The sequence below is a fragment of the Diadema antillarum genome, unplaced genomic scaffold (genome assembly GCF_040938485.1).
Source record: "Diadema antillarum isolate AM-2024a unplaced genomic scaffold, OU_Dant_1.0 scf00000015, whole genome shotgun sequence".
In the NCBI taxonomy this organism is placed as follows: domain Eukaryota; kingdom Metazoa; phylum Echinodermata; class Echinoidea; order Diadematoida; family Diadematidae; genus Diadema; species Diadema antillarum.
This window is the reverse complement of record NW_027270904.1, coordinates 2384357-2456445: the sequence shown is the minus strand read 5'-3', so window position 1 is coordinate 2456445 and position 72089 is coordinate 2384357. Positions and strand designations below refer to the sequence as shown.

At 38.9% G+C, this 72089-nt stretch overlaps 2 protein-coding genes, 1 long non-coding RNA gene and 1 other non-coding gene across 4 annotated transcripts; 2 read left to right on the top strand and 2 right to left on the bottom strand.

The window, feature by feature from the left end:
• Positions 1–6994: 6994 nt before the first annotated feature.
• LOC139723785 (citramalyl-CoA lyase, mitochondrial-like) lies at positions 6995–12532 on the top strand. Its single transcript, XM_071634997.1, has 7 exons — positions 6995–7447; positions 8263–8454; positions 8989–9184; positions 9837–9950; positions 10662–10715; positions 11441–11565; positions 12425–12532. The coding sequence occupies exons 1-7, from the start codon at positions 7157–7159 to the stop codon at positions 12515–12517; spliced, it is 1065 nt and encodes a 354-aa protein (XP_071491098.1). The 5' UTR covers positions 6995–7156; the 3' UTR covers positions 12518–12532.
• Positions 12533–18571: 6039 nt separating this feature from the next.
• LOC139724458 (protein MMS22-like) lies at positions 18572–53538 on the bottom strand. Its single transcript, XM_071635600.1, has 35 exons — positions 53409–53538; positions 52920–53025; positions 51725–51850; positions 51186–51244; positions 50248–50340; positions 48698–48873; positions 47789–47879; positions 46352–46449; positions 45225–45338; positions 44488–44545; positions 43781–43893; positions 43200–43259; positions 42187–42309; positions 40354–40406; positions 39592–39651; positions 38443–38547; positions 37642–37753; positions 36565–36643; positions 36125–36218; positions 35345–35478; positions 34633–34723; positions 34022–34101; positions 32580–32700; positions 31212–31292; positions 30599–30827; positions 29763–29849; positions 28992–29162; positions 27561–27683; positions 26829–26927; positions 26009–26062; positions 25291–25337; positions 24438–24581; positions 23863–23997; positions 19849–20040; positions 18572–18662 (listed from the first exon to the last, which is right to left on the bottom strand). The coding sequence occupies exons 1-35, from the start codon at positions 53536–53538 to the stop codon at positions 18572–18574; spliced, it is 3729 nt and encodes a 1242-aa protein (XP_071491701.1).
• Positions 53539–58742: 5204 nt separating this feature from the next.
• On the bottom strand, positions 58743–58898 carry LOC139725006 (U1 spliceosomal RNA). The gene has a single exon (XR_011710526.1). It is a non-coding gene; the product is annotated as a U1 spliceosomal RNA (small nuclear RNA).
• A 7227-nt stretch (positions 58899–66125) lies between these two features.
• On the top strand, positions 66126–70225 carry LOC139723778 (uncharacterized). The gene is made up of 4 exons (XR_011710381.1): positions 66126–66228; positions 66695–66923; positions 67896–67982; positions 70068–70225. It is a non-coding gene; the product is annotated as an uncharacterized lncRNA (long non-coding RNA).
• The last annotated feature ends 1864 nt before the right edge of the window (positions 70226–72089 follow it).

Here is a 72089-nt window from a genome sequence, read left to right as displayed (position 1 = left end):
GGTTGTGATAGGGTGTTGTGTTTAGTTGATGTGAGGATTGGGATTAGGGTTAGGGTTATGTTTGTGGGTATGTTATATGTTTGACTTAGCGTGTAGATATTTAATGGGAGCGACAAAATCACGGGAGCAAATGTCATGGAACCAGCAAAGAATACTCTTACAGTTGGATGAAATACGGGTGGATGGCCGTACTCAGCGATGACAACTTTGTAAATCTGTTTTCCAGAGGGGTCCGTTTATCAGGAATATTGATGTAACTAACGTGCTTTACGTCATTGGTATACTTACAAAGTTGTAAGAACAAACGCAATATTGAGGGTAAAATTGATTAAAAAGAGAATTGATCTATTCATCATGATAACAATCAACTAGCAAATGGTGTCACTATGAGTCATGATGAGTTGTTCAGAGTTTTCAGCGTGAGGACTATAGCTGTTTTAAAGTTCTACATTACATATACATATTATATATATATATATATATATATATGTATATATATATATTATATATATGTTATATATATTATATGTACATATATATATATATTGTGTGTGTGTGTGTGTGTGTGTGTGAATGCCTTTGACATATGTGGATATAAAGCATTTCAAAATGATGATGCGTTGTCGACACAAATAAAAAGGAAGAGATTATGTGTAATTTGCAAGAGGACATCTTCTGGTTTTCTATCAATGTATTTTTTTCCTTTTGTCTTGACTACAGGTGCCTGTGAATCGCAGTCCAAGGCACGGACAAGGCCGATTTCAATACTAGAAGGGGAAGGAGCTGAATAATTCCCCTAGCTTAGCCAACCGTATACCTGTTGTCATCTGGAGCTTTCGATAAGGACGGAAGGACGAACAGGACAGAGAGTTCAGCGACCTCATCGCTGGATATTCATTAGCAACAAAAGATCCCCAAACACCAAACGAACGAACTTGTATAATTGCTATTTGATTTCTCGTTTACTGGTCGAATCATTTTGACAATTTAACACCTAAGCGCAGAGGCCGGTAGAAAGAGATTACCCTCTCCCTCTCCCCCCCCCCCCCCCCCCCATTAGAGGAGGGAGCTTTTATACATGCGTAGAATTGAAAATCGATTTAAAAAATAGAAAATAACATCAATGAAAATAAAGCACATTTCTATTGCGCAGCTACTAATTATAACTATACTCATATATACATACATACATACATAATGCAAACTTCTGCAGAATTTTAAAACGTGTTTAAACTAGTTATCAAACTGGTCTTCAATCTTGCTCACACTTTTGATGGATTACTTGGGAAACTTTCGTTGGAAAAGTATAGGGAAAGAGGAATATCAAATATGACCGTTTTAGACCAGAGTGGGGTTTTTTTAATTATTATTTCCATTATTGGTGCACTTTTTACCATTTTGAATACCACGGGTTTTTTTTTATTGAAGAATTTTATTGCAAAATGGGTTAAGTACCATTTTTAATCATTTCGAAGCAAGTCCATCACCAGATATCGCAAAATTAAAACTTTCCTGTACTAACCGCACTTGGAACATAACAAGGAATCTTCTAGACGTTATGACTAAAAACCTTGGTTTTCTTTCATTATTTTCTTTGTTTTTAGCAGCTTTAATAAAAAATTAAGTCTCAACTTAACAAGAATGGATTTAGGTCGTTTTGCAATAAAACTTTTCAATTATTGTATATCTCTTTGTACCATTGTTGCAGTTATTGATACGGTGCTCAGTATGTTATGTTTCAGCTATGAATGTGCGTATTGCAGTCTCATTGTTATCTTTTATAACAGGTATTATTATCTCGCATAACTTACAATATTCATTTGGCATTTTCTATTTGAGACAATTTCTTTCGCCTGGTGCCGGTACTTAGCATTCTACATTTCATTTGTATTTTCGTCACGTAGGAATTTTAAGCGTACTATCAACTCCGTCAGTTAAAAGTAGAATACAAATGCAAATTAAAGATCTAAAACTTTGTCGTAAAGATATTGCACAATTCTTGTGTGAATTATTGTAGCTGATGTCGAATGGAAACTTATGTAGTGGCATTTTGCGTAGAATTTCGAAACCATTCGTGTCATGGGGAATATTTTACCTCAAAATATGTTATAATTACAGTGCATTGTACAACAGTGGCGGATCCAGAGGGGAGCGCAACTGGCGTACTCCCCCCCCCCCCCCCCATTTTTTGTTTAAAACAAAAGAAGTAAAAAAAGAATATGAAGTGAAACCCGGAAGTGGCACAAGAAATATTAGTTGCGCCCCCCCCCCCCCCCCTTTACAGAATTCCTGGATCCGCCCCTGTACAACTCTATGAATCTACTAAAATTTATGAATCTACTGAAATTGTCTCACTGCAATATAGTTTGTGGATCTTGAAACAATTATCTAATTGATCGCATTTAATTTTTAGTCATATGACATCTGTGTTTTAAAAACTAATGATTTGACCAGTTCGCCTTTTACACGACTATCAATTGAATATCGTCATGTACACTTTTCACAATAATCTGTTACCTGCACCACTTATATTAATGGTAAGTTTAAATGCAATGGGAAATTCAAAGATATGATACAAAGAGAGCTGCTAACTTTCGTGTCAAATATGGTCTTACATATTTCCCGGTTCAAACTTATTTATTCTGCAAGGGACCACTTCTATGGAACAGTCTGTCTACTATTGTTAAACAGTGTAAAAACTGTAAGAGCTTTTGATAGTATAATGTGGTCGCAATTATTACAAACTAACAGCGTAATCCGAAGCTATTCCACCATTTTATGTCTGTAATTTTTTTGTCATAACTCATTTTCAGCTGGATTGAAGTCGTTCCTAAATTATTAACTCAAAACTTCTGGTGATCTATCCACTTATTACATGCATTATTTTGCTTCTTTGTTTCTTATGTCCAATTTAAGGGGGATGGTGAGGTATGTTAATGGGAAAACATCAGAAATATCTCATTTCCATATTTCTACAAAAACAGGCCGCTGTTTTTTTTTTCTTTCTAAATTCATTGATAAAACTGAAAACTGCAACCTGTTTTAAATGGTGTCAAATACTAGTAACATACTGCAAGGGAATGGCACTGATACCAGTGGATCGGTGAGAATTGGGTGAGTTTAATCAAATGCGTTTAATTTTCGAACTGTTTGATGATCCAAACTGAAAATTCAAACTCCTGGCTCAAACCTTGTATATTGTTATAAGTGTCCCGGAATACGGTGGAAAAAATGTATTTCATCAATTTTATTAAAAGAATGATGTACAGGCCTCCACATTTCGTGGATCAGTGAAAACTGGACGATCTCGTTTCATTTTGGAATTTGGAAACAGTCTAAAACCCACTCGCTGCTCTCGTATCAAAGCATTTAATTGACTTATCTGATTGCAGAGATTAAAGTCAATTTTATAACAGCTAATGATCTGTGAGGGATTCGAGTGCTCAAACCAATGTGAGTTCTTGTCAATACAACAGCAGTTACTGTGAAAAACTGGTATCTGATTCGACAGATGTTAATCTGCAAGAAATGCATGTAACGCCTCACGGTAACTTTCCTATTCTGCAGTTCTACATGTTTTTTTTTTCCAATGTTAAAACAAAAACCATCCATTCTGTTCTTCATTCTCTCTTTGTTTTTAATCGAAGTCATGTTGAACGAGATATGAAAATATATGTTAAAGGTACTGTTTAACATTGGGAGCAGTGATTTTGAAAAATGTTCAAGATATCACATTTGATGCATTGTGTATGTCAGTTGTATCACAAAACATTCTATACCATGTAGTTATTTCGTAATAAAATATGATTTTCACTTCTTAAAAACCCTTAATTTTTGAAAGGATAATGATACTGTTTCGAAAGTAGGTGTATGAATAGAATGTTTTAAAGAACATGATCAATTTCTGCTTAATCTAATAATCTCTTCATTGTTTAGGCGTGGCGTTATATATCCTGCTTGTTTGTTTGTTTTTGTCGCATTCATTGCACAGAGAGCACGGGTCGATAAGACTAAGAGCTTGAATAGACCCTGTACTTCGGAGCCTCTTTTCACAGTATACATCTTTCCAGAGTGTCTGCTTTCTTTCCTATATTTAGATAGGTTGGGAATGTTCATTTGAATTGACTTACATATCATTTTATAAAGTCTGCTCTTTCAGAATTTGCTCAGTCCCCGTCTGGCGACATCCATTTGTACTAAGTTTTATGATGATACTTTGAGCCACTTCCGAGATATGGAGAAAGAAGTGAAATTTAGCATTTTTAAGGGATTTCACATGACTCTTTTGACCTTCTGATCTTTGACCGATTTGACAGAAAGAGACCCTTCCCGTGAATGTGTGAAAATATGTAGAAAGCAGTGCAATTTTGAGGGGTTGACCTTGACCTTTGCCCCCGATCTTTGACCTCGAAATATCCTAGATAATCACCGCCAGTCTACAGTACATGCATAACGTAAGTACTATCAAGTTCCATGAAGATGCATTGATCCATTTCCGAGAAAAAAAGTGAGACGTTCACATTTTCAGTTGACCTTTGACCTATGACCTCATGACCCGAAAATATATGTAGAGAATCTTTATAGGGTACACTAACTTACAAAAAGTATCTTCCGCCATTGCATAGATACGGGGGGAATAGTGAAATTTTGAGCATTTGACCTTCACCTTTGACCCTGATCATCTGCACCTAAAGTTGATAGGCATAACTTCACCCACTCATACTATACATGCCAAGTTTCATTAGGTTACATCAAACAATTTTTAGACAGGATGTCCACATAATTGATTATAAACGGACGCACGGAAGGACGGACAACCCGAAATGCCTCCGGCGACACTTCGTGGCGGAGACATAAATATATATATATTTCAACCTTGCCTTATTGTGCAACCGTCTATCATATCCAGCCCGTCACGCGCAGAGATTTTATATAGAAAATCATTAACTTATAGACAAAAATCGATCTGATGTATATTATGAAACTCATTGATGTCATACACAGTCCTTCTCTTCAGTGTTTGAAATCACAATACAAGCCATATAACCCAAACAAACCGAATCTTATATGCTACTTTAATATTTTCACTTTTAAAAGCTTAAAATACAATTTTAAAGGTAAAATCAGGTGTTTTTGTTATTTGGTATCTGATTATAATAACGCCTCAAACTACAAAAATAATGTTACTATCGAACCCTTCTAGCGGGGGCGCTGTGGCATAGTGGATAAGACTCTCGACCCCCCATCGGAGGACCCGAGTTCGAATCCTTCCCAGTGCTTAGAGACGTCCTTGGACAAGATCTTACCCACAATGTCCCTCTCGACCCAGATGTATAAATGGGTACCTGGCAACACCAGGATAATGATAATGGCAAGGTCCTGTAGAGCAGTGTCAACACTGAAGAGGCTACCCTTGGTAAATAAAACATGATCATTATTACAATAATAATAATAATGATCATAATAACAATTATTATAATAATAGTAGTAATATTAACAATCATTGTTATTATTATTATTATTTTTATTATTAACAATGATTATTATTATTATTATTATAATCATCATCATCATGTGTACCATTATTATTTCTTCAATGTCTCCTAGTATTCAAGTTCAACTTGATTTATTTCATTTCCAACAAACAAATTTTCAAGCTCGCTCGCTTCGCCCGCTCGCATTGAATCATTATGCCATTCTCCTGATGTTGTTGCCAGTAATTGCCAGCAGTTGCGCCCGATGCGCCCCAATTAATTTCCAAAGCGAAAGATATAGCTACAAACGGCAGTTTGGCGACTGTAGAATGTCAAAATTGTCAAGCTCGCTCGCTTCGCTCGCTTGCATTGAATCGTTATGCCATTCTCCTAATGTTGCCGCCAGTAATTGCCAGCAGTTGCGCCCGATGACCCCCCCCCCCTTTAATTTCCAAAGCGAAAGATACAGCTACAAACGGCAGTTTTGGGACTGTAAAATGTCAAAATTTTCAAGCTCTCTCGCTCCGCTCGCTCGCATTTTATTGTTATGCAATTCTCCTGATGTTGCTGACAGTTTATAATTTGTCGTTTCACACCGTCATTCCATAATCCATGTAAGGAAAACTTATAATGTTGCTCAATGACTGCGTTGTTGAATGTATCACATTCCGCAATGTACTAGTATTGTAGTCCCATTATTGCGCACGCACACACGCACAAGCATACACACCGTCAAAATTACTTTTCCACAAGGTGCCCCCCCATGTTTCGACTCACCGTACGCCACTATAGGCCCTATATACCACTATATTATATATATAATGCAATATATATATATGTGTATATATATAATCAAATATATATATATATATATATATATGTGTGTGTGTGTGTGTGTGTGTGTGTGTGTGTATATATATTGCGTAACATATGTATGGTCTATCGTGAGCCCCCTCCAATATTTGCCCCCCCCCCCCCCCCCCCAATCCAAAACTGCTTCCGGCGCGCCTGCCCCGGGGCGCGTGTTTTTTTTTTAGACGGCGCAGATTGGGGACCCTAAAAATCTATTGGGGACCCTATCCCTAAACCTAACCCTAATCCTAATCCTAACCCTAACCATCAAACCCTAACCCTAACCCTAACCCTAACCCCAACCCTAACCCTAACCCTAACCCTAACCCTAACCCTATAACCAAAAACCCTTACCCAACGTTTTTCCCATAGGTTTAACACGCGCCATGCCCCAATCTGTGCCGTCTTAAAAAAAAAAAAAAAAACGCCCCCGGGGCACAGTAAATAATCATGACGTCATTTTGATAAAAAATGGGGCACAGCTATTTTCATGACTCCACTTTTAACCAATCAGATGAGAGGAATCTATATATGAGGTATATAATATAAAATTTAGAATACTGCAGGTTTGTTTTACTATTGGAAACACACACAGCCTACCATAATTTTTAGTTGAGTGTGGCGCCCTCTTTGGCAAGGTTTCTACGTGTCGCTGGCGGCTGCTGAACTATTTTCTGGACAATTCTTCTAATAAAAAAAATCAAATTATGGACATTTGTCGATCGTAATTTTATCGTAATTTGGGTAAAAAGCTTTTCTTAAGATATTCTTATTCCACTATTACGAGCTATTTCAGATTTCTGCTGAGCAGAAGCATTCTACTGCCAATAATGTGCAATCTAACTTTGAGCAGCGGGTTTCTCGGTTTCTCGCGCCGGTCACTCACGCTCAGCCATCGGCTGGGGCTCCGTGCCAGCGCTATCGACGACCGTTGGAAGTACCAGTCGGCTTCAGCCACTTCAGCAGTCGTCCGGTTGTTTGGAAACGAGTCTCTACGGCCATCCCGAAGGGCTATGCTATATGCCATTGGAGATGACCGGAAGTCCCTCGCCGACTTAGCCCAGATGAAGGTCGATTGTGCCGTCATGGAATGTGAGGATGGTGTAGCGTTAGACAACAAGGTATGGGACTATGAATCGTGAATGAATGCAAGAAGTGTGTCACTTAACTATCTGATTCTGGCATTTTTGATTGTTGGAATGTCAGATTCTTTTTCACAACACTAACATTAAACAACAGCACACGTTAAAGATGTTACAGTACAACCAGCGCAGTGTATTTACTTACTGTAAGGATGTTTATGTTCCTGCACATCTTAATTCAGAGAAAAGAAATTCTACTCGCATTAAGATAGATATTAAAAATATTAAAAATGGACAAAGCCAAAGGTGGAATGAGTCGGATAAAGTCTTACTCTGTTGAAAAAGAAAAAAAAAAAAACTCCCACACAGACTGGCAGGGTCTAATTGCTCACCCATGCAGAAATCTGCCCCCTAGTTTAAAGGAAACCAAATAAATGTTACCATTGCTGTTTTCACTCGGTCTGCATTGTCGATATGTGGATGTTGGTTGCTCTAAGAATTGTTCGACTGTGAGTACACCTCCAGCTCCACTGACAGCCAGCTTTGTCCAAGGCCAAGGGGAGTACAGATGATAAGGGCAAATAATCTGTGTGACATGCCTGTCATAGTGCTTCCCAATGGTTCATTTATTAAAATGTGCTCGAAGACGGTATGTAAAGTCGATCAAGACGTATCTAGACAAGTCTAGTTGTTGACGGTTGTTTGTGTGCAGCAAAATCTATCCTACAGGAAGAATCGTAGATACTGGTGTCAGGCTTAAGTGTTAAAGACTGAAATTATAAACTATATGACAAGTGAAGACATAGCTGCTGAGGCTAGCACATCGTAGTCTGTGTCTTTGTGCAATTATTCAGGCAGAAGCCAGGGAGATTGTGGGGCAAACACTGGACTCTGTGCCGATGCCAAAGATCAGAGACGTCGCCGTTCGAATCAACTCCATGGACAGCGGCTATGGTGAGGAAGACTTGGCGGTCATTCTCCAGGCGAAGAGACTTCCAGACACTATCGTGCTTCCCAAGTTTGATTCTGCCGAGAGTATTCGCTGGGTCAGTTGTGTGTCCATGTAACATAAATATGTTTGCTAGGTGTTGAATCTAACTTTGATAATTAAAGCAGATAATGTATGATCTCCATAATGATCAGGGACTTCTCACAAAAATTATGAGTACCGGTATGCTTACACTGGCATGGCCTTGCCACAATAACCTAACTGTACATCAGTGCTTTTCTTTACTATCAAAATATTTTGTCATCCTTTTTTTCCCCCATCCTCTCAGAGTATTTTGGTACCGGTATGGTGTTTCACAATGTTAATAACTGATTTGATAATTGTGTAGAGTAGATGAAGAGGTGGAATTATTTCGAACTGGGATGAGGGGTGGGAAATGAGAAAATGATTTACAGGCAAGGGCCACACTCACAGAGTATTTGATTTTACAACCCTGTATGTGAGATCTTTCCACACTTTGCGTCATTTTCTGACAGATGGTAAAGAAATGAACAAATTTCAGGTAGTGGGAGTAGCATCAATCATGATTGACATGCATTTTGTGGCTCCTCTATCTCTTGCATGTAAATAGTTGGTCCACCACCTCAAGTCGTCTTTGGCTGGTAGAGAGTTAACTAAAGCCCTGAGAATCTTGGTGTATGCTGAGACAGCAGTCTCCATGATCAGACTTCCTGAGAGTATCTCAGAAGCGCAGGACATCCTCAGGTCAGAGCCATTCACACTGGATGCCATCGTGTTTGGAGTTGAGGATTACTGCTCAGACATAGGTTGGTAGTCTCATTTGCATGTATCTATAGAGTTTTTGTTTCAAGAACTTAACCCATAACCTACAGGAAGATGGTGGATTCACACAAAGATCCTTAGGAATTTTTGATAAGTTTTTGTTAAGAGTTCAGAAAGATCAGAATGTGACTTCTCTTGTATTTTTATGAAGAAATCTGAATCCTCATGAGATTGTACCATAATGCTGAAATGTTGAAAGTGACCTAGAAAGACTGCAGTATTGGTGCTGATCAATGTCATTAGTTGGAAACTTTCAAAACTTGACCGTGCATCTGATAAAACCTACAGACATGTTGTTACTGAGTTTGTTTCTTCACGGAGATGAGAAAGCAACAGAACTTCAAAGTTAATGATGATGATATTTTAATATAATGATGATGATGATGATCAATGATGATGATGATCAATGATGATGGTGATATCCATTAACTAATATGAAAGTTGTTCTGTCATCCCTTGACTTAGCATAAACTGATAATAAGACAACAGTTGGGAACCAGTAAATGTACATCTACAGACTGCTCTGACTCAGATAAAGAAAACTTGAATGCAACCTGAAAGAAATCCTAGATCTTGAGTTTTCAAACTTTTCAGTTTGAAATGACGCTATCTCCGTCATCATGATTGATATTTCAGGAGCGACGAGATCGACAGAGGGCCTTGAAGTGCTCTATGCTAGACAGAGAGTGGTGACCGTCGCCAAGGCATTTGGTCTCCAAGCCATCGATATGATTCCACTGGATGTGGAAGGTAGGGATATTCACCAAGCAGAGAGAGAGATAATGAAAATATACTTCTTTTTTTTTGCAAACAATACAGCTATCACTCTCCAGACCTAAACATTAACATTTCAGCTTTGATGTCTGTCTCGACATAAACATGTTTTGTATATTCATATAAATATGTACGTTTTTAAATCGTTTTCACTTCTCTTTGAAAAAATATTGATACCCCATTTCACCCACCAATTCAAAAAACCCTGCCCTCAATTGCAAGATTTTGACGGCAGTCTACTTCTACTGCTACATAAAAAAAGAAGAAAAAAAGTGAGGGTGGGGGATAGAGGGTTGACTAAGAAATGTTGTTGGTCATGTGTATTAGAATTAACTGACTCCTTTACAAATCTATTATTCCCTAGTCTTAGTATACATTTTCAAGCCTGTGTGCAGCATGTGTCCTATTTCTATTCACTTGGAGACTTACAGTGTAGGGAATATCATTCGATTGCTCTTCAAAATGGCTTCCAACACTGACTATTGCCTATTTGCAGTATAGAGGAGAGTATTAATTTTATATTATACATATGAGACTGTGCAAAAGTGTGTAGATGGACAGTTGCAATATTGAATCCTGACACCTGTTTTCAAAGCCTTGCACGAAATTAGATATTGCCACCTTGCAACACCTTTCTGTGTGCAAAGTTTGCTCATTTTTTTCTGTCTCTAATTTCATACATTGCAGATGATGAAGCTGTACGCAGGTCGTCTGAAGAGGGGGCCAGGATGGGCTTTACAGGTAGGCATGTGCTTCACTACAAAACTACATGTTTGTATAGGTTCCATGACACTTGCACCTGCTACAATTGCTCCCACGAAATATTTGCACACTAAGCCAAACATAACTTCTACCCTCAAACATAATCCTAACCCAAATCCTAATCCTCACATTAACCCATTTAGGATGGTCTGATTTTGATACAACATGCATTTCCCACAGACATTTGTCCGAGTATACTAGGGAGTCATCCTCGACGGGTTTAACTAGACCTAAAACAATATCACAACCCTAACCCTAAGTCTCTGGAGAAAATAGGACCTGAGCAATTGTCATGGGAGTGAATGTCGTGTCACTGTTTGTAAAATGCCATTTGGAAATCTTGACAATTAATGTCACTGCTGTCATAAATAGATGAAGCAATCTCATGTTTATTTTGAGGAGGACTCCGATGATTTTTGTCGTGGTGATTTTGTGAAGTTCTAATTTGCAAAGATGGAATGCGTTCTGTTATAACACTGTCATATGCGGAGGTAATACTTAAAGCTTGTATTTCATAATGATGTGCACATACACAATATGAAGGAAATCAAAGAGAGTGGGTAATACAAGAATCCTATGGCACTAGACATAATCCAGAAAGGACTAAACTAAACATATGTTCACTGTAAATGTCATATGTATCATAAGGAGAAAATCGATTACAGCTACACTTTTTTCATTTGTTTTCCCTCCTTTGAGTACAGGAAGACAGGTCCTTCGGCCCAGCCTTGTTGATATCATCCAGTGTGCCTATGGTCCTAGTCCTGACAGGATAAAGTGGGCCACAGAGCTGTTGGCAGCATTCGAAGAAAGTACTGGAAAAGGACAGGTATGTGTACAGCAAACTTGGGAAACTTGTTATATGAGCATTACACTCAAATAGCCCCAGTTTATAAAGTCCCCAATTTTTTAATGGCAAAAGCATTCTGTTTTATATAATCTTATTTTGGAGACATGTTTTTAATGGGCTGTTCAGATGCTGAAACTAACATCAAACCACATGCTGTGCAACAGCTGCATTACAAAACTCTGTAGCTGGTCAATGAAACATGCAGCTCTTGATGTTCATAGCTGTGCACATCATACATGGTTTATCAACAACAGAGAATGCAAGGTCAAGCTGAACTGAAGTGTGTTTAGGAGGTCGGTTCTTTCAGGAATAATACACCCAAAATCAAGCAAAAGAAGAAAAAAAAAAGACTTTGAAACACTTCTTTGTCCACGACTGGTCAAACCTTAGATTTGAATGGGATAAAATTATTGTAATTTGATTTCTGACAATCAAATAGTGATTGGCAAATATATTTCTAAGCATGCTTTAAGAAAGAAGAGTTCTTTTGATGTAAAAAAAGAATCACAAACACAATATATCTTGATTATATCATATGTAGATCGTAGCTTTGATTTTCTTTTTGTTTTTCTGTTTATAATATTGGTTTATAGAAAGACTGATCAGCAGTACCCAGTAAAGAACTGAAAGGATCAGTATACAAATGAGAATATGAACAATAATCAAATCCATGTTCAGTACATTGAAGTAAATATAAAATAATAGCTTTATTGATGCAAAATGATGCAAATTTCTTTTTAAGGAAACTGTAGTGTGCATGTATGCATGCCAACAGTGCACCTGCCTTTGCACTGTTAATGTTCTCTTATCTACTGTTTTTCATTTATAGGAGCCAGAGGCATTTATTTTTCAAGGCAGAAGGATCCACAAGCCATTCCTACTTCAAGCCATGAATATTCTTGAACTAGCCAAGATGGACAAAGCCATGTAAAGTATCAACTAGAAGCTGCCAGTTGGAAAACCAGTAAGGAGCTTATTTACGACGACAAAAGGGGTAAACGATACATATCCAGTATCCCACCCAGCAAACCACTGCTGTCTGCTGTATACAGTGCATACTGTTGGGGTCGGGTGGAGGGGATTCGCTGGACAGTTGGTGAGGAGGTGGGTAAGAACGATGGGAGTAGGTGGTAGGGAGGGGGACAGGTGGATTAAGAGGATTTGTGGAGCAGTGGAGAATAACATCACTTTTATTTTATGTCAGAAAGAGGCTGAAGGAATGTGTGCTTTTCATTTTTATAAAAAGTAAGTTTTCGTAAAAAGCTGTTTATTTTTTTTTTTATCTTTGCCCTACCCAGACATCACAAATTGCAGTAGTCTTCTTATGTAGTGATGATGGCACATGGATTTACACCTGACTTTACAAATGCAAAGCAGCTGATCACGTAGTTCCATTTTCCTCAAACTCAACTGATGTGTACTACTAAATATTTCTGCATTCGCTCAATCCACATGCATCTATTGGGTAGAAGTCCCTTCTGTTGCAGGGACAGGTGTCCAGGAATTCTGTAAATGGGGGGGGGGGCAGATCCCCCACTGTGTTGTGCTGTGCAATAACTGACAGGCTGAAAAAGGAATGCTTGCCATAAACATGCAGGTATTTTTTTTAATGTACTGTATAATTGTTATGAACATGCTATTTTCACAAATATTATTTTCAAAAAACAATCAAAGAGTTTATTTTTATTTCTCTTCCATTTTCGTGAGCCATTGTATTCATATACACTATTGTATGTTTTGTAAATGCGATGTTACCTGTCACCTTGAAGGTCTGAACATCAATTTTGGTATCAAATTCTCCTGTACTTTTCATGTACCCATACTTTGGACATGAGAAAATACACTTTCATGAACACTAGACTTTGTACCACAGCAAAAGTTGGGAAGAACAAGTGAATGCCATCCTTTTACAGAAGAGCATGATGGAGCAATATTCTTTTTGTAAATTCATAATACTAAATGAAGAGTTTTATTGCAAAATGAGCTAAGCGCCATCTTTAAACATGTCAAGGTAAGTTTATCATCAGATAGAGCAAAATGAAACCTTTCCAGTAATAACCTCACTTGTGACATAACAAGGAATATTCTTTAAATTATGATTTAAAATATCCTGTATTTTCTTATTTTCTTAGTTTTTAGCAGCTTTAATCACAAATATCTCAACTTAACAAGAATGAAGTTACAATGTAGCTCATTTTGCAATAAAACTCTTCAAATGATGTTGGTCTAATAGAAATGCAAAGAAAATTGTTTGATAAAAAAAAAACAAATGGTGAAATCAGCTTTCATCAAATCTATACACTTCACTGTGAACACTGTCTTGTGTTTGAGAGTCATCCAATGTAATTTATTTGCTTCTAAATTCTCCAAGCGAGGAAAACTGAGTTACATGTGAGGGAGTATTTCTTTATGAGTAGAGTGTTGATATATGTACTTGATCTTTCATAAGGGGTGACCACTGCTTGTTCCATGAATGGGCTAGATGAGGACTGGATAAACATTGAATTTGATTGTGAATGATTCCATGTATTAGGTCCTCGGGGTGGTATTCTGTAAATCTTTCTAAGTTTTTTCCTAAGTTTTTTCCTAAGAAACTTAGGAAGTGCCTAGGAAAGACAGAATTGGTATTCTGAAACTTCTTCCTAGGAACTTCTTAATGCAAAGTAGGCCATCCTTATCCCCGCCCACCTCCTTTCTTAAGCCAACACAAAATGCTGTGCCATAAGAAACCAACCAATGACAATCACATATTTCTTATGACGTAGGGCTAAATACACGTGTGCGCGGCATGCCCCCTTTCTCATGCCCATTTCGCGCATCAAAGTACATGTTGCGCACAGTGAATGACATGCACCTATCATGATGTTTACAGCTTGCTATATCTTAACAATCTTATCTTACTTAGGACAGGGGTGGGGCTTTCCTAAATATCAACTATGTAAGTCAGAAATTTGCATGTCTCCTCATTTGCACATCTTCCTAAGTTTCTCCTCAAGTCTGGGAAAAAAGTTAGCAAGGCACTTAGGAAGAAACTTAGAAAGATTTTCAGAATACCACTTACGAAAAAAATCGTGACTTAGGAAGAAATTTCTTCCTAGGAAGGATTTCAGAATACCATCCTAGGTCTCTAGCAGCTGATGCCATTCCATGCCACGGTACAGTATGATTCAGAATTTTTAGGAGATAATCATAGTTAAAGAAAGAGTAAATGCAATACATGTACTAGACAATGCAAAGCAGCTGTACTGAAACAAGCATAAAATGCAGCATTTCTTATGATACAGAAACCATTTTCTTTATTGTAATTATGTGAGAGATATTTGTTTTATTATTTGTATTCAGACCATAAAGGAAACCATTTTCTATTTTATTGCTTGTGTACCTGATCATGTTCATCATTCTTCGAACTCACCAAAGCAGCTTAAAACAGAGGCTTATTAAATAGGCTTGAAAGTAAAGAAAAAGTAAATGCAACACTAGGCAAGGCAAGGCAACTGACATTAGCATAAAATGCAGCATTCCTTATAATGCACAATTGTATTTTCTTTATTGCAACTATGTCACACAGATGTTATGATGAATATTCAGACCATAAAAGGGAAATAATTGTCCCCGCCGAACGAGTTCGAGCAGGGGACTATGAAACGGGCTCCGTACGTGTGTGTGTCCGTCCGTGCGTCCGTGTGTCCGTGTGTCCGTGTGTGCATCCGTGTGTGATCAAAATGTTCAATTTGCTACTTCTCTGTCATTTATGAGCCGATTTTGATTCTGTTTGCTTTATATGAGAGCACTACATGGGAGCTTTGAAACTTCTACACAGAATTTCAGTTGTGACCTTTGACCTTTGACCTTGACCTTTGACCTATATTGTACATTTTGCTACAAAATGCTACTCCTTCGCCATTTCTAACCCGATTTCGATTCCGTTTGCTTTATGTGATGGCACTAGTTGAGGGCTTCAAAACTTCTACACAGAATTTTGACCTTTGACTTCTTTGACCTTTGACCTTGATTTTTGACCTATATTGTACATTAGCTACGAAATGCTACTCCTTCGCCATTTCTAACCCGATTTCGATTCTGTTTGCTTTATGTGATGGCACTAGGTGAGGGATTCAAAATTTCTTCACAGAATTTTGACCTTTGACTTCTTTGACCTTTGACCTTGATTTTTGACCTATATTGTACATTACATGGCTACAAAATGCTACTCCTTCGCCATTTCTAACCCGATTTCGATTCCGTTTGCTTTATGTGATGGCACTAGGTGAGGGCTTCAAAACTTGTACACAGAATTTTGACCTTTGACTTCTTTGACCTTTGACCTTGATTTTTGACCTATATTGTGCATTGCATGGCTACAAAATGCTACTCCTTCGCCATTTCTAACCCGATTTCGATTCCGTTTGCTTTATGTGATGGCACTAGGTGAGGGCTTCAAAACTTGTACACAGAATTTTGACCTTTGACTTCTTTGACCTTTGACCTTGATTTTTGACCTGTATTGTACATTTTGCTACAAAATGCTACTTCCGGCGGGGACATATATTACGCACCGCGTAATTTCTACTTTTCCTTGTTTTACATTATATTGTTGGTATACCTGATCATGTCTCACATTCATTTAAACTCACCACAGCAGCTTTAAACAGAGGCTTATTAAATAGGCTCTATGTTACACTTTTGTGTAACAATTGAAACAATCATTATTCTCAAAAGTGGACATTTTATGATGTTGTAATGCTGAGCTCCTTATCAAGGCTGAAATAAAAAGGCACTTGTGCTTCCGCATTGCAGTGAGTCACACATTTTCTTGTGTATCTGTGTGTCTGACTCTTTCTCTCTCTCTCTCTTTTATATACACTTTTTTATTTATTTTTTTTACCATTCAGACATAACCTCTATATTGGCAAACCAATATTAACACATCATTAGCCTAGCATGACATGTTACCTCATCACTCAGAACACTAAACATTATAATGATTTAATGTTGGGCTATTAACGCTATCTCGCGGTAGACCATGGCCAGGTACAAAATACATTGAATGATTTGATTGAAGAAAATTCTGTATCCATATACATGTATACATGTATGTATTTAAACACACACATACATACACACACACACACACACACACACACATGCACAGACATAGATACTGATAAACAAAGAAATGAGGTACACTTCACACTAAATTGAATTTCATTACTATTTAGTTTTATTATCAAACATTTCCTCCATTACAAGCCAATTACAACTAGTATAACACATATTCACGTATATCACTTTAGAGTAATACATGTACAATGTATATACATATATAATATAATACATACACTATGGCTCTTCAATCGGACTTCATTTAATAAAATAAACCTATGATAAATGTACAGTGCACTGTAACAAAAAGAAATCTACCCGTCCTGAGGACTTTGTTGCAATGGGAGTCCACTGCGGTAGAATGACAAATTTGCTTTTATTGAAGGCTCAATCAAGCTACTGTACTTGACAAAGCCAAGGGTAAAGATTATCCACTTCTTTGCGGTTGTGGGGCAAAGCAACATTGTAGGTTCTGGTTGCACTGTACAATGCAAGAAATTATACAAAGTTCTGGTTCTGTATTCCCTAAGAGAAATTCTAATTCCGCTGCAGCTGTATTCAGATGCATGAGAACAAGGTCTGCGTACGAGAGAAAAGAACTGATTTTTTTTTAAAAAGAAAAGAAAAATAGATTGCATGGGGTATGATTTCATTTCTAGTCAGAATACAAAGACATGAGCAAAGAAGGGAAGAAATGAATAGCTTGGCTCTAAAGTCAGACCTAAAAGCTTACATTTTATTGCCTTGTCTGCTGCTGCACTGAGATCTTGAACAGGTACTTGTTGAACTGTGAGAGATACTGAGTTGTGGCAGCGTTACATTAGATGAGCCTGCTAAAACTCTTGTTTTGTCTGCTACTGTACACTACGGTAGCTTGCATTTAAAGAAAAGAATATATTTCTGCCTGTATTTTCACTCATTACAATCTATTTTTGGGCTCAACTGGAAAGTTGACTTTACAGGGCAATTTGTCAATCAGTTGCAATGAAATTGACTCATTGCAAGAATCATTAATTTGAATAGATCCAGAATTGTTTTTAGATGACAAGTTTTTCACAATTAGTCTGCCCAAGTAAATAAATACCAAGTAATAAGCCTTTGTTTTTACATTGAAGAAGCAGCGTGAAAGGGCAGAAAATGAATGCAATTCTGGTCTGTAATGTATAGTCCCTTTCCCATAACATTTTTGTATTTTCTGTGTATGTTTATATCAAGGGATTGGTTAGAGCAGTATTTCTCAATTTTTCCAACCCAAGGCCCACTTTGGCTCATGCAGTCTGTTTTTTCAAGGCCGAGTTAGATTGAATACAAATCTTTTTTAATTTATTTTCAGCCAACATCTTGGCCCACCTGAGAGAGCTTCGCAGCCCAATGGTTGAGAAGCACAGAGCTAGAGCAATGGAAAATCTACAGTCCCCAAGCAACCGTGTTAATAACAATAATGCGCCATGTCTGTCACACAGTGGCACTCCTGGCTCAGAAAGGTAAGACCTCCTCTCACATTGCTTCATTCAGTAAGACCACAGTTGAAAGAAAACACACAGTTTACTGCAACAAAAAGGTTTTGAGTTCTCTCTTGAACAGAGGGAAAGAGGTCTCTATTTTCAGTTTCAAAGGCAATGAGTTCCAGAGAGAAGAGCCAGACTGGGTGAAAGCTCTGTTGCCCCATGAATGATGGGTGCGGGGAACTCGAAGGTTATGAGCTGTGGATGAACGAAGAAATCCAGTTGGTTTGTTACAGCAGGGTTTCCCTAATCTGTCATACAAAGGACAGTTTACCAGATGACTCGTAGACCTGCAGGGCATAACACTCAGCTGGGGCTCTGTAAACTCGTACATCCTGGTGAGCCATTTTGTGAATCATGGGTCAAGGGTCAGGGGGTCAGGGGTCAAGGTCACTGGCAGCTTGTAGTTTCTCTCTCTCCTGCCGTCCGGCATCTCCAAGATGACTCAGGACTTTGTAGTAAGCTTGCCTACAAAAGAGAAACAGTAACACAGCTCAAAGTAAAGTAGTCAGTAGTAGCTGTGTACTCAGTATCTGTGTGGGTATACCACATCAGCCACGTCTACAATAGCCTCCAAAAACGCATTACTCGACATGAATCAATTCAAACCCAGTTCGCTAGTTCGGTTAATCCAAGGGTTAAAAAATTGATGGTTCCAATTCCAAAATCCCCTTGGGCTTGTTACCCAAAATCTAATTTCAACTTAATAGTAATACCAAATACCAACATAATTAAATCATTCATTTTGGTATTCTATTTCACCAACCATCAACACACAAAGACAGACTCAAGCAGATGCTTTAAAGGGATAGTACAGTATTGGTGGAGATGAGAATCGAGCTTCTAACTTTTTGCGAGATACATGTACCAAGAAAACACTTATGATATAGTACAGAGCATATCATTTTGAGAGGAATTCAAAGTTTATTTGATTAAAATTGGGTTTGGAATGACTGAAACATCCAAAAACAAAGTAAAACAAAGCGATCGTAATAAAGTGTGGGTCCCACACTTTATTAGAATCGCTCTTTTTTTGGATATCTCAGCCATTTCAAAACCAGTTTTCATCAAATAAACGTTGAATTCCTCATAGAGTTACATGCTCTTTCATGTTTCATAAGAGGTTTCTCATTATCTCACCAAAAAATGTTAGAAACCTGAAATTTGGTCTCAACCAAAACTATACGATCCCTTTAAAATGAGATTTTTTTTTTTTCAAAAAGTATATATTTGCTTTGTTTGCTTTGAAATGAACCATTCTGATGGTAGACCCCAAAAGCCAGAAGGAATCAAGGGTGAAGGGAGGGGACAAGTGGAAAATTCAGGATGCAAATGCACTTTCATATCCATCAAAATATGATTTCTGAAAAAGGTTTAGGTGTCGGGTTTACAGTAAAAAGGTTTTCTAGTTTTGTGATATTTTTGGGGGAATACCGTACACAACTTCTGGAATGTGTGTAATGTGGTGAAGATGTCAAAGATCAAAGCTGATATCAACGCTTCCAGTAGCCTGATTTGGTTCAAATTTTGTGAGTGAGCTGTGAATTGTTGCTTTACATTGCGGTGAAAGTAATTGACGAAAAATCAGTTTAGTGGAAAGGTGGAACATGATTTTTATGCGAAGGTGCATTAATAGCGCAAACTCCAGACCAACCTGAGAATGCCATCGGCTCCAACAGCTCTCCTGTGTTCACAGTCCTCCAGCAGTCTGGTGCAGTCAGGGATGATCCCAGCCACTAGTCCTGGGTGGAGGACAGCTACGGACTCTAGACTCCCCAGGGCTGCCTTGCGATGGTGGTAGAGATGACGGGTGAGGAAGCCTCTCAAGGCCTCCCTGAGGTCCACTCTGGGTGATCATGGACAGAGAGTATAAATCGTGGAATTTCAATACAGTGGACTCCCGTTATAACGAAGTCCTCGGGACCGGCAGTTTTCTTTCGTTCTATCGAAATTTTGTTATAACCGAACAAATAAACAATAAAAATACATAAGTGGATAACGTTACGGCCCGAATTTTTACTTCGTTATAACCGGAATTTCGTTATATCCGTGTTCGTTATAACGGGAGTGCACTGTATTGGCATTACTACTGTAGAGGGGGACACATTCATGCAATTACCAGTAAGTTTTCATGTAAGGTCGATATCAACAAACTTCGCTTGTTAGTAATTTTACAGATGGGGCATTCCTGTGTATGTATTGATTGGATGCTGTATCTTTTTGTAACACCATTTACTCTATATTGACAGTGTTTCATACAGGATGATTATTTTTAATCATTTCTTTTAACCCTCTGTTGTTTTCATGTAATAATCTTTTTCAGTAGAAGAAATTCTGAAAGCAACTTCATTGCTAAATACAGTCAACCTCGCGTAAGTCGACATAATCGGGACTGAGAAAAACACGTCGACTTACGCGAAAGTCGACTTACGCGTAAGTCGACATTTTGTCGACTTATAAATGAAAACTAATTTCCCCTATACAGAGTAAGATCACGATGCAGATCGCCACCCAGATCTTACTCCTTTTGCCGCCAAAACATACCTACTGACATTAGCAACAATTATGTTTTAATTCATGCACAAATCTCGCGCGGATTAGTAACGACAACGCACAATTTCCAAATTTCTTTAGAGATTTTGAGAGAGCGGGATCGGAAACCTGGGCCCGTTTCTAGACACTGTACGTTTTAAATTTGATTTGAAAAATCAAACGCACATTCCTCAAATTGCATGCAACTTGGCGATTTAAATTGAAGTGCGTTGCTGCGAAGATATGCGTGTGAATTAAAATGATTCTGTCGAGATAATTTTTTAGTGCCGACTGAGTTTAAATAGGATGTGTGATTTTCCCTCCCTACGTCGCCATATTTGTTTTGCTTAAATTTCTATTGCCATACTGTGAAAATGACTTGTTCTCGCTCTCCGATTCGCAACATTACCGCTCTGTACGGCGCGGGCCAGTCTAAAATAAAAAGAAGAAGAAAAGTTTGTTGATCCGAAAACGACATGTTTACTTACCTTCGTAAAAACAAATCTCTTTCCATCGTCGGACTAATTTAAGTTTGGACTGAGATTTAAACCTTCGGCATCGCGAACTGTAACAATAATTTGCTACTATTTTTTCATTGACATTGCTTGAAGTAGCATGCGTTTCGGTAGTTTGAAACGTATAAATGTTGCGATGTCTTTCCCCTGCTAGTGCAGACTAAGTTCGGTCATGGCGAAAGTTCCGCTACAAAATAAAAAATAATGCAAGTCTTTTCAACAATAACAAACTTCCGTATAGATTTTTATGCGTTTAAACGCAGTTTCTAGTTTCGTACAAAAACCGCAATTCTTTTCTGAAACACTCTTGCGTTTTAAATACAGCGTTGCTTGTGATTTGATGGACTTGCATTTGATTTTTAGAATTGCGTCTAAACGCAATTGAGTTTAAGTTTCTTACAATTTTCTAGTTTCGGATGATTATCAAACGCAAGTCTTTTCAGCGTTCCGTGTGATTTGATGGACTTGCATTTGAGTTTCGGGGTTGCATTAAATTTTTAATTTTGCGTATAAAATAAGAAATAATGCAAGTCTTTTAAAAAATAACGCACTTCCGTAGATGTTTAGAGATGCTTTTAAACGCAGTTTCTAGTTTCTTACGAAAACCACGAGTCTTCTCTGCAACGCTCTTGCGTTTGAATACAGCGTTGCGCGTTATTTGATGGACTTCATTAAATTTTAGAGCTGCGTTTAAACGCAATTGACTTTAAAAAAAGTTCCCTACAAACTTCTAGTTTCGTATGATTATCAAACGCAAGTCTTTTCAGCGTTCCATGTGATATGATGGACTTGCAATTGCATTTGATTTTCAGAGTTGCGTTTAATTTTTAATTTTGCATACGAAATGAAAAATAATGCAAGGCTTTTCAACAATAACGCACCTCCTTATGTATAGATGTTAAGAGATGCTTTTAAACGCAGTTTCTAGTTTCTTACGAAAACCGCAAGTCTTCTCTGCAACGCTCTTGCGTTTGAATACAGCGTTGCGCGTGTTTTGATGGACTTCATTTGATTTTTAAAGTTGCGTTTAAACGCAATTGAGTTTCATGTTCGTGCAACTATTTTCTAGTTTCATATGATTATCAAACGCAAGCCTTTTCAGGAACGCACTTGCGTTCATGTGCAAAGTTGCTCGTGATTTGATACACCTGCATTTGATTTTTAGTTGCATTTAATTACATATAGTTGCATTTTAATTAATTTTCTAAAAACGGGCCCAGGTTTCTAATACCGCTTCGGAATAATTAACGTTATAATATTCGGATAAATGGGAAAACCTATTTCATGTTCCGATAATGATTCTCTACTAGGACCTACAGTTGTATAGGTGTACAAAATTTGTGCATTTTGAGAATAACGAGGAGAAGAAAAGGGGGAAAGAAAGTGAACTGCTTTGGGTACTACATGTAATTCTCCAATGTAAATGAGTGTATGCCCTTTCTATCCCGGCGTACAAAACAATGGACGCATGGCGCGAACGCTACCGCGCCGTACTCTAGCGAATTACCGAGTAGAAATGCGGCAAATCGGAGCGGGAAAACAATTCTTTTTCAGAGAATGGCGATAAGATTTTGAGTGAAAAAAATTATGTCGACTTAGACGAGGGAATTAACACGTATTTCAGCTCAGTTGGCACTCAAAAATTAGGTCGACTTACGCGAGTTGTCGACTTATAAATGTCGACTAAGACGAAGAAATTTTCAAGGAATAACAATGGCAAAAATCGGGACTTTTTTATCGTGTCGACTTAAGCGAGTTTTCGACTTATGCGATGTCGACTTAAGCGAGGTTTACTGTATACAATAAATCTAACTCATATTGGCAAATCATTTCTAAAGACAGAAGTTCCGTTTTCCTTTTTAAATTGGCAAATCTTTGTAAATTACTGTCTGCCTTGGCGCATATTTAATAAATATAACTGATTCTACAAAATTGTATCCAACCTTGCCCTAATACAAGATAAACAGTGAAATTCAGAAGTGCCTTACTAAAGTAAACCAAAGCCCAAATACATACATGTTGATCAGTGAAAGCAGTAATATCAGTAGAAGACATCAGTGAAAGTTTCAGGAAAATTGGACAATCCATTAAAGAGTTATGAATTAGTAGTTTCAGTGTCATTACTGCTGGATGAAGACAGTACTTCATTCATGATTTCATTCTGGACATTATAAAAAAAAAAATGACGAGAATTCAACAAAATTTCATTACTCATGAAAAGAGCACATTCCATTGACTTGTTATTGATATATGTTAAGGGCAATATCATTACCCCTGCTTTCTGAAAGAGGTATACATCAGGTGTTCTTTTATTATGCTAGGAAAGTGCAAATATGTTGAATTTTCTTAGTATTTCTTCCTATTATTGCCCATAATGACATCATGAAGTGTAATCATCTCCTTATCCAGCAATAAGGACACCAAAACTTTATAAAGAATTCATAACTTAAGAATCGATTGTCTGAATTTCTTAAAATGTTCACTGATGTGTTCTACTAATATTGTTGCTTTTACTCAATCCACATTCATATTTGGGCTTTGATTTCCATTCATGATGAATTCTTCAGCAAATTCCCCCAGATCCTGAGGGATTATCATGCAAAGGTTAAATCACAACATACTGAAGATCAGAAGCAGGGTCTGTCTTGCAGGCGTTCATCATCTGTGTCAGGAGCTGTGACATTTGACCTTTGACAGCTGCCGAATTGGACAGGAGCAGGTGATCCATGACAGAGCCCAGGAGAATGGGAGTGTCTCTAGATATTGGAGAAAAGAGAGAGAGAGAGAGAGAGAGGAATGAGAAACCAGGAAATGTACGGAAATTTTGATCTGGGTGACTGTCACTGATAATACATCCAGGAACATATTCTTGAGTCTAAAGTTAAAAGTGTATAAATGGAAAAGGGGGTGCATTAGAAATGAATGGGTATTTTTAGTTAAAGACAGGACTTATTTTATTTTCCACTGCTTTTCTTGGTATTTTTGGTTATTGGATTACCAAAAGTGCTCATATCTTATTGACCATTATAAATCATCATCATCATCATCATTATCATCATCATCATCATCATCATCATCAATATCATTGTGATCATATCTATAAAAGACCACCCACAGCGACTTTGTCAATGAGGGTAACACGAAGACAACAGTCCACTGCAGTGCATGGGGCATGAAGCTTGATGGGCTCTCATACCTTGCTACCTGTGAGGGACTGGTGGTCCGGTACATCAGCTCTTGAAGGAAGGTCACTCCCTGGGCAGTGTGCTGACCAATCTGATGGCCGCCGCAGGAGAGAAAACTGGTCCTGAACTCACTCAGGACACACTTCCTCAGGGCACTGCAGGGGGTGGAGGTGGAGACCAGAAAATTAGATGGAGATTTTGGGGGAAGAATATGTAAAGAAGTCATTTGGATAACTAGATTTTTGTAATTTTCAAAACAAAGAAACAAAACTGTATCACTAATTTGTTCTCTTACTTCGTAAGTAATTTCTACTTTATTCTGGTTTGGTCTGTGTGAGCAATTTTTTTATCTGTGAATTGAAACTTGTCAAAAATGCAAACAAGATACACCAACAGCATCCTGCAACTTAATTACATCATCATCATCTAAAGTATACATTAAAAAAAATCAAGATTAAAACTATAAATTAATAAATACACCTGGTAAAGTGACAGTATTTGAGGATTATTAAGGGGTAAACTTAACTTCATGTATCTTGACATCTTAGTATGGGAAGATGAGAATGTTGTTAGTACACTATGATATATGAGGAAATATGTTCTGGCTTAGAAGCCAGACACCTGATAAAACATCATACATTGTAGAGTGTTCCCCCCCCCCCCCCCCCCTCAAAAAAAGAGAGAAGAATAGCCTTCTATATATTTGCTGTGAGCTATGAGAGCTACTTTATGTGGGGGGGGGGGTGAAGAGAAGTTGTCACATTTCTTTTAAATATTGGCTATGGGTGTATTTAACTCATACCAAATTGAAGCATAATAGCACAGAGATTGAAAATTGTGAGGAAGATATAAAACAATCAATACCTTGATCTTGGTTCCACTTGCTTCCTGAAGGTTGACTGCAAGGCTCTCTGAAAATTTGTCAAATAACACACCATTTAGTGATCAATGTGGCACCCAAGTGGACTCAAATCACATCAACTGTTAACACACAAAGTGAATGTATGTAAACAATCTTGGCCTAAAAATAACAGTTGGTTCATTGTAGCTTACGATGATGACGATGACTTTTTTTTTAGGGGGGGGGGGTTAGGAGGCAAAAAGCATCATCCCATCTTCGCTCTATATAGCAGCTGTGTAAAACTTTCTTGAAAGTTGGTTTAAAGCAGTGGAAAAACAATCAGACGCTGTTTCATTATCACGGCAAAACCTAAAGGCAGTCCTAGCTAAGATTGGATAGTGGCTATTTTGATACCAAATGTTCTGAACAACTAGAGTGGGAGGAAGGCACGGACACACACACACACATACACAAAAATGCAAATTCCTTTAAGCCAGCCATTGGTTCATTCTTTTTCCAAATCTCCATTTTTTTTTTCAATCTTCCCTGTGACAGACAACCCACACATCACAAGCTCCATACTTCACCAGACAGCAGTTAAGAATTTTGTGATGAATTAGCAAATTCTTTAATTTTCAAATTGAGATGTTAGCATGTTGACTTACACTGAGAATGGGAACAAAATAAAGTAAAAAAGAAAAAAAGAAAAGAAGAAGAGAACAGACATAACCGGCAACATACCAAAAGTGGATGTAAATGTGATATTTCTGTTGAGCTCCCCGGTGTTGACAATCTCTGAAGAGGAGGAGAGAAATGTATAAGAAATTCAGAGTTTGAAAATTTTTCACTTGTCTTCATCAGATTAGAAGTGATGTTGTTTGGAAGAAAAAAAAAACCTACAACATACTAAACCAAACAACATCAACCTAGTTTTCATGGGCAGTAAACAATGACATTTAAATACATTTTGAAATCCTGCATACACATCTTGTATGTAGACATTACTTGTGATCATGCAAGATCATTTTTGTACAAAAGGCAGCAAGGGGGAAAATGAGAGTCTGAGAGCAGTTGGACAAAAAACAAATCAAAACAAAAACAAAATTTAAAAAAAAAAAGGTAAATATATACCAATGCCAGTTATTTCAAATCTCACATCAACATTAATACACTAAATATATGACGGAGCTGAGACCACAATTATCACAATCAAAAATATCTAAAAGATTTCAAACAAAGGTTCTTTTGGCTTTGATTTACAGATCACTTTTCAACCACCTCATGATGCTCGAAGTGCATGATATAGATACTTCTAAAATGAAAAGGCTGAACATTGCTAAATACAATTACAAATGATTAAAGATACAAATAAATCCATGTTTAAGTGAAAGAATAAGAACTAGAAATTTATGACATTTAAGGGAAAAAAAAGACAAAACAAAGAGAGATAGGAGAGAAATAGAGAGGGACGAAGATAGTAAAATGGAAGGAAACCAAACTGGGAGAGAGAAAGAATGAAAGAACTGTCAACTGATGTAATGGGACTAGGGGACAAACTCACCACTTTGTACCTCAGGAAGTAGTGACTGGTGATTTCCTTCAGCTTCCTCTGGATGTAGGAATCTCTTGATATATCATGCTGCGACAATCCCTCCACAAACTGTGTCGGGAGAGAAAAGGAGTTATCAATGCAAAGCCCACATCACACACTCAATCCTACTTACACTAACTCATTGTACCCAAAGGGGATACCATGCCAGATGAAAATTATATAATACCAAGAACAATTTAGAGTAGGACCAGCACAATTCCCTAATTTTGAACAAAGTTCATTACATTAGTCTATTTTGAGATAGATGCAATCAAAAAGTCTGAAGTACAAGTGATACATATTACCAGTAGAGAGCCTTGTACGAAATCAAGAGGACTTTAGAAGCTCTACCATCATTACCACCACCCAGTCACTTTTCACAACCACTACCATTATCATCATCATTACATGTATCCGTGACTGCTTTCTTCTTTATCATCCTCAACATGACCTTCACCATGATCATTAATAATCACCATATACTACTGTCTATCATCATTACCATCAGAATTCTTGAATCTTCTACAATTAACATCATCATCCCCATCATCATCATCATTATCATCTTCATCATCATCACCATCACCATTACCATCACCATCATCATCATCACTATCATCATCATCTGTGACATCACCATCATGAATGATGGATGTCATCATTGGCATTTCCATCAACTGTTGCTATGGAAACCACACCTACCAGATGCAGGGTATCTCTGATGGCACTCTGCTGGTTGGGAGGGAGTGGTTTCTTGGCATTGTACGCCCCAGGGAAGAGGATCAGCTCTGTCAAGAGACCTGGAAGCTGTGACTGTGAGGAACCCTGTATTGTTCAGAAAGTTACCATCATAAACACATAAATGAGACAGCAAGGGTTCGTCATATCTCAGATATCCCCCATAATAATCATAAAATTACTATCATTCTGAGAGGATATAAACATTTTAAAGGTGACATATGACATGACAAATTGGTAAAAACATGGCTACTTTGAATATCAAATCAAACAGTGAGATTTATCCTGACAGGTGAGTTTAGAAGACAGGAATCATACCAAAAACTGCCCCCAAAGTATCAAAAGTGCTACTACTACTACTGCTATAGCCCCGGAGACCGCGCCGCAAGGAGCGGTCCTGGCGGCTACCCCGCATCTGAGCGGAAGTAAAAACCATGAATAAATCCCTATTGCCACATGCGGCGACTTCACAAATAAAGCATGGCTAAATTTCTATCATAAACCCAGTGACAATAAAAAATGAAATATATATTACCCAATCGACTTGGTTCTTCTCACCAAGTTATCTGAAAACTGCAAAATTTTCCACATTTTTTTTGAGTAAGCGGCCTGCCCTAGTGAAGAGTCTTGCTGCCATTTTGAATGTGTATATCCATTAGTACGCATCTACGCATGCGTGAACAATAACGTCAACGTTACGGATGCTCAAGGATATGAATAATGCATCATCACACAGTGCATACGTGTATACAATGTAAGGTGAAATGAATATGCATCATGTAGCGAGCAATACAGCTGTCAATGGACTGCACTGAATGCATGCTGCGAGCATGTGCAAGTGATTGTGAGTTTTAGTGAGCATCGGTGAGCTGAAGATATTTGCTTTATAAGACAACATTTTCTGCATCACAAGCAATGAAATGCATCAAACAGTCAGCGATTGGAATCATTTAGGTTTAATCGACCCATGTAAGTATTCCTAGTAGTTTTTGTTGAAAAATTAAGGAAATATAGCGCTGCAACGGCACCCGTTTTGTACAACTTCAAGATTTTAATGCGACAACGGCACAGCCGCCACACTTCGTGCGGCGGCTGTCGCAGTTACTACTGCTATTGCTGCTGCCACTGCTGCTGCCACTCCTAATACTACTACTATTACTACCACTGGGCACTATTGCTATTTCTTCTTTTATAATAATTGCAATAAAATGGTGATAATAAAGACAATCATAGCAATGATCATAACATAAAGAAGATAAAGAAAGAGAACGACAAGAAACATAAGAGTATAGAGTAATAAGAAAACTGGTTAAATGGAATGTAATAAACTACAGTATACTTAATAGTACATGATGTTCTATGTCTGACAAACCTACTAGTCTGCCATTACCACACCTGTGAATAAAGGACACCGCTGCAGAATTTCACTGCGTGGCCAATCACATGATACATCCAGGTCATTTCTTCCAGTGACCTCTGACCTCTGACCAGGGTTCGGACCAGGGTCACAAGGTCACCCAGATAGAGCAGCGTCTTGCTCCTCCGCTCAAGCTTATCCTGATACGTCTGTAAATAATTGATTTAAATGTCTGAAAAGTTATGTATCAGAGCAATTTTTTCTCAACAATATGAGAAAATGTGAATGTGTGCTACACTTTGTACTAGTTTCACAAGGTACAATACAATAACCGCAAAACAAGAAGGACACTCATTGTTTGTTACTTATGTACTGGTTGTCTACACAGAGTGATTCTATTCTGTATACAAAGGTATTTGACCAGATGAATGATATTCAACTAAAACATTGCCATGACAAGCTCTACAACTTGCACACTCAGCATGTGATATTTTCATAATTTCTTTCAACTGCTGCAACTGCACACGCTGAGAAATTTATGGTAAGCAAGAATGCTAATCATCTAAATAAAACAAATGTAAGAATGAAGATAAAGTTCTTGAACTATCCAAATGAGGTTCACAGTACTGCAACTAATCAAGTGACTCAATGTCCTTATATGGTCGCACAAAGTCTAGTGTGAATACCCAATATTTGCATGGCACCATACTTGTGTCTGTGCAGTTTAAAAATATATCATCATTATCAGTTTCAAAAGTGGGTCACAATTATTAGTTTCAAAGGTGAGTGTTATGGAATGTATGACCCACCTGTGCCGAAGCGAAATAAGTGCCAAGAATGCGCAGAAATTTGAAGACAAGAGGTCGGCTGGTATCGGAGAGGTCAAAATGGACATCCTATTGGGAATTAGACAGAAAGCAGCAGGTGAGATTATAAACATCTTTGTCAATGTGATCCACATGGCAGTTTTAGCACCGTCGGGCCAGTGCAACATTTAGTCAGTGCTCTTCAAATATACCATACACAAGAAATAAAATAGGTTTTCCAATATTGACACACTCACAGGCTTAATCACATGAACATGGTTTAGAATTAACTTTCCTCAACTGAATACCAACACAGTCCTTTTTAGGTTATATTCTTACTTTATTTCACTCCTGAAAGCCACTGAAAATGGACATTTAAGATTTTACTTTTTATCAACCTAGCCATTTTCATTTCATACTTTTTTCTCATTTTCTTTGCTAAAAGCCACTTGGTATGGACTGTAAATGTTTGATTCCTATTAGCAATCTAAAGGGCATTTTGTTGAAAATGGCTATCAAACTGCAGTAGTATAAGTGCGGGGACCCACAATGTTCATGTATGTCAACACAGATTTTATGTTTTAGGAAATTCATTCAGCTCACAGCCACATGAAATGAAAAAATATGGTGTTAACCCATTTAGGATGGGCTGATTTTGCTACAACACGCATTTCCCATTGACACTTGCCCGAGTACACTCAGGAATTACCCTCAACGGATTAATATTTGGTTAGAATGTAAGGAAGGATAATAACATGCAAAGACTTAAACAAGAATCAAGACTGAGCTAATGTAGCAACAAACATCAGAAAGAATGACCAAGAAGTTAAGACACATACCACATCCTGCACCATGGCAACGACCTGGGGCAGCTTAAGGATGAGGCGCCCCAGTTCTTGCACCTGTTCAGAGGAGCGGGGGGTCTGCAGGGTGGTGTGGAGCCACGCCCGGACCAGTGTGCACTCCAGGGACCCCCCTCCACCCCCTCCTCCCCCACCCACCTGGGGCTGGAGGCTCTCCAGGAAGGCTTGGTTGGGGAGCAGGTGGCAGAGGTAGCGGGCCGTCACACTGGAACCAGGAGAATAAGATTGAAATTCATCAACTACGAAGAGAATGGCTGGTATATAAGACTTTTATTATCTCCTGGTCTGCTTGTCTATCTGCCTGGTTTTATTTGTCTGTCTGTCTGTCTGTTTTCATGTGCACTCAGGGTCTTGTATGCATGTGCGTATTTGCAGAAGTATGTGAGTTTCTGTTTATGTTATGTGAATTTTGTGAGTGTGTGCATTATTAATGTGTTCTACAACAAATGCATAAATCTCAACTATTTTCTATCTAATTTTCCCATCCATCTCTATCTATCTATCTACCTATCTCTCTCTCATACTCTTTCTCTCTCTTTTTTTCCTGCATCCTCATTGTGGATGAGTAGATTGGTTGATATATACTGACCTTGGATTGACCTTGCCACTTTGTAGACCAAAGAACCGGAATAGGTCCACAGCAGGAACCTCAACATCAGAGCTGTTTGGGCTGAGAAAATACGAAGATGGATTCAAAGAAGATGTGATCATGAATGACAGAAAAACACAACAGACACATATAAGTAACCAATAAACACATATGTGACTGTGCACCTCAAACGAACATAAAGTCGCACACACTGATTTTGCGTGAGGACTGAAAATAAGTGGAATGGGTCAACCTAGCCGAACTTGACTTTTTCATATTTTCTGAAAGAGCAGGTTTTCTTTTATATTATGCTAAAATTTTGTATCATAAAACGGGCAGGAAAGTGTGTTTTTTTAGCAGGTTATCTCGAACATTTTTGGTAGAATAGTGTGATTAGGTGTGTCTTTAGAATCCCTTTTTCATTTCTGAAAAGCCTTGTCCACACTCTTCACTTTCAACTCTAATAACTTTTGAAAGGATAGTGCTACTTCTCTGAAAGTTGGCATTAATTATGGACAGAATGTGTTAATGAGGCATGCTTAATTTCAGTTTAATCTGATAATCCCTTCATTATTGTTATTCTGGTGGTTTACTTCCTGTTTTTTGTCCCATTCATCACACAGCCAGCACGGTTTGGTAAAGATTAAGCGCTTGAATAGACACTGTACTTCAGAGCCTCTTTTCTCAGTTCGCACTTTTCCTGAGTTTGTACTTTCTTTCCAATATTTAGATAGGTTAAGAGAGTCCATTTGATTTGAGTTATACATCATTTTAAAGCTTAAAGTCTGCTCTTTCAGAATATGGTCTTAAGTAGAAATTCATGTCTGGCGACTTTTTGTTTGTTTTGAGGTGCAGGGTCACATATATGTCATAGAGTGTAAAACTCTAGTCTATTCTCGTCCAGTTTCATTTATCATTTGTGCCATTCCTGGATAATGTTGCCATGTAAAGCTATCATCACCATCAACACCATCATCACCATAATCCTCATTACTATCACCATCATTATCATCATCATCATTGTCATCATCACCATTACAATCACCACCACCACCACCACCACTATCACCACCACCATCATCGCTTCCGTCATCATCATCGCTTCCGTCATCACCATCACCGCCATCATCATCACGCATCACCATTATCATTCTCATCATTACCCCGTCATCACCATAACCACCACCACCGTTATCATCATCCTCATCATCACCACCATCATCACCATCGCCATTATTATTACCATCATCACTGCCATCAGCAGGAGCAGCAGATGGAGCATCAACATCATCATCATCATTATCATCATCATCCACATCATCAAAATGATTATCATTTTCATTGCATTTCTCACTGCCGTCCACTCACAGGTCAGCGGCAAGGAGCGTGAAGCTTGCAGCCACATCAGCCAGCTGTGGGGGTGGGGTCTGGGTCGTGGCATGTTGCTTGATGAAGGGATACACATGGGTCCACAGGCAATGAGCGAAGGCTGGAGGATGAAAAAGAGCTGTGCCATCTCTCATAGGGGCTCAAATTCATTGCAAAGAGACCAGTATATATGTGACCTTGGGTCATTTGAGAGATATTCTTGGATTTATGCAATCAAACAATAAAAACACAAAAATTGATTCTGCAGTACTCTGCCTTATGTATTTTGTTGGTAGTCCCTACAGAGATGTACAGCAATGTAGCATACATTAATTTGCACTCAGCCACTGCAAATCATGTACTAAATGGGACCAATGGATATTGATTTCTCTTCCAAAATATGTCTTTTCTATGAAGGCACACTTGTCAATTTACTTACAGTACTGCATGCATATCAATTTGTTCATTTCTTTACAGTTCTGTGTGATGTCCATTTTGGTGCATGAAAATGAACAATAAAAAGCCAGCATCAAGTACATAGTTAAATTGTATCACAGGGCATTTTCTGTTAAGCATAATACACCTTTGTTTTGTTTCTTGTACTCTTTCACATAATATTTGAGTGATCTGTGCATTTTCATTCATTTGACATCAACAGTACCGGGTAGGTGTTTATTGAGGTAAGATTCAGCATTCGCATTTCATGTGTCACAAAATAAGAAAAAAAAAAGCAAAAAAAGCTAAAAAGTAAAAATCTCACAAGGCAGTAACAGGGCCATGTTGCATAAATATTGAGATCAAACATTCAAGTTAGAAAATCAAACGTAAGTTTTTGAATACTCAATTCTGATTGGCCAATATTTGACTTATGTGTGATTATCTGACTATCTTTGATTGCATATTTTAATGCAACAGGGCCCAGAATACAAATGTGTTGCATTGAAACATTGTGGTTGAGACTCACTCCAATCAACCAGGCACACCATGGAGTACTGGTATATGAGAACTGGTTGATGACAGGAAGGCAATAATACAGGGAAACCTTGTAATACTGTAAACACAGAAATGTTCATGGTACATTAATTTTCCCGTATTTCACGCTCTTCCAGCTAGCACGAATTCTAAAACCCGCAAAAGTAATTTCACAATTTTCTCTACACATTTTGAATGGGTTGACAATTGCACGGCACGAATTCAAGAACCTGCAAATACTTTTTTGAGCCGCTCAGCGCAAAAAATTAATAACGCGAAAATATCATGTTTACAGTAACGCAGACCTACGTAAAAACTACGACAGTTACCTTGCTGTACCAGGTTTCTCATTATATGAAGGTATAAACACAAAGCAATATAAAGAGATGGGACCTGTAAAATCATATTGTTATATAAGAAGGGTTTTGCTATTTCTGACCTCTTTGTAATGAGGTTGCGTTATATCATACCTTTGTACTTTGTGATGAGCAGACTGGAGGTCCTGTCATTCACAGCAGCTGACTGGTTGGACACCCGCTTGTAGAGACTCCTAGAAACCATCAGAAAATATCCCCAATTAAATCATAAGATAGGGAAGGCATTTCCTGTGTACACTCCATGCAAATTAAGTTACTAATAGCCATAATAATGTACTATAACAAAACAACATAATTTTACTCCTTCATATTCTGTGATAATGAATATAATGGAAGAAAAAAAAAAAATCTGTCATCATTAGAAGGTGTGATTTTAACTGAATATGAATGATCACAAAACAGATCTTTTGAACATATTCAAAAATTGCAAAGCAAATGATAGTATTGCACAAGACTACAAAATAATAATTGAAGGCAACATGTCAAAACGAAAAAGATATGTAAATCAAGAAATAAAATCCAAAATAAAACAAAGGCCACTCACTAATCAGAGAGATACTTGTATGATTTGTGCATTTCAAAAGGAGACTAAAAATAGCAAATAAGGGAGGCTTTTATATTCTCTTATCTGAAGTTGAAATAATAACAAATTCTTTAAAGGGGGCTCTCTGTAGAATCTGGGAGACTAGCCAACTCTGCCATACCTGTGCCCCGCCATGCTCGTCTGCACAAACATCAGGACTGTTCTCATTTCCTGGTCCCCAGCTGATGACAACAACTCGCCGAGTCCTGGAGCTATTTAAAAGGATTTAGACACCAGGCATTCATATGAAATTGAATTAATACCAATGCTGTTCACTGACATGGAAACTACAATCATCTTTAATCAATCATGATCATATTCAACAATTATTTTCAGCATTTGAAAGAGCAGTCAAAGCACAGAAAAAAAGTGATATCCCTTCCAAATTGGGGAGACAATAAATCAACTACTGTTTCAACCTGTGTATGAAGTGCAACCTAGTATTAACCACACCTCAAGTTCCGGCTAATTCATTGGTACCTGAAACATATAAAAGAAAGCATGTTGGTAGCTGTGCAGATCCATCACTCTCAAATTAACACAATTTATTACTTTGATGTACCACCTAACATGCTCCAGATAATTACCTACAATACTTCTGCTACCAAAACAGACTATTAGGATGATATTCTGAAAAGACCAGCTGTTTTTCTGTGCAAAAATTTTGCCGTCATCATGTGTTTACCTCATCCCATGTTGGAAATTGGGAAATTTCTGTCTGCATAAAGTGTGGTGAATACACTGGAAAATAAACATGAATAATAAGAGAGAGAGAGACAGACAGAGGGAGGTAATTTTAAGATGCTCCATGACCTTTGACCCATTAGACCCACCAATGAGCTTGTCCTCGGAGAGGCTGAGCAAATTACTAGAGTCCAGGACCTCCTGGGCTCCCTCCACATAGCAGGCGATGAGTGACCAGTAATCTGACCGCTTCAGGGGGTCAGACTTCAGCTGGACATAGGACCTGGGTAGCACAGGATCAGATTGGAAACAAAAACCAATTAGCACTGCGGAATATAGATGATCTGAGTTTACGATCTGAGGATCCTAATCATTTTTGTTCTTGTCATTATCTTCATAATCACTACACCCCCGATACCGTTATCATTATTTCTTCTTCTTTTTTTTTCATTATCACCACTTTCGCTTACTACTATCATTTAATTTGAATATCACTTCTGTGGTTACCATCCTAATTCTCAGCTTTTGTTATTATTATCATCAATATTATCATTATCATGATCAGGATCATTGTCATTATTAGTTATGTTACAACAATCATCATTATCCAGGGCACCAGCCAACAATAACATGTCAAAATCAGGGAGATTCTAAAGAAAAATCACAGAAATGTTAGTGTATTACATGCACAGCAACAGGAAAAGAAATTATATGATTCTCATGGAGTTTTCTGCAGAATCAGAAAGACTTTGCATCATAATCATCATTACTACTACTCTAATCATTTTCATCGGCAGGACGATATTCATCACCACCATCCGTTCAATTATCATTCTGACAGGGACAGGTATCACAGAGAATATCTGAGTCTATCTTGCTAGTACCAGAGTGCTAGGAATCATGCTGCAAGAAGCGAAGATTTGACCCACCGACACACTGTGTTGAATGATGCGGCCAGTCTCTCGGCAACCGTCTCCAGATCACACTGCTTTTCCTCATGGACCAGACACAGAGCAAACAGACCTGTTGACATGGCAACAGATGATGCAACATGACCTCAAAATGAGAACATTTGCTACACACTAGCAGCAGACTTCTTTATCAATCATACTGCTATAAAATTTTGGGGTTAATGAACCAGAAACAAAAATGCTCAAAAGTAATTATAGCCAGAGGTAGGAATACCAATAAATATCAATGTGCTGCAGCTATGGGTTTTGAGAAAGTGATTCAAAGAGGAGTTGATTTTTAACATATGTTTATAAAAATAAAAACACAATGTAGAAAAAAAGCCTTTCCTTGACTGAAAAATGGGACTGTTCCCATCAGATAGGAACAGTTCGCAGGAGTCGGGCGGTCTGGGAATTACCTCTCCATATCAGCAGCCGTCTCTTGACATTCAGATTCTGGGTGGGCATCAGGTCCAAGAAGTCTAGCACTCGACTTGTCTGTGGAGAAGCAGGCATTGAGAAGACATCATGGCATGAACACAATATAAATATGATGACTGGCGGGGGAGGGAACATACCGAATGTTCCACCCGAAGGGTTTGAAATGCTATTGAGGGAGGTTATAAGTGCCGAGACGAAGTCGAGGGACTAATAGCCTCCCGAAATAGCATTTCAAACCTTGAGGGTGGAACGTTTGGTACATGTTCCCGACAACAAAAGTCATCATCTGTTATATTATATGGGTTAGTCTAACACGTCAACGTCAACGTAACCACCCACCAGCACAACGCACTCGATCGCTCGCTCGCGCAGAGCCAAATTCACTGTGCGCGCGGTCCTAGGCCTTCTGTCATTTGTTACGTGAAAATGTTTTCCCATGGGAGAACATTACAAAGAATGTTCGCCCGTGGGCGAACATAGTGAATGTGCCTCCATCACGTGGCTGTGTTTAGCCAATCACTATTAAACCGGTATTTGACTAACCCATTTAATATAAATAGATGTCATATAGACAGAGAGCTAATACTGTAACCAAAGCAAGATATTTCTGTGGTCTTGAATTTTTGTGAATTGCAACTGGGATTCAATGTATATAGTGTAGACAAGAACTTTCACATACAATTTTAATTTTGTGAATCTTTGCTCTCCCAAAGTTAGAGAAATTAAAATGTACGCGAACATTTCTGGTTTTACTCTACTATGATTCTGGCATAAAAGGAGAAACTTTCTTTCCCTGCGATATCAATCGAGCACGCATTGACCCCATACACTCTCAATGCACACTTAATGAATTCAAGATAAAATAACTTTTGTCCACAAAGAATGACAAATTAAAAAAGTTTGACAGGTTATAACATCAACAAAAAAAAAAGAATGAAGAAGAAAGCAGCTGTTTTAATTGAAATGATCGCATATATGTTACAAAAATAAACAATAGGGCATCAATTACCATGATTATTCATATAAAAGCAGCCTTCAGACTTCGAAGATCTTACCAGAGGTGAAAGGTCCACCAGGAACCCAAGGGTCAAAAAGAGGTCAAAGAAACGCTGCAGACCAATCTCACCGAGTTCCTGCATGGTGCGGCTGTGAAACTTGGAGTACAGCCTATGCAACAATCACAAATCAAGACAGTAATACAACAAACTTATCATATAAATCAACAAGGAATGCAAAGAGGTTTTGTCCTATCCTCTAAGCTTTTCACCTCACTGTGAATGTAACCATGGCAACTAAAACAGATAATAATGACAGAATATCATGTCTTCATTCATTTCTGAAGTCTTTGGTCTGAATTCACCAAGGTACCCATAGTTTAAATCTAGTCCAGGAATTACGCAAATATTGACTGTGGAAATGCACACTGCATATCACAAACGCCAACAGACATCCTATAAGAAATGCACAACGGCACACCCATGTCATAGGTAAGCCTATCTAGCACTTGTTTTAATCCATGGACAAAGTTTAAACCATCGCTTTGATTTAGAATACCTTTGTAAATTCTGTTCTTTATATGAATCTATATGATCTTCACTTTTTTTCTTTTTTTTTTATTTACCGGGTAGTTGGTCTGTGTATTGCAGGCTTATGGAGTTTTGGCCTAAGTTTTAAGTGCATGTTCAAGCTTTAATGGCAGAAGCACTCATCTGCAAGCCTTGCTTATGAGGACATAGATCTCTGCAGACGATTGATAATGTCTGTTACTGCATTTGTGACTTTCCTATTAGACCACATCATATTTTCATGGACAAACGAACATGAAATGAGTTGTGGGTATGTGCATTTTCTCCTACCTGCCCTGCAGCTGTTTCCATGGCTGACCATTCCCCGCTGAATTCCATTTGGTCATCTTTGTGGCCAGGATTCTCAGGAACAAATGAAAACTTGTGTCCTGGCCCCTAAATATGTGCAAAGTATTCATGAAATGTCAAAGTATTCATAAAATACAGTAACTTGCACATAACTGAACTCATTATCAAAATCTACCAGACTATCAACATCCCATTCTTATTTCAGGGTTGCCAACCTCCACAGATCAAAGAAGAAGGAAAAAATACTAATGCACATTTTTTCCTCCATAGTATGGTTAAAAGGAAAAAAGAAAGCCATACAAATTTGGATTTTGAGATAGGAAAATTGTATCATATCAAGCATGTCAAATCAAATTTTGATAAAGACAGATTGCCCTTCAGTAGTCACAATATTACTTTGCGTGAAAACAAAACATAGCAAAGTAATAAAGCATGCAGAGAAATTGCAACGTACTGCATAATCATACCATGTTTTGCAATGGTATGATTCTCCAGAATTTCCTGGATGGACTGATATTTGTGAAATCAACAACCCATCAAAATATTGCCCCCTCTTAATGCAAATTTAAGGTATATTGCCCGGCCCCAAGGTGGTAAAGCGCTATCACTTTTGTTTCTCACTCCATTGATTTGGTTATCGACTACAAAATATACAGTGTATACAGATTTTTTGACATAGATATTTTGAAAACCTTGATAATTGGGTAGGCAAATAAGAATGCGCATCATGTCACTAATGCCACATTCAGCATACTCATGCATTGTATACTAACAAAATACCTTGACAGATTTGATATATGCAATATATCAAAAAAATATGACACCCAATTGGTATACATGTAGCTTTTATTTTCCTCAATAAAGAACTAACATTTGACGACATGGCAACTATCACTATAAACATCTGACTACTTTGGATATTTTGCTTTTGGCCAGCATATCACAACCGAAAGACACTCTATGTTTCTGGCAAGTTGATGAGACACTGATACTGCATGTCACGCGCACACACATGCACACATGCACAGACAGATGATATACAAACTGCACACATCATACTGCATACTGCTTCAGATTTCAGCACCAGACATTGGTGATAACGAAGATTTGAATATCAAAAGCCAGAATTACCTTGGTGGTTGGCCATCACAGCGGCTCTTACACGCCTGGAACCAGCTGAGAGCTGATTTGCTGCACGTGGAAGAAACATATCACAATCATAAACACCAGCTGAGCACCTCTCTGGAAGTTGGACTGATGCTTGAAGCCAAACTCAGGGGAATTCCCATGATATTCTTGCTCTACTTCTATGACCATTTGTAAAGCATTCCAAATTTCACAAGCAGTACATAACACTGAAGGACAGCTGGAAAACTTCAATGCAGTAACTGATACATATAATCTCATCCCTGTGTCATTCCTTGTGCATTTTGTTTCTTTTCTCAGTCATGTGATTCACGTTGATCTATGAACTGTACTGAAATAGAAGTCCAAAGTTAAGTAAACAGTTTCGATTTTATTATTTATCTGTTCACATTGAGTTGATATGTTATAGCAATAAGAAGATAGCATTAGTAACTTCACTGCAGCAATATACACAACAAAAATTCACAGGTAGTACACCTTCATTACTGCAGGGAAACCTTGTTATAATAAGCTTGCTATTGGCTATGATCGAGGTACAGTGTACCATTTTTAATAAGGTGAATTTGGCAGTCCTGATTTTCAATTGCTGTATTTAGCTGGTCTCGTTTCTAGTATGTTGACAACAAGATACTGGTTGTGTAACAAGGTAAAATTGGCAGTTCCAGCAAAATCTTTATTTATAACATGTTTCCCTGTAGTTTGACACAGTGAATATGTCTGCCTAAATGTTACTATACACAAACTTACCTAATGCTAGCTAATCCCTGGATACCTTGAGAAGGAACATTCAGTCGTTGATTCTGAAAATGAACACAAAGCACCAAATCCCTTATAAATTAGATAATTCTACCAACAAAATAGCATGTTTCAAGACTTTATTTGCATTCTCCTGGTAGGCCTATACGTAGAGCGTAAGAAAATCAAGATGAAATAGTCGAAACAGAGAGAATAATAATACAGAAATCTGCCAAAGAAATTATCTTGTGATGCATATCTTCATTAAATACATTTGGTTACAATGGTTACATACATTTGCTCCAAGTGCTGCATTACTACGAGTAAATGAACACATTCACACAAACGCTCAGTATGCAAGAGATGGTGGCCATTGATAGCAATGTATGCTGCACACTGCACATCCGGATTAATAATGGAGCTAGTGTAGCTCATTGTTAGCTAAATATGAGTCCTATCATCAATGGCAAGCACCGTTAGCCGTCACCTGTCTAGAGCGCCCACCTGCCATATGCGGCCACTGAAAAATCTCCCCTTAGAGAAAAGCCATGTTGAAGACCCTGTGTATAGCAGCCACCTGTCCAACGCGGCCAGCAACCACCTAATTTTATCTTCCCCAGTAAATTTCAACCCATCTATAGCGGGCAACAGACCCATACAGAGCCATAGATGAGCTGATAATTCAGCACGTTTTCTGCTTTGCAGCCGTGCCACTCATTCATGGTTAACACTACGCAGCATGCATACTGCCGTGCAACAACTCCTATTATCGGCATCGTTGAATGCATGAAAACAAACGTGCACATACGTATACACATGCATGAACATGTCAGTACATTTTACAGATGTATACAATATATGTACAAACTTGGACATGTAGGTAATGCACATAAAAATGGTAAAAAACCTGTCTATAGCAGCCACCTGTCTATGAGGCCACTATTTTTATCTTTCTAATTTGTCTATCATCAATGATAACATAATCAGGTAAACATATCTATTTTTAGGCAAAGGTTTGGGACATTCCTACTTGTTTACAAAAGAAGCGTTCATTTTAGATTTCAAGACAATAGAGTGTCAGAGTGATGATGTCACAGTCTTTTGTTACAGCTTGGGTTGGAACCAGGTGCAAGCGTGGTTAGCAACAATAAGGGCAAGGTTGTTTACAACAAGTTTCCATGGTGATTAATGGTCATAGCATCACACTCTGTTACTCTATGGTCTTGGAATCTGAAATTAACATTAAACAGGTGATGGTACCTTTGGACATGATCTATATTTAGCGAAGCCATATTGTTTAGACATATCTTCTTGTTCATTTTAAATCAGGTGTTCTGGAAGAAACACCTGGTCAAACTTTGCATTGTTAACCTTGTACATTAAACTGGTGATTACCTAAATCCTTAAAAAGTAAAGAGTAGAGGTAGTAAGGCAAGACATACGTACAAAAACAAAATACTATCTTAAGTTTTTGAACTGGGGAGACTGCATATAATTTGCAATTTTGGAAGCGAAGACTGTATAAGATATTATCCAGCTAGCTTCAAGAATAAGTCTGTATGATTAATGTTACTTAATGTCACAGTCTTAGCAAATAACTGCAATGTGTATTGCCTTCTGGCCAATTAAATCTACAAGGTACTGAAATACAGTTTAATTTGGAAACCTGACTACTACTGTACATTGCAGTACAGGCAAAAAACAACAACAACAACAACAACAACAACAACAACAACAACAACAAATGGTTCCCAAAAATATGATCACCCAGTGTATATGTACCGGTATGTTTCTAATAGCTCCTGCATGTATAGCAGTGATTACATAATAGTCTTGGTCACTCACCAGCTTTCTGTAGCAGTAATCCCAGAGACTAGCCAGAAGTTTTGGGTGTGGCTCCCACAGATCACACAGCCCCAGGAGATGGTGCAAGTAGGACTGGACCTTGGCCTCGCTGGTCTCCTGGTCCTGGATCCAAGGATGAGTATTATGTTATGGCAACAAATCAGATATCTACATTCTAGCATTTATTCCATTCTAAAACTAAGGTATGATTGAGGGGGGAAAAAATCTTCCTCACAATCAAATATCAGTGCAGAATTTTGCAATCATTCTACATACAAAACAAAGCAACACTTAGTCAATGAAAACTTTTGTTACCTAGAATAACCCCCATAAACCTCCATAGCAAGTTTGAATAAAATCTGACAAGAAATCAGGCTGATAGAGCACATACAAGAAATGTGTCCCACAACTATCCTTTTTTTTTTAAACAAAAGCTGAAATTGTGATGTGAATAAGTTTTCTTCAAAAAGGATACAATGTCACTCAGTACAATGATTTTTCCAAAATGCCAGACTACATAATTTCAAGTAAAGAAGCTTTTAGTAAAATGAGGTTTGGAGTTGCTGACAAGTTTTCATTTTTTTTTTTAAACCATTATTGCAGGTTCATCAAACCTACGCAGTGTTAAATAACACTGCACTTTCATTGAAGTCTTCACAGTCGTAATAATATCTAAGACTGAATTTCTGTTCACTAAAAAGCAGTAACAACCTTCCAGTTGAGCCGTTTTTTAAACAGATACCTACTAAATCATTTGAAGTTTGTCCTTGTGGTTTTTTTTTCTTGTTGTCGTTGCTGTTGTTTTTAAATGGACATATGCACCACATTATCTTTTCAAACTTTGACTAGCACGGGACACTGATATATTCATCAGCTGAATTTTCTTTTGCAAGGGTTCTTCCATTTCCACAAAATCCTTTTCCAATAACAGAATGACATATTTGCTTCTTAAAAGATTACATTAAATTCATAATTTAATTTCATCCAGAGGTCAACAACCTTTGACATCTCACCTTTGACAGAACTTTCTTCATGAGATCTTCTACCAGAAACCAGTGACTCTTGATGATTGGCTGAAACACACATGCACATAAATATACACAACATGAGTAAATTCATGTACGAGTAAATGCACAATAAGCCAGAACATTTGAAGGAAAAAGTTACATTTCCGAAGAAAAAGAATGAACACAAATATATGAATCAAATCCAAAAGAGTCAATGTTTGTAGTACATGAAGAAACATAATTCCTTGTCAGCTATAATGAATTGGTTCATCTATTAAACACAGGATACATTAACAGTCAGGGACGTATAACAAGAAAGGCATGCAATCAGCCATCTCCTGTATTATGAACTAAAGCTTTTAAAATCAATAACTTTTGACTGGAATGTCTGATTTTCCTCAAACTTCGCTGATGTGCTCTTCTAAAATATCTGCACTCACTGGAGGAAGACATGTATTTGGGGTAAATTCTACTTGGCCTCCAAAGATTGTGGCTAAAAGGAAGGCAAACGTGAGAGGTTGCTACATGTACAATTGTAGCTACTGGAGGAAATTGTTGATTCTTGAATGTGACAATGTACATCATACCTCAGATGTTTTCTGCCCCACCCTGTCGTACTGGTAGAGCGGGGACACGCCCTGGAGGAGCCACAAGCAGAATCCAACAGGATCCTCAGCTTCAGGAACACTGCCTATTTGGACTGACAATCACACATTGATATATATATTTTTTTTTTTGAAAGCTGCCTTGGCTATATTGCTTTTATGTCATTTCCTATGGTGTTAACGTAGTGTGTCACAAGTTCGTCAATAAATTCTTCGTCATGTGATTTCACATCATGGTCACAATGCATGTTACAGGGCTTAATAGGTACCTCCAGGCACAGACAGTTGCTATATGATGGATAAAATATTCATAAACACCACAACTCTATTCCTCTCAAAAATTCCTACTGACTCCACAAAAGGACAACATCTTTGCAATGCTGGGTTGATGCTCTGTCACAATACATTGCTTATTGCTATCAATGTAATGCTTAGCGATATTTTGTTGGTCCCTGCATGCATCCAGTTGTCACCGTCATGCCATGCAGGCATGACAGTATCGCTTGTCTATACCTACTGTATGTGCATCCGAGCAGTAGATGCTTTATTATCCATACAATGGACCACATAATTCAGAAGCAAGTTAAGCATGAAAATAATGCCTCCGGCACCACTTCGTAGCGGAGGCATAAAAAGGTTACAAAAATGTGATGTTCGCGGCATTAGAACTTTACCTGTTCCTCTGTCACTCTCCCTTTGTGTCTCGAGTACAGGGTAGAGAAGCTGATGAAGAGTTCCCCAAAATGACTGGAAAAGGAGAAAGCACACCAACGTATTAATCTTTTTTGCTTTGTGCAATAAAAGTAAAGCCAAGTATTCCCTGCTACTATAAAATATAAAGCCAAACAATCCCTGTAAGTGAACAAATATTATTTGTTCATCTCCAGTGAAGTTTTGTATGACTTGTTAAATAATTATGTTACAGAAAACATCTTGAACTCATGGAAGCAAATGATTTGCTATCAAAATACTAACAGTTATTACTTCTCTCCTTGTCTTACTTGTAGTTTAGAGTTTGCAGAGCTATTTCATCACAAAAACTCAAAAAATTGTCAATTCTAAATTGGTCTATTTAAGGACCTCTTCTAGTACCAAGACTTACAGGTCATGTTACAATACTTGCATCTTCCATAGCAACAATTAAAATCCTTGCAGATCTGACTGGCTGTTATGCCTCTGTTGTCATGGCACTTGCAGGAATTGTTTTTGTCTTGCAATTGTCATATAAGTGTATTAAAGAACGATGCCATGCAAATGTAAAGAGAACTGACAGGTGATTACATAATTCCATCACGTCTCATTTGGCATCTGGGCAGCAAAAAATTGCATAAACTGATCACACTTTTGATAATGTATTTCGTCCCCCTGTGTGAATAACATGAAGACCTTGGGACAGAAAAACAAACAAACAAACAAACAAACATACCAGGCCTGAGAGCTCCATCTGCCTGTAGTCCAGGAGATGGAGAAGAAGGAGCCAGAGTTCCTGTACACAGGCACAGGGGAAGAAACCTGCCTGGTGGATCTCACTCATACTCAGCTGCGTGAAGAGGGAAATATAGAGACAGAGAAGTATAATTAAGCATATGAAAAAGAAAGATGAATGAATTAAGTGGACAGAAACTACTTCATTGCGCACTGTATAAGCTGTTATTTTCGCAAGGGATTGACTATTGCAAATTTTGCAAATCACTGCTGGACCACGAATTTAACAACACGTGTAAATGTCACCATGAGCGAGGGTAATCGTGCATTTATACTTTAGCATCGGTGTCAATTTGCGAAAACAACATCTCGCAAAAAATATGTGTGACCTCCTCATTTGCGAAAAATCTGTATGCAAAAATAACAGCTCATACAGTATGGCATATATTTTGCAAGTCCAGACTTACTTGTAGTGTACAAGTGCTAAATTATCTAAATTACTAATCTAATGCTGCCAAGAAACACACCCATGCAGTGAAAAATAAACACTGTTACTATTCAAGAATCTGAAGTTATTAAGCTACCACCTTGGAGAAAATGTAAAATGCACTTGTGTTGTAAGAGGCTATATGTTGGCATGTTGCTCATTTCACAACTATCAGGTGACTCATGAAATTTACAAAAATAAAGCTATGAATGTGTGGCATATACGTATAAGAATACAGTCGAGTACACACATTATGTAAGTACATAAGTGTATATCAAAACATACTTTTATATGCGTCTGTGTGCGTCTGCATGGAGAAATAGAGTGACAGACACAGATTATCAATAATGGAATATTGATATATTTCTAGCTTTAAAATGCATGCACATTTTCTATTTATGTAGTAACCAGACAAAAGTCATACTTCCCAGATTGAGATCAGTCTCATTAACAGTCACTAGTAGGACTGGAATCTATATTCCATTCTCAGACGAAAAAAACAAAAACAAAATAGTATTTCCATTTCTTGTGTTTGCTTATGGAAAAAACAACAACAACAACTATCCAGCTATTTCCACAATTTTTCATTACTTTACAATCTGTGTTAAACCTGTACGTCTCTCTCAGTTTCCAATACCCACCTTGTTGTATCTCATGATTGCAATGCCGAGCAGGTCCTGCATCAAATCCTCGACCTGACTGTTAAGACAATCTAGCACTTCAGTTTCCACATTGGATCCTAAAATGTGGAAATATTGGTTTTAAAAAAAAGCCATCAAACTTTCAAGACAAAAACATCAAACTTTCAAGACAAAAACATCAAAGATAGGGATAGAATACATTTTGACAAGAAAACATGTTGAAAGGAACTTAGGAAGGTTAATGTGCGACTACATTTAAGAGTCTACCTAGCAATGACCAATGTACTTGAACAAGTTACATGGTTTCACTGCCAATATTTTGGCAAGTCTTTGAAAGAAGTGTTCAAAAAGAAATTTTTTTTATGCAATATGCACCACCCAAGTATTACACTACTAGTACCCCCGAATTCTAGATTACACATAACATCTGTGGAGTTCACAAGCAGTTAGCGATGGTTCAAAATGACCCTAAATTTCAAACTATCGAAACAAAACGGTTGTAAATCTAGATATCACCCACTTGTGTAATCTGACTTTCGTTTGTTAAGAAGTTACCTTAAACATTTAGAAATTTTCTTTCACTGCAACGTAAAGAAACCGTTCAGGCACTATTACAACTTTGTGTCTCATTATGTTGCTTTTCTAAATCTGCTCATGAGCAGAATGTAACTCCAGACTGGCTTAAAATGTACAACATCTTTACTCCACTGGCGACATTCTATGTCTGGCGTCACTCTACAGGCCGGCCTTGAGATGGCAAAACAATGTATCTACATCCAACATCATTTCCAGTAAATCGAGTTTGCAGTTTCGCAAACCTACAGATCTTTTTCTGTTTTTGTTAAACACTTCATATCTTACCCTAGAAGGACCAACAGTATCAGTACGGTAATAAAGTGAATGCCAATTGATTTCGCTAGACCCTTCATTCTTAGAATAATTTGCATCTAATCAAAACATACGTTGTTTTGCCCTCTCAACATAACTACACTATTGCCATCGCTACGGCAAAACAACGTAAGTCTTGATCACTGGCGCGCGTATGAATGTCCAACAACATCAATATGCATGCGCTTCTGCAGCCACGCGCGGCGCGCAGCCTATTACTGCGTAAACATGTAGATGGCAAAACAACGTATAGATATGTTCTTTTGCCAAGTCCGTGCCCGACGTGTGTTGAGCAGGAGTAAACATATCGCTGCTTACCTTTTTTTTGCCAACAAAATTTGAACAATTCCCACTGGGAGGGGGCGTCTTACTGTATCTCAGTAACGGAAAGGGTTCTGATTTCAAGATTTTGTCAAGAGTTAGATTATACTGAAATAAGCTGAAATATGTGACTAAGTCAATTTTCATGAATTTTCGACATACGCTGTTTCGCCATCTCACGTCCGAGGTGGTAACTTGGCAAGGATAGAGACATTGGGAGACACCTACCTGCCACTATCACGTGGAGCTGATGAAGGATTTGGATGATGTACCACCGGATGTCCAGGTGACAGTGGAGCAGGGTGTGGTTATGTGATGCCTGGGAGATGGATACTATACATTTTTCAAAGTTTCTATACAGTACAAGTGCTGTCTACAAGTAAAATGTGAGCTATGAGCACAAGGGGCAAGAAAGAACAACTGCATTCCAAGCAATATCAAGTGATTTTGATCATAAATTTTTCTCTGGCAGCATTGATAGATATGGATGTCTAGTAATGACTTAACAAGAATGCATACTTTGTGTTCTGATTTTGGTCATAGATTTATTTCTGGCACAACTGAAAGACATGGATATCTGGTAATGGTTAAAGAATGCATACTTTATGTTCTGTTACATGATACTTTTAGCCTTCCTTGCCAAAATCATATGAAATTTTATGTCATGGAATTGTACAAATAATTTCAAGATAAATCCTTCGAAAAATCTAAATAAGTTTCGATACAAGTGAAAAATACATAGATAAGTCATGGAATTCCCGTAATTTATATCAATCTTAATAAAGGAGAATACAAGAAGAGAAAAAAATACAAACATGCAAACAGCACAGCCAATAGACCGTTTCAACCTTATATTAAGATTCATGGATGTTTCTTTCTCGCAAATATAAGAACACACAAATATATTACAATGTAGCTCTGATCTCAACATGAATGGGACTTTTATGCATACATGTACTGGTATGCAATACACAGAGTACATATTAACAAGGTATGTGACAATACTGTTCTTTTATGATCATGAATTTAACCACTTGTGAAATTGTTCGGGAAGTCCCGATTTGCAACAAATTAGACTCGCTAAATATGTGGCTTACACAGTATCATGTGCAAGCGAGTTTTCAGAGACTTCCTAACCTGTCTGGACTGGGAGGTGGCATGCTGATGAAGTAAAGAACCTGGCAGGTCACTCAATTTCCCAACAAAATTGGACAGCAATGTTATCTCTGCCACTAGCTGGGCAGGGAAACCAACGACCTGCTGCACGTAGATCGATGGCGTCTGGCTGGTATTCTGAACTGAGGCCAGTGCTGCTGCGGCAGACTGAAAGTTTAAGAATCTGGAGAAAGAAAGATATCAAATCATGATTGACCACTAAAAACAGCAATGATGATCTAGTGATTCAAAGAAAAAAGTGCCTGAATAAATAATCAGTTCTCTTTATCTCGAATTATCATTGTTATTCCACAACCAAGTGTGCAAACCCAATTTTTTGACAACTGATTTTTTTTTTTTCCTAGTCCACTCACTGAAGCAATTGAATGAATGCTCTGTGCTTATTAACATGACATTGATTTCCCTCTATTTATATTTCAGAACACAGGGTCTTTTCACATTTCCTTTTACAGTGGTTTTCTGAAAGAGCAATATTGAATTTCACTTTTTGTTTCTTTTTTTTCTTTTTTTTGGGGAGGAGTCTGCAAGAGAAAAATAGTGATATTTTTTCTAGAAATGAAACTCAAGATGTTGTCACTCTTGTACAAGTGATTTCAACAAAAATTATGAACAAGATTATCCAGATTCAGCTGCAAATATCCCAGCAAATAACAATAGCCACCTAAGAAAAAGATAAGGTTTATGTTACTCTGTACATTTCTCAGGGGGCAATTGCCACATTTATGCATATACTGTAAAACCTTAACTTTTTGCATGCAGGAAACTTTCACATATTTTGTGAGGAGCCAAGATTTAAGTAAAATGCAAACATAAGGTTTTGTCTGCACAATGCATTGAATACCAGTGGCAATTTGAGAAAGTTTCATGCTCCTATACAAATGTTTCTAGTTTCACAATATGTTGGTAAGGGTAAACAACACTACTAACAATAATGCAATGGCTCAGAGATCTAAGACCCCGTTTACAGTGCGAGGCTGGGCCGAGCCACGGCCAAGCCGCGGCCGAGCCCCGCAATTTTGATCGTTTACACTGCCGGGTTTGGCCGCGCTTTTTTATTCAAACCTTTCAATATTTTGTCATAGTGGCGCTCTGCTTGTACACTAACGCAATTTGGTATTGTCTGATTTCAGACCCTTTGCCAACTGAATTCCGTGATGACGAAGTCGCCGTTCGGGCAAAGACCTTTGCCGAAGGAAAAAATCCTTTGCAGGACAAAACTACCTTAAACTATACTAGTTTTCGATGTTGAGGGGGTTAATATCCTGAATAGCGAAATAGTAGGGCAGAGGGTTTGGAAGCCAGACTAAAATTGGCCGCGCATTTGGCCCAGTTTGCGTTTACACTGAGAAAAGGCTGGGCTCGGCCGCGGCCGAGACTACCTCCAGAGCAAGGCCAAATGCGAGGCCAATTTTGGCCTCGCATTTGGCCTTTTGCGCGTTTACGCTGAAATGATGGTGGGCTGGGCCGCGGCCGAGCCTCGCACTGTAAATGGGGTCATAGTCTAGAATAACTATTGTGTCCCCACCTCTGAAGGAAAGAATGCACGTATGTGAAGAAGAATAGAATGTCCTCCCTCAGTTTCTCAGATTCTTGGACCAGTCCATCTGTCCATGGGGGAAAAGACAAAACTAATGTTTACCTGAAAGACAAAAATAAACTGCAAACATAACATTTTGTCCCTCTTGTTATTTTCAACTATGCAAAAACATCGAAAGAGAAATTCCTCACAGGCAATTTAACAAATTTGTTGTGAGAATGCAAAATGTTTAGCACTTTTCCCTGAAATATGAATGACGCCTACTATATGTCATAAATTAACAGATCATTCAATCTCTTTCAGCTGCAATGGCAATGGCAGTCATTTGTTACCTTACGGCTTACTTGGGCTTTCATGTGTTTTGAGTGCCGACTAGCACAGAAAACCCCAATAGCATTGTACACACTGTCCAAAGTCCCAGGCATACAAAGGATTAGAATCAGGAATAACTGAATCAGAGTACACCTGCAAATTTGCATATCTTATGTAAAGACTCCCTGACACACATACGCACACAAAAACACACAATGATAGCTCACTTGATACAGACAACTTTACTTCAGCTACAATGACGAAATTGATCGCAATGCGTAATATCATTTACTGAAATACAGTAACCAAGTGTTGAGTTTACATATAATGTCCCTAGATTCAACAAGACCTCATATCTAAATTCACAAATTTTCAGGAGAGAAAAAAAAAAACAACCTCATTTTTCAACATTTCTGCAAAATATCATCAATGTTGATGTCAAGTAATGTAGAAACACAGTTTTGGATTAAATCACATTAACAATTCTTCCATTTTAGAACTCAAATCAATATTCATGATATTCAAAATTGCAATGAGTATGTGCGCAGTGAAGAAGTATTCTGTGTATAAAAAGATAGTCAAAAAATACCAAAATCTCACCAGTTATTGACCAACGACTCTCCTTTCCAAGAAGTGATTCAATCTTACCAATGGCTTGCCTTACAGTCAACATTTGCACAGGAGAAAGATGGAAGATATCAGAAGGTCAGAATTCAAATCATGACAACATGATGACACTCAGATGAAATGGAGCCATTTGATAAAGTCTAAAGAGATAATAATGTAGAATCCATTCTATGATTTGCTCTCTAACAGTCAACCTTGGAGCGAAAGAAACAGAGAAAATTAAACAAGAATTCAAACCAGGGCATTAAGGATGCCTTTGATCTAAAATACTGTAAAAGTGTACATTTTCATGCCAGTAATTTTATGCGCTCAGCCAGATACATGATTTTAAATCTGCGGAATCAAAATCAAAATATAAAACAGCATTACATGCTGTATATGCCTAATATTTTGCAAGGTTTTTATTTTTGCACATTTGGAAAGTTGAGTGCAACATGAATATTGGATATCTACTTGTGCACGAAATACAACATTTCAAACCCTGGTACCATGGGTAACTCAGCTGTCCTTACCTAAGGACACTAAACAGGTGCTGCCTTTGGTCAATCAGAGCAGTGGACGTGATGAAGGTGAAGCCAAACAGTTGGGTCACACAACTCTCCTGTTGACCAGGGCAAAGGTCATTGCCCTCAAGTAACCTTTAATCAGGACAAAGAATAAACAAGGCAATAACCAAACTGTGTTTTCTTAATCGTTGTTTGGAGTCATTACATTTCAACTTAATGTTCTTGGAATATGTAAATTTTGATAATCAAGGACTCGTATACATCTTGCACAGTCATCTCGTTTCTTGTGCAAGTATAACATGCTAATACAACACTAGTGAGAAGGTTGTTGATGTTTTAGGGGGTCTTTTCAGTAGATCAATTTTCTGATATGACTCACATAGTTATTCCACAAAGTACAGTTGTAGACATGTCATTTCCAACAAAACATCAAAATCAAAGCATGTCAATAGAACACTGTTTTAGCATAGTTACAATGATGTGTTCTGTTTTGATTGATCATTAATTCTATTGTTAATGACTGGACATGATAGAAGGCAGAAAGTATGCATGTACATCATGAAAAGTATACAGTAACAAAATTGCTCTCATACAATCAATAAATAACCTGTTTTATGTCTGCCTTGTACGTTGTACGTATACCAAATAGTGGGATAAGTTGAAAGTTTAAAGGGATCATATAGTTTTGGTTGAGACCTAATTTCAGGTTTCTAACATATTTTGGTGAGATAATTAGAAACCTCCTATGAAATATGAAATATGAAAGAGCATGTAATTCCATGACGAATTCAACGTTTATTTGATGAAAATTGGTTTTGAAATGGCTGAGATATCCAAAACAGAGCGATTCTAATAAAGTGTGGGACCCACATTTTATAACGATCACTTTGTTTCACTTTGCTTTTGGATGTTTCAGTCATTCCAAACCCAATTTTCATCAAACAAACTTTGAATTCCTCTTAAAATGGTATGCTCTGTACTATTTCATAAGTGTTTTCATGGTATCTCACAAAAGGGTAAAAGCCCAATCCTCATCTCCACCAATACTATACCATCCCTTTAAGCCCTTTTTACAAATGGTCCTCTTCGTGCCATCTACATTTTCTCACTGTCCGACAGAATCAAGATGCAGAAATTTATGTGCATGATGTACAAATCATTATAAGTCTTGTCTCCAAATTGAAACTGCACAGCAGTATACCTGCTGAAGGTTCTTGTTCCAAAGAATCCGTTGCTGGTAGGTCGCCATAGCGATGGATTGCCCCTGTATTTTGAGCAATCGAATCTTGGGGGATCCCATGGGAGATCTAAAAAATAAGAAGGAATGGGGAATGGAGACAAAAAATACTATTACCGTAACAGGTTAAACAAAAAGGAAGGTTATATCGCAATGGGGGTGGGGGGCTTATAGCAAAAATTACTGAAATTTGATTCTTTTATAGACTATGATGTCTATTTGGCATAACTCAACCATTGCAGTTTTTGTACACTTTTCTTAAATTTAGAAGAAAATATAACATTTGTCTTGTAAGAAGATATTTAGCACATCAATAACATTGTTGTCTTGAGATTACACCCAAATTTACTCAACACATTGACATGATGCCATTTATTACCTGTACATCCGGACTACTTTGTATTCTTCAAATGTATCAAGACCATTTTCATGGGCAGTAACGCCAACTCTCACCTAAATCCTGATTCAGACGTATCCGCTTTGCGTCGTGATCTGCGTCATCCTCAGCAGACATAACCGGTGAGAGGGGAGGGGTAATGTCATCCGACAGAGTGACAGAGAATGGTAGGCTCCCGTCTTCCATCTCTACGGCTGTAAATGGAGAAAGCGATAGTCCAGTCATAAGATGTTATTATATAACGCCTGAAGAGATCCTTGTCATTTGATTGGTTGTTTGACATTGATCATTCGGCCCATTTCACTAGGACGTCATCATCTGTGCAATTGTGGCTCCATTTACCGTGCAATTTTGGATCTATACGATTTCCTCCATTGCACGCTCGCTGAGAGCCCGGCACACTACGCGTGTTAAATGCTGGCGTTTGCAGTGTGTGTATATGCGGGAGTGCGCTGAGCACTCAGAGCACTCTCGCGATCTCAGATTCTCTCTCGTTTCTAAATTAATAAAACATCAAATGACAAGGATCTATTTTGGGCATTATATAAAACAAAAATAAATGTTTTTCCATTCGACCAATGGACAGAATATTTCATTCGGTGAAAGATGAAATGTTGATCCATTACACTCGTTAACATTCATTATTTGTTTACTATTCTTAAACTATCCACTTAAATACAGAGAAAAAGTGGCAAAAAATACCCTCGTTCAGTCCGGTGACTATGCACATATCACATATACACCGTATAATAGATACAGTGCTCTGCATTGCATTTGTTTGAAAACAGGTATCAGAACAGCTTGGGTCTTCATGCAAGAAAAAACAAGTCTTCCTTTGTCTTGGATTTTTTTTTAAAAGTAAGATGGCAGTACATTCTCAGGCTCCAAATAAAAATTTCTTGAGCACACTCAAAAGTAACCAATGACATCTAAATCTTTACAAGCAACAGAAGAGTAACATGACCAACCTCTACACTGCTCTCACAAAGCCGAGATGAAATGTCAGTCCATAGAAAACTGGGTATGATGACTTCTTGGGTGATTTCAAGGTCAGCAATGTTAAAGGTACCGTTTACCATTGGGAGCAGTGATTTAATAAATGTTTGAGATATCACATTTGATGTATATGTGTAGGGCAGTTGTATCACAAAACATCCTACCATGTAAACATTTTGCAATAAAGCCTTAAATATAAGGAGATATCACTATTTTACTCACTAAACCATAACTGTAGACAGTTTGGTCTACAAACATTTTTATTATAACTGTTGTTCACATCTTGTATATTTACCAATACTTTACGTTTATTATTCAAATTTTTACAATAGTTGTTTCTATCCCTAACTCACATTTTAGAACTATTTTGAAACACTAAAGCTGACTTTTTGTTTTATCTGCAAATGGTAAATTATGCCTTTAAAGGTATTGGTGTCATCTCAACAGTAGCACATGCAAAACTGTAGAAACTTAAGATCAGTTGATGGAAGCATGTTGAGCCAAGGTCGAAGATCTAGATATCAAATATCAATATGTCATCAAATTTTTATGACATATTCTACACTTGAAACGCAAGCCGCCCTTGAAAGATTCAATCATAATGCCGTCCAAATTTGACTGTCGACTAGAATCTACATGTAAAACCAAACGTTATGCTTTTGTGTGCAGTCGAATTTTGGCATGATGGGAGGTCGAACCTTGGACTTGGTGCAGGGTTTTCTTATATGTAAAATTTTATTTCTGATCCAGGACTCGCAGGAGTCGAGTCCAGTGTCAAGTCCAGGGTGGGCTGTCTTCTACTGGACAAAACCCAAAGCTCAACTAAGAAGAGTTCTACATAAGATTGTGATGTTTATTTGAACACCTTCCCCCACCCCCACCCCCAACGATACACTAACTAACTGTAACAAACACCAGTCCCTGCAATGCTATCACGAGTATCAGAAAGACAGAATCTATCACGATATGGATTAATTTTTGTCAGAACTTTCCAACTTTACTTTTGGTGTTGGTGCTCCTGGTGTTGCCATGTGACGATGATCGAATGAGACCCACACTCCTATAGTCCTACAATGTATGAGTCCCCAATCGAGTCCATGCACGTCATGCACCATGGATGAATGTCGCCTTCCGTCGCGGAAAGACTTAGATGGGAGTTAATAGAATCTATATGTGCCTATGTTCGGACGAACGTTAAGTCTTTACGTTAGACATAAAATACAGCCCTTTGAGTTCGTAACTTCTACAAGAAGTACTGTAGGTAGGCCCTGGCCCTAGTAAGTACATCGTACTAGGTAATCTCCCCCCCCCCCCCCCCTCTTTACTGAGATCACCACCACTGAGATCCGACTGTCGGATCAGGCCGCTGGGTGCGGCAGTCTTGCATTGTGCGAACACGCTGGCGCCCGTGTTTTGATGGGCGCTCTGCATCAGTTGATTAAAACTTGATTTTTGAAAAAAAAAAAAAACAGACAGGATTTTTTCTTCTTTTCATCATGGATAGTGGACATGTGTGTGTAACAAAAAATCACTGTGCAAAGTTGCGACAATTTATACGTCAGATGTGAGATGAATATGAAGTGAATAGGGGGCCTCATGAGGCGTGGGGGCGGTCCTCATGAGTCGGGGCAGTCCTCGTACGCGGGAGCGGTCCTCATGAGCGGGTTTCCCGGACTGAGCTAGGATGGTCTAGTAGCCATAGGTGTCCAACACATCAACACTGTGCATTGAAACCGACACCCCTCTACTTATACTGGGCCGGGGATTTGAAGATGTCGAAGTCATTACAATTAGATCTAACGTTATTGAAAAACCTGACAATAAACAAGATCAACAGCAAAACAAGGATACCTTGTCCGTAGATTATAAATGCACATAACATAGGAAAAGCATTACTATATCATATGTGCATTTTGCACGTATTGTCAATAGAGGGTAGGCTAGGGGTGCCGGGTGTTGGTTTCAAAATACGGCACAACTGAGCGCATCAAAATAACAACCCACGCACGCGTTCGAAGCAGTTATCTTGGAGCGTGTATCGCAAATTGCATTGGTGCCATTTTATTGCAATGAGAGCTTGTGAAATCAGAGCATTTTCTTTACATGTGAGTAAAATTTCAAGCAAATTGTGAGATATTTTAAGTTTCTACTGATAGAAAAAAAAAACAACAACATTATATTTATAGGGGGGTGTCGATGTGTTGGACACCCAACCCAGCCCCAGCCCAGGGAGGTGGGATCCCACTTCCCTGCCAAACCATACGTGTTATGGTTACAGCGCCCCGGGTCGAGGTCGGGGTTACACACTACACTCTACAGTGTTATATTCTTATAAAAATACATGTATCATCATGATCATGATTCAGTTTCGCAGATATAACTCTTTGCTTTGTTACCTTCTCTTTTTACACTAACCAGCTAGGCACTCCAGTTTGCGTCCAAGCGGTGATGACCATCCACTGTCAGACCATGGAATCGGACGGAACCATGTCGAATGCTGGCCGTGGGTAGGTCCTACCTCCTTATTTTGCTAGGGGTAGAGCCAAGGATGATGCTACGCTGCGGCGCCTAGCGCCTAGGGCCTAGTGCCTGTCGTCGCTGTGCTAGCCGCGGTACTACTACTAGTACTGTACGTCACCCGAGCCATCAGGCGGGTAACACAGTCATAATACTGTACACGTACTCTCAAAATTTCGCGCGGGCACGCTGTTATTCTTGTTTCAAGCCGTCGAGATGTCAGTTCAAAACAAAGAAAATTTTCAGATGTGAGTAGTGTTTCTTCACTTTGTCTCCCTCTACAAATTAAATTTGTTAAGATCGCAACTGCTGATCTGTAAATTAACTAACATGTAGGAAAAAAGGAACCAGTGGGACTCGAACCTGTCATCTACTGCTTTCCGGGCAGCTACACTACCACCAGGCTGCGTTAACAAATTTAATTTGTAGAGGGAGACAAAGTGAAGAAACTCGCATCTGAACCTTCACCCCTCTGAATAATATCTTTCTTTCAAAGAAAATTGTCTCCTCCTCCTCCTCCTCCTCACTACACAAAATGACGTCACTCCTATGACGACATTTTGCAAATAGTAATACTGTATTTGCATTCTGAAATGTGAGCAGCTTTGCACCCTCACTCTGTGAAATGTAACAATAACAAACAATTGTGACATCACAAAGCAATTCTGATATTGCGCATTGCGTACAATCATTCTGTGAAATGTAACAACAAAACATTTCTAACAAAACAATTGTGACGTCACAAAGCAATTTTGACATTGCGCACTGCTTCGTTCCGTCAGTCTGACAGGAAGTGTGAAATGTATCAATTTCTTACAAAGCAATTGTGACGTCATAAAGCAATTCTGACATTGCGCACTGCTTAGTACCGTCACTCTGTGAAATGTAACATGTTTGAACAAAACATAAACATCACAAAATCGTGCGCTGCTTACTGAGGGCCGGTCCCTTCCCTCACAACATCGCATCCACAACACGACTTCTCGCTTCGCAATTTCCCCTTCTTTTGTTTATTTTTTTTGATCCAAAATATATAAAACAAACACACTTTGCCTAAGCTAATTTCGAGTTTCTGGTTTAAACTATTATAGGCCTTAGTGCCTCCGAAATAACTATTCACTTCAGGGGCTGCGCTCCTCAGTGAATAGTCCCTTTGGAGTCACCTCTGCCCACAGTTTTAACCAGAAACTCTCAAGGGCGCAAGGCAAAGCATATTTGTATACTATTCGCTGACTAGCGGTGCTATAGGCCTACAGCTTAAAGCATCCAGGTGGGCAGCGAATGAATCGAAATGTACGCCCGAAATATCGAACAATTTCTCCTCATTTTCTTTTGAACTGTTGAAGAACAAATCCTCTTCATGGTCAAGTTGTCCGCATCAAAAACAATTGCACTAAAAAATGGCATGCTCAGATTTCCATGTTATAATATTCTTCGGAAAACTAAAGATCTGCCATATTAATTCAATTATGCGTATTAGATGAGGTAAATTTGTCATCACCTCACAACTTTGCTTGCATACCCATTTCTTTTGAAATGGGTTGCAATTAAGAAAAAACTGCACAAAACTAGATAATAATAATAATAATAATAATAATAATAATAAGGATCCTATTATCATTAATGTTCCATGGGTCTCCTTAATCACTTTGACGGGTATAACGATGGACAGCAAGAATTTCAGTTGAGAGGATTTTTCCTTGCGGATTCCAAGATATTATGAATTATGGCTCTGATAATATTCCAATTATTATTATTCTTTTTTAGCTTCGTCAAAGTAGGGTCTATTGTATAATAATCTGTTCGGTGTTCTCTATTCTCTAAAGAAATGGTAGGAATACCGTGTAAATGACTCTCTTCTTTCTTTTCATAAGATAATAGGGATAGCGCGAACGCAGATCCCCGCTAACAGAAATTATACGCCCGCGGCCGTGATGACCGCGCAAGGTTCAGCAAGCCAGAGTGCAATGAGCAAGCCTTGCCCTGGGAGTGCGTTATTCCTGATCAACGCAACTCCTGCGCCAGGTAAGTATGCTCATAAATTATTGAGCCAAGTTCAGGTTCAAAGTGGCATATCATGTGGAGATGGTTACAAAAGTGCTTGGAGAAGATTTTAATCCATGGCTCAAGGTAACTTTCCAGTCAATATGACTCAATTTGTACAGTTTTCTTGCTTTGCTCACCTTCATTTAACAAATAAAAAACTATGTAAATAAAGTAAACTGTCTTTTATTGTATAATCATGACTTTGGAAAGCCGACTAGAAGAGAAAATCAGTCCCTCTCTTGCCACGCGGAACTCACGAGTGAATCGATATGAATATGAAATGCATATTCATTGTAATACTGAGTCATCAGCAAGTGACTCAATCATTGCGCATCACTGCGCATGCGCTAGTCACATCTTCCTATCTATCTACTCCTAGTATCCGACTGCAGCGATTACATGCACCATGCGACGACAATGATTACCATGGAGCCATACTATAGGCCTACGTGTGCATGCTATGCGCTATGCCCTACTCAGTAGTAAATCGAGATATTGCACGACAACGTTCCCATTGGAAAGGGCAGCAGAAAGATTGTTATAATAGTAGTGCGTGTGTGTTGGGGGGGGGGTGTTCGTGGTTGGTGCTGTGGGTTGAGGATCAACGCTCCCCCCTCCCCCTTCGATTTGATGGGAAGAATCTCTTGGTAAACTTCGAAAGTTATGGGTTTTCTTCCTCTTCTTTTTCTATTTCTATTTCTTTGCATGGGGGAGGGGGGTGGGCAGAAAGTGCACAAAGTGGAGGGGGGGGGGGCGTGGGGCTGCACACCCCGTTTCCGCGATCTTACAAAGGGTCATGACATAGATTGGTATATAGCAATAACATGGAATCGAGGATGCTTTGACATGCCTTCGAGCATTTGCGAGGAAAGACGATAAGACGGTTGCTCTGATTGATGGAGTGTCATTGCAAGCTCGTAAATTAAGTTATCAGGGGAACATCGAAAATTGGGCTCGATGTATCCTCCCATTCTCCTGTAATCCGATATTGTCGAACGCGTGCAGCTTTCTCGTCGACTCGCGTGAAGTCAGAAAGGCGAGATAAAGGAAACAAAAACAAAAACAATATTAAAGGGATGATACAGTTTCGTTTGAGATGGGGCTTCCGGGTTCCAACGTTTTTTTACGATGATTTTTTTGAGAAAATGATAATATCTTATGGCAGGTGAAAGAGCATTTAATTCTAAGGTGAATCCAAAGTTTATTTGATGAACATTGGTTTTGAAATGGATGAGATATCCAAAACCAAGGGATCCTGATAAAAGGTGGGACCCATCTTTTATTAGGATCACTTTCTTTTACTTTGTTTCTGGATGTCTCAACCATTTCAAACCCGATTTTCATCATATAAGCTTTGAATTCCTCTTTGAATTGTATGCTCGTAAACATAAAACATTTCACGAAATGGAATCTAAGTATCTTGTAAAAAGTTAAAAGCTGAATCCTCACCTCAACCAATACTATACCATCCAAAACAAAACAATCTTATATATTGTAACGGTATTTGATCGTGACCATGTACCAATTTGGGGTGGCGATCTTAAAAGATTTGTCCTATCTGCCACCAAACAGTAACAAGGCTAGATCTCCGTAACGGTAGCTTAATCAATCAAATCTCATCAACTATCACTCATTCGAAGGTAATGCTGCCACCAGGTTTGTTCAGGTAAACCACGCCTTGCCAACAACATAACTTTCTTATTGTCAGCAGAACTACAGAGAGAGAGGGAGAATAAGTAGATTCTATTCATAACAAACACTGACCAATCGGAATTTTCCTTTTATAAGTGCCTAAACGACCTTGAATGCCACTATCACACTGTATGTGCTATTGGTTGAAAGTGCGTACATGCAAATGAGATAACTGACTTGACCGCCAAACAGTCCTACTAAGCCATTGCTACTAGCACCTGAATGCGGTGAGTCTCGTGATTTTGCACTAAAATCTCCTGTTTCAACCAGACTTCTATGCCAAGTTTCTAACAATCTCATCATTCAAGCATTCAGCTTAATATAGGTGAGTTGATAATTCGATATTTAGTGTCTTTGTGCATAATCGTGACTGTTAGAGTAGCTAGTGCCTAGTGTAGATATTTAAATACCACGAGTCAGCTGTGCACGACTGCACGTTTCAGTCATTGCACCCAACACTCCAAACAGCGACAAATTCTCCACACGTGTTTCGAACACACGCTCAGTCAGACTGGCACGCTAAGCATTCTCAACCACACTCGAGCATAGGTTCAGCAGGCCTAACTATCGTGTAGATTTCACTTGTAAATTGCGGCACACACATTCTGGCATTCCTACAGTGTATCCAACTACTAGTAATCCCTTCTCTCTTAACAATAAAGTCCTTATCAACTGATTACTTCAACTGGCTCGAGCTCGATGACGGGTTCGTTTGTCCACAGTATATGGACGCGGTCGTGGGATGGTCTTGTTCTACACTGCTAAACTACTCTTACTTAGACTATTTCACACATCACAACTGCATCCACAGATCACTAAGCAGACTTTCAGTCAATCATCACACAACGCTTGACTTTCTTCTAAACTTAGTCTGTACAAGCAGGGATTGAGTTCACAACAACACAGAACGTTTAATTCCAAATTTCTAACATTGTTATGTACATTGTCGTAAGTGTGGTTACACATAATTATGTACACTCTGAACGCCACGGTCTGTACACTTTACAGTATTATACAGTTCAAACATTTACACATAGATTGTTTTCCATTTTAGAAAATCTGACATTGATACTTATACTCTGTGCCCCAATTCTTATGTTTAATATTACCCATTGGAGAAGTATGAGTGCATTTCTTTACTTACATACTGACTTTATTAAACCACCTTAAGTATTACTAACGCTACACTCAGCACAGTGTGAACTTAGATTTTATCAACTTTTGGTTATAGTGTCTTCTACTTAAATTGAATTACCGGTCCTCCACTCTAGATGTTACTAATCTCGGTTCCTGGCATTTGTCTCCAAAACTAGACTGCAAGCAGTCTTCCTTGTTTTTCTCCTTTATAAAGCACGGCTCAATAAAATACGCAAACAACAAGAATAAATAATACGCGTCTTTCTGCTAGTCTCACGACACTATCCGGATCTCACCCCGCCGGGATTTTAACCAGCACACACTCCACAGATACATTTCTAGGCCCTGTCAACAGTTCCTTGCAAGTTCTGCACTCACTCTGTCGGTGTCAGACCCTGCAACCTAGGTATCTCACTACCCGGTACTCGGTGATAGCATAGACATCAAGTGGGTCACACTCCTACCTATCACTGGTGGGACACAAACACCGCTGTCAAATAACCACCTTCTGACACTAAATTCAGCACTTTGACCGTTACTGTGCACTAGTCAGGCCTGCCCTAGGCACACTCGATTTTGACACTTGTTAAATTTACTACAAGTAATGAGTGAAAGGACAGAAACACAAGGATCGAGGGAAAAGGGGGGGGGGGGGAGGAAAGAACAGCAGCTTGCCATGACCACATCACAATAGGACATCAATCGCCAGATCGCAGCTAAGCCCTTGTAGTTTCAGCATCACTGAGACTCAACCTTCAGCTTAAAGCATCAAACTTGTCTTTCGTCTCGAACCCAGTCTCTGACACTGAAAACATCACAACTGCTGGCTCGGCATGGTAACATGTCACTCATCAAGCTGTTGAATCTGCCGTCAGTCTTTCACCTCATCAGGGAATAAAAGGGAAAGGAGGGGGGGGGGGGGGGGGAGGGGAAGGGGAAGGGAATCTGCCCAACACTCATCACAAACTAAACCTATATCTATAACCTATTCAGTCTTCAAATGCAAAAAGCACTACTATGGTACCACCTCATGTCTTCATAAGATGTTGAACTACAATCCACTGCACATCACATTATGATCATAAAAATATTCACTCTGCTGCAAAAATGTCTAAGTGCTATCACCATAGAATATTCTAAGTTGCCACACTTCTGAAAATGCCTAAGTGCCATTGTCATAGAATAGCCTGAGTTCACACTTTCCTGAAAATGTCAAAGTGCTATCACCTCAAAATATTCTGAGTTAACACTCTGAAAATGTCAAAGTTCCTTCCTCATGAAATATTCTAAGTTCTCACTTCTCTGAAAAATGTCTAAGTTCTGACCATGTCAAAAATTTCTAAGTCATACTTCTCTGAAAATGACTAAGTGCTGACACAATGAAATATTCTAAGTTCACACTTCCCTTCAATAATATCTAAGTGCTGACACTGTCAAATATTTCTAAGTCACACTTCTCCGAGAATGACTAAGTGCTGACACCATAAAAATATTCTAAGTTCACACTTCCCTGAGAAATTTCTAAGTGCTGCAACTGTCAAATATTTCTAAGTCACACTTCTCCGAGAATTTCTAAGTGCTGACTAGTGACACCACAAAATATTCTAAGTTCACACTTCTCTGCAAAATGTCTAAGTCTCAACGAGCGTCTCATACAAGAGCAGAACTAACAGTTAGATTCTAGACAACACTAACTACAATCCTAATGCAGTTTAAATTCCAAACACCAGTTACCAATCTGGGTAACATTCTAACAACTAACTGGATAAGAACTTGGGTAACAACAATAATTAGAGTGAGTCTATCCTAGGAGACATCGTTCATGACCCCCTATCCCAGGGTCCCAGACCCTGCTTTCCATCATCGCCATCTCTCTGTTTAGCAAAGAAAAATAACAACCTCTCTTAATAAATTTGCCTAAGAGACTGTGAGCATGTAAGAAAATATTCTCAAACAGTTGCTGCACCATACTTGTCCCTACTCTATATAAAGCAGAGTTCATTTTCGCCTAAGTCAACGGGAAAGAAACCCTAAATTCGCTATCCATCTTGTCAATAAAATTGTTTCCAATTTCCCTAACTAGGAAGACCATCACAAATATTTTCTAAGTATTTGTTTATATCCTCATATCTCAGTTTATAAGTTCTAACAATGCTAACAACAATTCAGGGACTTAGAGAATTTTAGACTTACAATTGCTCTAACTTAGCCTCAAGACTGTATCAGATCACAATTGTACTTGTAGCATCAACAAAGCATCAAGGATGTACGGAGTCAAGATCTTCATAAGATTTCTCAGCCAGGGTAAAATTTCAAGCTTCCCGGGCCCCTTTTATACCCCTTGACCCTGAGCTCTAAAGTGCAGACAATACGCCTCTGAACGCTGATTGGCTAAAAGTTTCTACGTCACGCACAGCGGTAAATTCGATTGGGAAGTACACTGCAGCGACCATTGTTCGCCGGGGAATTAACCTGGATACAACAAAAATTACACTTTCATCTTTGGACATTACACTTCCAGAACAAATTCTGGCTATTCACCAACTTATTTCTCTCAAGCATAAAAGGTAAGCAATGAGATTACACATTTCTTAACGCCATTTCTCGTACGTGAATACGCTCGATCTTACCCCAGTCCCACATGTACTATTCTATGTTTTCTGACTGAGCTATAATTAGCACACAGGATTCGCCGTTGCCGATTTATTTTAGACATGTCAGTAAAACCACATAGTCTCATTTTATACTTGTAAAAACATTCAAATGACTTAAGTTTCTTCCAAAATTCGATCTTGTATACCAAAAAGATCTACAAGAGCCAAAATCTATGTCATTAATTCTGAATACGTCTGTTGACATTCCGTGATACGGTAACTACGACATACGCTGTGCAATTGTCTATGTAGCCTAGCTAGCGTCTACACATTGTCATTTACGTGTGCATCCTGCTACTACAGTGCTAGTCTTCTATCATCACTGTTCACTGTTTATTACACATATTCTTCAATAAAATCTTCTTTACTGTGATATTCATTTTGTGTAAAATGCCTCAATTTTGTTGTTTTGTATTTCTCAGAATTTTATTCACATTCCAATGTTCACCGTTAGCAATTTTGAGATAATTACCAACACATTGCCTGTATCCAAAGACAATATCAACATTGCTGTTCTCATTATGTACTACATGTATTGTATTGTATTGTATTGATTTTTTTTTTTTTTTTTTTTTTTTTTTTTTTTTGGGGGGGGGGAATAACAGCATTTTCCTCACACTATCCCCCTCCTCGACAATCACTGTCCCAGTGATTATTACCACCACCTTTAAATTTACAGATCCCAATTATAACTTTTAATGTCTTCCTGAATGAGCAGAATTAATAAAGTTCCTACTCATATCCTACAACTCCAACTATATGACATATGTTACATCTCATATATCTACACTTATTTACAACAACAACAGTAACTATATACAGTTCATATTACACTCTACTCTTCTTTCACTTCGCACAGGTCTGACTCCGGGTGAACAATGTCCACTGTCTCTCTCAGGAGCCGCGTCTGTCCATGTGCTGTCACATAAACCTTGCTCCTGATTTCAATACGAGTGATGACCCGGATCCCCACGCACGGCTTTTTCAGGAGAATGGTCAGTTCATCGTCACTCTCGTCCCGCAGGTCGATCGTTCGCTTCCTACAACTTGTAGTTGTCTCTGAAGTAGACGCGCTCGGGGTGCTTACACTCTCATCATTCTTAGTGTTGCCATCGTCATCACTAGAGTTGCCGCCAGCGTCGTCATCATTCTTAACGCTGTCATCGTCATCACTAGAGTTGCTGTCAGCGCCGTCATCATTCTTAGCACTGCCATCGTCGTCACTAGAGTTGCCGTCATCATTCTTAGAGTCGTGGCTGCTGGCCCTCATCATCACTGGAGTCACCATCACTGAAGATCTCCTCCCACTCGCCTTCGTCTTCCACTTCAACCGTTGTAACTTTGTCTTTACTTCCCTTGCTTGGCTCCTCCTTCTGCTCGTCTTGTGTCTCCTTGCCCTCCTTCTCTTCCTTGTCTCTCCTTTCCTCCTTCTTTTCCTTGCCTCTCTTTTCCTCCTTCTTCTCTTCCTTGTCTCTCCTTTCCTCCTTCTTCTCTTCCTTGTCTCTCCTTTCCTTCTTCTTCTCTTCCTTGTCTCGCCTTTCCTTTCCTTCTTCGTTATCCGCTCCCCCCTCAACTCGATTTGGGACCTATTCTTCATCCAGTTTTTGCGATACGTCTCACTAGCCACACCATACTGGATGGTGGGCAGCCTTCGATGGGGATGGTGTGTTCCATGGTGGAGATCGAGCGCTCTCTGATTCTCAACCTCCCTCCCACAGATCCTACATCTGCCCGTTATGGTTGTCTCATGATGATTATTTAGATGTTGCCGATACACCTCCCACGTGTTGTAATACGATGAACAGAAACGGCACTTCATCTGTGAAGCAATCAGGTGGGTAGAAACAAAACAAATATGATCTGGTTAGTCATTTACTCATCATCCTTCCCATATCTAAGTGGAGGCAGTCTAACTCTATGGGGATTGCGTCTCACAGTCTCATCAAGCCAATTCTTGCGGGGGGAACCATCATAGATCTTAAGTCTATTAACGTGTACCACTTTTGGTGCGGTCCTCTGTGACTGTTGGATACGATACACTACTTCAGACAGTTTACTGGTTACAAGGTACGGACCCAGCCACTTCATCATCAACTTAGGTGATAGACCTCTTCTCCTCTGGATACTTTGCAACCAAACCCAGTCACCCTTCTTGAATGTACGCATCACAGTGTTTCTATCATACATCTGTTTCTGCTTAGAAGCTGCTAACTTCAGTTTTGATCTCGCATTCTCGTGTGCATCTTGTAGTGAACATCTTAACCTGTATGCATAATCATCTTTGTCATTTTCATCATCAGGTGTTGGTGATTCTATCGTCAAATCTACCGGAAGAGTGGTTTCCCTTCCCAACATCATCATAGAGGGAGTTTCACCAGTCGACGATTGGATTGACGTTCGATAGGCCATCATAGCGAATGGTATCCTCTCATCCCAGTCTCTCTGATGACGATCAGGGTCAAGTGATGCAGCTAGTGTAGTCGTCAAAGTGCGGTTGAATCGCTCAACGAAGCCATCTCCCTTAGGGTGGTAAGGACAAGTTCGAGTTTTCTTCACTCCTAACAACCTACATACTTCCTTCATCAGTATGGACTCAAAGTTGCGTCCCTGGTCAGTGTGTAACTCTTTGGGTATCCCAAATCGGCAAATGAATTCTTCAACAAAGACCTTAGCAACCGTCACAGCTTCTTGGTTAGGAATGGCAAAGGCTTCAATCCATTTAGTAAAGTAATCTCCGATGACAAGCACATAGACATTCCCTCTATCAGTCTTAGGTAGGGGTCCCATGATATCCATTGCAACACGCTCTAATGGGGCTCCAACTCCATATTGCTGCAAAGGGGCAAGAAGTCGCTTTGGCGGATTCTTCATCATGGCACAAGTGTTGCATTTTCTCACCCACGACCTCACATCACTTGCAAGTCCTACCCAATAATACCTCTGCTGTACCTTATGAAGCAACTTATGTACCCCTAAGTGTCCAGCTGTTGGAGAATTATGCAATTCCATCAAAATCTCTGGTCGTAGTGTACGAGGGAGAACAAGTTTCCAAGTCACATCACTACCATCAACAGACTCCCATTTTCTCATCAATACTCCATCTCGCACTGCCAGTAAATCCCAGTTCACCCAATAGGTTTTCACTGCAGAGGAAAAGGCAGACACTTCTTTCCATTCTGGCTTCACATCATTCGTTTCTTTCCATCTCAACACATGTTTGATGTCAGCATCTTGCTGTTGTGCTCGTCTAATTCTCTCAAACGTCACAGAGGGAAGCAAAGTAATTGCAGCAACTCTCTCTGTCAACTCATCTACATCAAAAGCTGTATTCTCAGCCATCATCCATGAATAACTTGTATCTAAGTAAGAAACAACAACAACAACACTAAAATTCAAATGTCTGCAACTTCAATAACTTCGTAGTTTACTCCACCATTTCAATTAACTACTCGACACGCTTAGTCATCAGTATCTAATTCAATGTCTCTGTTTCCTACACAGGCATCATTTAGGCGGCCGCACTGGGAACAAGGGCGTCTTGACAGTCCGTCAGCATTCATGTGAACTCTTCCAGCGCGATGAACCAAGGTAAGGCGATACTGAGTAACAATCTCTAACCATCTAGCTAGCTGACCTTCAGGATTCTTGAAATTGAGTAACCATGTCAGTGCGCCATGATCTGTTCGAACTTGGACCTCTTGACCGTAGAGATAATGTCGAAAGTGCTTCAGAAAGTGAACAATCGCTAACAGCTCTCGTCTCGTCACGCAGTAGTTTTGTTCTGCCCGACTCAAAGTTCGACTTGCATAGGCTATGACTCTCTCATGCCCATCTTGTGCTTGTGATAACACAGCCCCGATAGCGTACTTGCTTGCATCAGTGTCCATAAGAAATGGTACTCCTTCTCTTGGGTAGGCTAGAATTGGGGAGGTTGTTAACTTCTCCTTCAAAGTCTGGAATGCCGTCTCACACTCTGAGCTCCAGTCAAATTTCTTCTCTTTCTGAGTGAGGACATGAAGTGGTCTTGCAATTTCAGCAAAGTCCTTAATGTACCTGCGATAATATGACGCCAGGCCAAGAAAACTTCTGACATCAGTTGTGTTGGCAGGTGTAGGCCACGACTTGATTGATTCTATCTTCTCAGGATCTGTGCGTACTCCGTTATCTGACACAATGTGACCGAGGTAGAGGACTTCTCTCTTGAACAGGTGACATTTCTTGGGTTTCAACTTCAAGTTAGCACTTCTCAGACGATCTAGAACGAGTTTGAGTCTGTCGATCACCTCCTCCACTGATGAGCCGAATACGATAACATCATCCAAGTAAATGAGTAGTATCTTCCAATGAAGTCCTGCCAGCACAGTTTCCATCAATCTCTCAAAAGTAGACGGTGCATTTGATAACCCAAAAGGCATCACTTCAAATTGGTACAGACCTCCAGGCACGACAAAAGCCGACTTCAACTTTGCATCATCATCAAGGGGAACCTGCCAGTAACCAGAGGCTAAGTCTAGTGTGCAGAAATACTTTGCACCATCAAGAGCATCAATCGACTCATCTATTCTTGGAAGGGGAAACGAGTCTTTCACAGTGTGTTTGTTGAGTAGGCGATAATCTACACAAAACCTCTTGGTACCATCTTTCTTATCTACGAGTACAACAGGGGAAGACCACGGGCTGCATGATGGCTTGATTATGCCTCGTTCCAGCATCTCTTTCACTTGTTTGTCGATTTCATCTTTCAGACCCATAGGCGGACGTCTTGGCCCTTGTCGTAATGGTGCATTACATGTCGTGTGAATGGAGTGATACATCATCGTAGTTCGACCTATGTCATTGTCTCCTCTTGCAAATACGTCTCCATACTCAGCTAACATCTCGGCTATTTTGGCATGCTGTCGCTCATCAATGTTGGCTGTTGCTTCGATATACAAGTCTCTCAGGTGTTTGGGTACATCATCAATCAGTTCATCAGCACTAACTTCAACTCTCTGAACACGGCTTCGTTCATCACTCATACTGGCACAGGAAATGACCTCATTGTCTATCACAACTAACTCCTCTTCACAGTTTATTCTCGCATTGGTGCATTGGAGAAAATCCATCCCCAAAATTCCATCTTGCTCAATATCTGCTACCACTAACTCAACTTCATGTACTCTACTTCCAATCTTCATCTCTACTTCAATCTCTCCATACACTGTAATTGCAGATCCGTTTGCTTGAGAAAGCTGTACTGCAGAATGACACATATTTGCTTGATGCATTGTGCTGACTACATCATGAGAAATTAATGAAATTGTTGCTCCAGTGTCAATTAAGAAATGCAACTGTCTGTCATCAATCATCACGGGAATGAACATAGTGTAACTGACATCACTGATAGTGCAAATCCTAGTTCTGTTACTCTGCTGTTCATCATCTAGTTGTGTGGGCCTGATCGCTGGTAGTTGGGCCGTCCCCTGGCCAACAGGGAAGACCTCCTGTCGTTTCCCTGCTGAGCTCCACGATTTGGGCACTCCCTACTAAAGTGTCCAATCTGCTGGCAAGCAAAACATGTGACAGTAGATCTATCAATCTTTGGTCTCACATCACTCTGTCTCAACACTTCAGTCAACTGTCTGAGAGTAGATTTCAGCTCATCAATTTCATGTCTCATTTTGTCATTCACAGGTGCAGCCTGGGCCTGGTTCTCCACTGTCCTGACGTATCGAGTTGGCCTACATCTCTCGCGAGCTTTCTCTACCTTCAAAAAGGATTCTGTCGCGAGCCCTGCACGGATTGCCTCATCTAAAGTCATTGCATGCGCACGGAATATGCCACTACGAATCTCTGAGTCATCAATTGCTTCTGAGAAATGTCCACGCGCCAGTCTCTCATGTGCATCATTACTCAGTTCAGGGTAAGCTAAGGCAGTCAAATCACGGATGGCTTGGCCGAGTTCTTGCAGAGTCTCATCTTTCCCACGACGCCTCATTCTAAGTTCCATCAAGAAATTTTCAGCATGCTCCCCTGGACCAAATCTATGTTCCAAGTGCTTCACTAAGTCCTTGTAAGAAATGGGTGCACCAGGCGGCAAATTCGACAACACCTTCAAAGCAGGTCCCTGCAAACGAGTCGCCAAATACTGCCCAGCCTCAGAATCAGTCCACGAATTCAACTCTTTGCAAACCTCAAAATGATGGTGATAATCACCCCAAGGCATCTTGCCACTGAATTTGTCAGGAATTACATCCTTCCGATGTACATCTCCAGTTCGCATCATCGTCTCGGTTGGGACATCACTTGCAACATAGCGGGGGTTGGCATCAAACTGACTAGCGGTATATTCGCGTCGTCTTCTTGGCGGGATGCTATCACCATACTCATTCATTCTGACAGCTATCTCTGGATCCGTACCATCAACAGCCCAACTTCTAGTGACTACATCATCGCCCCCACCAGTACCCTCTGTCATCGTCACAGGACTCACTGGACTAGCATCAGTCATGACCGCCTTTTTAGTTTTAGCGTAGAAATGGGGTTTGTGAACGTGTCTCTTACAAACAATCAGGAGCAAGCTCCCCTATGCAACTATTCACCTATGTACTACTCTTTCACCTTAACTCTAGCCAACCAGTTCATGAATAGAGTTATAACTTACACTAAGGTGCGAAGTGTGCATTTTTACCACTACTTAATCATCTTACGTGTATTAATACTTTGTTTTATGCACTCATACTCTCCTATACTCCAACCAATTTTAAAAACAGTACTTTAGTACTTTTCTTAACACTCAGAATTTTCAGTCTATTTCAGAGCACAGGTACTACATGAGCCTCTCGACAGACCAGCTGTCCTAACCTCAAACTTCACCACCAATGTCACCGTAACTTCTTCACATCACTATCCTAGGTCTCACAGCTCCCTGCTGTTCACCTACTACTAACTCACAACTTCAACGTCACTACATTGCCATATCTCCACAACGGCATAAGTTCTCCAAAACTCCATAGATTTGTCATGTAATACCAGTGTTCAAGATAGCGCAATCACCTAACAAATTCTGTACTTCATTTTTAACCACTAAGTGCTTCTCAGTGTTATAAACCAAAGTACTATTTCCAAAACTAACAACCTATTGTAACCACACCGACAATTTTCTTCTACTGTCCTGATACAAAATTCACTAAGTTAAATATTCTGACTTAGACCTTTGCAATAGACCATCAGACCGCTCACAGAAATATAATTTCTGAAGTAAAAACTTAACCATCACTCCGCTTACCAGAAATTTCAGTCTCTACTAGTGCAGCGTGACTATATATCCCACTGCTTACAAAAATTTTATTTCTCAACTAATGCAGCGTGACCATCCCACCGCTGCCACCAAAAATATGTAACGGTATTTGATCGTGACCATGTACCAATTTGGGGTGGCGATCTTAAAAGATTTGTCCTATCTGCCACCAAACAGTAACAAGGCTAGATCTCCGTAACGGTAGCTTAATCAATCAAATCTCATCAACTATCACTCATTCGAAGGTAATGCTGCCACCAGGTTTGTTCAGGTAAACCACGCCTTGCCAACAACATAACTTTCTTATTGTCAGCAGAACTACAGAGAGAGAGGGAGAATAAGTAGATTCTATTCATAACAAACACTGACCAATCGGAATTTTCCTTTTATAAGTGCCTAAACGACCTTGAATGCCA

Coding starts and splice junctions, on each gene's coding strand:
- LOC139723785 (XM_071634997.1), top strand. CDS start 7,157: ATGTGCAATCTAACTTTGAGCAGCGGGTTTCTCGGTTTCTCGCGCCGG. Junction 10,716..11,440: donor GGCCAGGATGGGCTTTACAG/GTAGGCATGTGC, acceptor CTTTGAGTACAG/GAAGACAGGTCCTTCGGCCC. Junction 11,566..12,424: donor AAAGTACTGGAAAAGGACAG/GTATGTGTACAG, acceptor TAGGAGCCAGAG/GCATTTATTTTTCAAGGCAG.
- LOC139724458 (XM_071635600.1), bottom strand. CDS start 53,538: ATGGAAGACGGGAGCCTACCATTCTCTGTCACTCTGTCGGATGACATT. Junction 37,754..38,442: donor TGGAAACAGCTGCAGGGCAG/GTAGGAGAAAAT, acceptor ATTGTTGCATAG/GCTGTACTCCAAGTTTCACA. Junction 29,850..30,598: donor TTGCCATGGTGCAGGATGTG/GTATGTGTCTTA, acceptor AATTCCCAATAG/GATGTCCATTTTGACCTCTC.